The sequence below is a fragment of the Zingiber officinale genome, chromosome 2A (assembly GCF_018446385.1).
Source record: "Zingiber officinale cultivar Zhangliang chromosome 2A, Zo_v1.1, whole genome shotgun sequence".
In the NCBI taxonomy this organism is placed as follows: Eukaryota; Viridiplantae; Streptophyta; class Magnoliopsida; order Zingiberales; family Zingiberaceae; genus Zingiber; species Zingiber officinale.
This window is the reverse complement of record NC_055988.1, coordinates 163,723,465-163,795,553: the sequence shown is the minus strand read 5'-3', so window position 1 is coordinate 163,795,553 and position 72,089 is coordinate 163,723,465. Positions and strand designations below refer to the sequence as shown.

General features: G+C 38.1%; 3 protein-coding genes across 7 annotated transcripts; all 3 read left to right on the top strand.

Moving 5' to 3' along the window:
• Nucleotides 1-25,357: 25,357 nt before the first annotated feature.
• Nucleotides 25,358-28,757, top strand: LOC122042990 (transcription factor bHLH115-like). 4 transcript variants are annotated; one of them, XM_042603409.1, is made up of 6 exons: nucleotides 25,488-25,620; nucleotides 26,117-26,214; nucleotides 26,523-26,591; nucleotides 27,080-27,157; nucleotides 27,247-27,409; nucleotides 28,288-28,757. In XM_042603409.1, the coding sequence occupies exons 2-6, from the start codon at nucleotides 26,162-26,164 to the stop codon at nucleotides 28,546-28,548; spliced, it is 624 nt and encodes a 207-aa protein (XP_042459343.1). In that variant the 5' UTR covers nucleotides 25,488-25,620; nucleotides 26,117-26,161; the 3' UTR covers nucleotides 28,549-28,757. The 4 variants fall into 4 exon arrangements, with proteins under 4 accessions (XP_042459342.1, XP_042459341.1, XP_042459343.1 ...); XM_042603407.1 differs by lacking the exon at nucleotides 26,117-26,214 and having other exon boundaries at nucleotides 25,363-25,620; XM_042603410.1 differs by lacking the exon at nucleotides 25,488-25,620 and having other exon boundaries at nucleotides 26,118-26,194.
• A 1,745-nt stretch (nucleotides 28,758-30,502) lies between these two features.
• LOC122042989 (transcription initiation factor TFIID subunit 12b-like) lies at nucleotides 30,503-42,981 on the top strand. The gene is made up of 9 exons (XM_042603406.1): nucleotides 30,503-31,312; nucleotides 33,163-33,363; nucleotides 34,905-35,456; nucleotides 38,340-38,414; nucleotides 39,814-39,892; nucleotides 40,242-40,306; nucleotides 42,150-42,182; nucleotides 42,270-42,506; nucleotides 42,580-42,981. Exons 1-8 carry the CDS (start codon nucleotides 30,686-30,688, stop codon nucleotides 42,447-42,449), a joined length of 1,812 nt encoding a protein of 603 aa, XP_042459340.1. The 5' UTR covers nucleotides 30,503-30,685; the 3' UTR covers nucleotides 42,450-42,506; nucleotides 42,580-42,981.
• Nucleotides 42,982-48,709: 5,728 nt separating this feature from the next.
• Nucleotides 48,710-57,049, top strand: LOC122042988 (very-long-chain aldehyde decarbonylase GL1-11). 2 transcript variants are annotated; one of them, XM_042603404.1, is made up of 7 exons: nucleotides 48,710-48,901; nucleotides 55,097-55,234; nucleotides 55,557-55,702; nucleotides 55,919-56,038; nucleotides 56,104-56,316; nucleotides 56,403-56,483; nucleotides 56,662-57,049. In XM_042603404.1, the coding sequence occupies exons 1-7, from the start codon at nucleotides 48,872-48,874 to the stop codon at nucleotides 56,726-56,728; spliced, it is 795 nt and encodes a 264-aa protein (XP_042459338.1). In that variant the 5' UTR covers nucleotides 48,710-48,871; the 3' UTR covers nucleotides 56,729-57,049. The 2 variants fall into 2 exon arrangements, with proteins under 2 accessions (XP_042459338.1, XP_042459339.1); XM_042603405.1 differs by lacking the exon at nucleotides 48,710-48,901 and adding an exon at nucleotides 52,385-52,523.
• Nucleotides 57,050-72,089: the final 15,040 nt, after the last annotated feature.

The window sequence follows — 72,089 nt, the reverse complement described above, 5'->3', positions numbered from 1 at the left end:
TGAGTTGTATTTTGATGTTTGACACTCGTGGAAGAGTTGTATTCTTGATATGGGACAAGAATAGATGTTTGGGAGATTATTGGTGCAACCGTAGGTCTAGGTTGACCTGATTCGGGAAAGAATCCAAGTATGGAGACTTGGCAACGGAAAAAGTCCAAGCAGGGAACTTGGCACTGGAAAAGTCCAAGCAGAGAGCTTGGCACGCGAAAAGTCCAAGTGTGGAGACTTGGCACGGGAAAAGTCCAAGTATGGAGACTTGGCACTGGAAAAGTCCAAGTATGGAGACTTGGCACGGAGAAGTCCAAGCAGGGAGCTTGACACGAGGGAAAGTCCTAACTGGGATGTTAGGCAGGTGGAAAGTCCTGGTGAGTGAAGGACTGGGAAAGTCCTAACGGGATGTTAGGCAGGTGTGGAAAGTCCCGGTGAGTGAGGCAGTGGGAGAGTCCTAACTGGGATGTTAGGCGGTTGAAAAGTCCCGGTGAGTGAAGCCAGGCGGTGAGAAAGTCCTAACGGGATGTTAGGCAAGGGATCCTGGTGAGTGAAGCCGGTGAAAGTCCGAGTGAGTGAAGGGAAAATCCAGATGGATCGGGATGATCGGACATCCGGTGTTGAGGAAAGTCCAAGTAGGTCAAAGGGATTGACCGACACTTGGGAATTCTAGCAGTCAAGGGAGTGACCGATGCTAGAATGAAGTACCAACAGTCGAGGTTGACCGAATGTTGGTTTGGAAGGCTTGAGACTTGGTTTAGGCAAAAACCAAGTCACTAGTTATCTGATCGGTCCGGTGACCGATCAAGAATAAGCAACGATGCCACAGATCCGTAGGGGGATCGGTCTGTGGACCGATCCACGCAAAGGCTGATCGGTCCACGGACCGATCAGACTCTTCCCGGACCGATCAGGATGAGTCCTGATCGGTCCACGGACCGATCAGAGTACGCACAGAGGTGACTGATCAGTCTGGGGACCGATCAGCGCAGGGCCTGATCGGTCCACAGACCGATCAGGCTTCTAGCCGTTGCAACGCAACGGCTAGTTTCTTCGCTGTTTCTTCTTCGCAGGTATAAAGGAGACGAGGGCATCTTCTGTGCGAGAGGTTCTTTCTCTTCTCTTCTGCTACAGAGCTGTTGTTCTGGTGCTTGAGCTTTGATTGAGCTCTTCTTCGCAAGCTTCGCGTGAGCTTCTTCTTTCGGCTGGGACTCCGACTGAGCTGCTGCTGTGGTTGGCGTCTGAGAAGCTGTTGCTTCTTCAACAGTCGACAAGAAGGCAAGGGTTGTTTACATTTGCTGTGTGTTTACTTCTTGCTTCTCTTGTATTTGTACTCCTTATCTTGCTGTTGCAAGAAGTAGTTGTGGCGAGGTTTCTCCACCCATAAGGAGCTCATATTTAGCCGGTTCTCCGGGGACTCATCCACCGACGGATTGGTAGGCTTCGTCCACCTTACGGACACGCCGAGGAGTAGGAGTTCATCTCCGAACCTCGTTACATCGGTTTGTTTTTCTTCTCCTTAGTTTCTTCCTTGTATTTCCGCTGCGACTAACCCTAACTGTAGGAAGAACGCGAGAATTTGGGGCGGCTATTCACACCCCCCTCTCTAGCCGAGTACGAACGATCCAGAGCAAGGCCGCTCTTCACGGATCAACACCCGGGGAGCACGGCTAGAGATGGATCTCTATGGAGAAGATGTCACGATTCAACCCTTCTACGAGTCTCACGACAACTTCACATATTGGAAGGTAAGGATGATGTATTTTCTTAGGACTAATATGTTAAATTGGTTTTGTGTACAAGAAGGGTTTTCCCCTCCGATGGATGAGGAATGAAAACCTATCAAGAAGGAGTGGACGAAAGAGCAAATCCGACAATCCGAAATCAATGACGAGGTAACAAAAATTATTGAATTTGCTTTACCTAATAATGTTTTGTGCAAGATAGATAGGTACAACAACGCCAAGGAATTGTGGAACAATTTGGCAAAATTCCATGAAGAGGAGCCTAGTGAGCCAAGTAGCTCACATCATGGAGGAAGCGAATTGGGAGTTGAGGGCTACTCAACATCCAAGGAAGAAGAGGAGGAGAGCTCTTGTTCAAGATCGGAGCAAGAAGAGGCATCTACCTCCGGAAGGGATGAAGAAGAAAGCTCATCTACAACCACAACCCTAGGTAACTCAAACACTGTGATTTCAAGTAAATTGCATATAATGTGTTTTGAGTGTAGGGAATTTGGACATTACAAGAGTAAATGTCCAAAGAAGACTAAGAAGACTCCACCGGCGCCAAAGATCAAGGAAGTCGGAGTCCCAAAACGCAAGGGCAAGGAGCACGTGGTGTGCTTCCAATGCAAGCAACGAGGACACTATAGGAGTCAATGTCCAAGGGGGAGGCAATCTCACAAGGACAAAAGACCAAGCACGTGTAAAGGGGGAGCAAAGGCAAACCCTAAGGTATCCGCTAAGGTTCATTCTTGCACTTCTAATAAGATACATGCTAGTAGTCTTATTGCAATTGTCAAGAATGATAAGCATGATAATCATAGAAATCAATACATGTGTTTAGGTGCCAAGCATGTTAGCCTAGATAAGGATAACACTAGGAATGCCAACCCTAGGATTAACTCATCTAAGGTTAAGGAGAACTTAGGTAGGAACCCCAAAAGAACTAGACATATGCCTAGGAATATCTCAAGGAAAAATGACCAATTAAAACTTGAGGTATTAGAGAAGGAGAATCAAGTCTTGAGGTCAAGACTTGACATCTTAGAGAAGACCCTTAAAAATTTGGAGAGGTCAAATTTAGGGTTTAAGGGTCGAAAACCTAAGTCCAAGGACAAGAAAGGTTTGGGTCACAAACCTAAGTCCCAAGTGGTCAAGCCCACTTACCATAATGTTCCATTCGATTATGGAACAAAACCTAGGGCTAGGAAGACCACTACCAAGGTCACAAGGGGAGTCACCCCTAGAGTTGATCTTGATGAGTCCCAAATGACCAAGGCTTTAAAGCCTAAGAGGGTCATTAGGAGGGTTGCTAGGGAAGTTATCCCTAGTGAATATTTAGTGAACCCAATGAGCTCTAATAGGTATTGGGTTCCTAGGAGCATCTTCTCTACCCCATAAATGGGTTAGAGAGTGTCAACTCCGATTAGAAGGGTAGTTAACCCAACTTTGAGGAAATTGACACTCAAGGAGCATTTACAAGGTTTTGAGAACTTTTGAAAATGAAATGGAATTATCATTTACTCCTTTGAAGAGTTAAATGTGCCTAAAGATTGGAAATTTCATTTTTAATCTCAATTGGCACAATTTGGGAAAATCTAGAGAACTCTCGAGGAAAAACGAAACATGCCAAGTTTTGAGGATAAATTTGATCTTTAAGTGGCATAAATTAATCTAGAGTTCAAGAAGTGTCAAAATTAGGATTTTGGCATTTTGGGGCAATCTAGGATTAAATTTGAAGTTAGCCAAGTGGTTAAGGATACTTAGATAGGTAATCTAGGTATATTTATTTATGCTAAATCTTGCCATGATTGTTTGCCCTCACATGTCATGACATCATGTTTAGTTTTATTATCATTTGAAATGTCATGATAATGCTTAGGCTAGTTTTTATGTCATGTTTATTTAAGTTTCAAACTTTATGCCATGACATCATGACATTGACACATGTTTTCATTTATGATACCATTTTATGCCATGTCATCATCTCTTGCATTAATAATCAATTGAATTGATTTAAGGATGAAAAACATATTTTGATATTGAGATCAAATTTGTGTTTAGAAAATGCATGAGACCTTAGTCTAAGATACCTAAACCCATATCTCACATCAAAATTGCCATGGATGTGTTTGATACACTTTAGATGTGTGTGAGATATTAGGATCATGAATTAGGATCAAGGTGCATAGTTCTTGTACCTAGATGAGCCTAATTCGATATTGGGGATCATAGGGAAAGCTTGTGTACAAGTCATGTACATTTAGCCCTAAGATTATGGTCCTAAATTAAAAGGTTTAAAATCATTTTGAAATTGATTTGGAAAACCTTGATAAAGCCATCTTAGTGATTGCATTCATCATTGAACATTGTGATACAAAGATGAGTTAACTTTGAACTATTTCAAAGACTTTTGAACTTTGTATCAAGATTTGAAAATGGAAGTTATTTTCATAGAAAACTATTTTTCCATGATAGTATATGTTATGAGGAATGTATCCTCAAAATTTCACAATTTTTCGAATTTTCTGGAATTTTCTAGGAGTTTCTGAATTTCGGGAAGGAAATTTCAGAAATCTCCTGTCAGATTCTGGATCGGTCTGGGGACCGATCCAGGGAAGTCCTGATCGGTCTACAGACCGATCCAGTAAGATCCAGAGAGCTTGGTGCGATCTGGTGAAGGCCTGATCGGTCTGGTGACCGATCAGTGACGATCCAGTGCGCTCAATGAAGCATGGATCGGTCTGGGGACCGATCCAGGGGGTTTTTGATCGGTCTTAGGACCGATCAGTGCGTGCCAGTTTCTGATTTTCAGCAGGTGTCTGAAATTTCAGTTTTTGGGAGTTGAGTTTCGGGTTTCTAAAGGTTTGAAACTCTCCAAGATATTGTTGGTGCAATGGTCAAGGGGGAGTTGATCTTTAGGGGGAGCTTTTACCTAATTGTCAAGGGGAGTTGACTCTTAGGGGGAGTTTTTACTCCTTAAGACTTTTGAGGATTAGTGACATAGGATTGTCACTAAGTTTATTGTTGAGTTTAGTATCAAAGGGGAAATTAAGGGTTTCAATGAAAGGTATGGGACTTTCATTAGGAAGAAACTCTTGACCTTGATTCCCTCTTTTTGATGTGTGTCAAAAAGGGGGAGAGATGTCCCAAGGGGGAGAGTGTAGGTTTTGGAAGAATGTTCAAGGAAGAACATTGGAAAACCTAAGTTAGGTTATCGGGTTAACCTAACTTGATTTTGGATTTTGTCAAACATCAAAAAGGGGGAGATTGTTGGTGCAACCTTAGGTCAAGGTTGACCTGGTTGACCTGACTCGAGTTGACCTGACTCAAGTTGTATTTTGATGTTTGACTTAGGAAGATTGTTGGTGCAACCTTAGGTCAAGGTTGACCTAGTTGAGTTGTATTTTGATGTTTGACACTCGTGGAAGAGTTGTATTCTTGATATGGGACAAGAATAGATGTTTGGGAGATTATTGGTGCAACCGTAGGTCTAGGTTGACCTGATTCGGGAAAGAGTCCAAGTATGGAGACTTGGCAACGGAAAAAGTCCAAGCAGGGAACTTGGCACTGGAAAAGTCCAAGCAGAGAGCTTGGCACACGAAAAGTCCAAGTGTGGAGACTTGGCACGGGAAAAGTCCAAGTATGGAGACTTGGCACTGGAAAAGTCCAAGTATGGAGACTTGGCACGGAGAAGTCCAAGCAGGAAGCTTGACACGAGGGAAAGTCCTAACTGGGATGTTAGGCAGGTGGAAAGTCCTGGTGAGTGAAGCCAGGCAGTGGGAAAGTCCTAACTGGGATGTTAGGCAGTGTGGAAAGTCCTGGTGAGTGAAGCCGCAATGGAGAGTCCTAACGGGATGTTAGGCGGTTGAAAAGTCCCGTGAGTGAAGCCGGGGAAAGTCCTAACGGGATGTTAGGCGGTGTGAAATCCCGGTGAGTGAAGCCGGTGAAAGTCCGGTGAGTGAAGCTGGGCAGGAAAATCCAGATGGATCGGGGATGATCGGACATCCGGTGTTGAGGAAAGTCCAAGTAGGTCAAAGGGATTGACCGGACACTTGGGAATTCTAGCAGTCAAGGGAGTGACCATATGCTAGGAATGAAGTACCAACAGGTCGAGGTTGACCAATGTTGGTTTGGAAGGCTTGGGACTTGGTTTGGGCAAAACCAAGTCATTAGTTATCTGATCGGTCCGGTGACGATCGGTGTTATCGATCGGTGTCGATCGGTGCACCGATCGAAGGTGATCGATGAGAAAGATGCCCGATCGGCCGTGGACCGATCAGAGCTTCCGATCGGTCGTGGACCGATCCGGTATCGGTCCACGCATCGACGTAGCACGCACAGAGGTTCGGTGATCGACCGATCGGTTCGGGGACCGATCAGCCTAGGGCCTCCAGGTTCTAGCCGTTGCAACGCAACGGCTAGTTTCTTCGCTGTTTCTTCTTCGCAGGTATAAAGGAGACGAGGGCATCTTCTGTGCGAGAGGTTCTTTCTCTTCTCTTCTGCTACAGAGCTGCTGTTCTGGTGCTTGAGCTTTGATTGAGCTCTTCTTCGCAAGCTTCGCGTGAGCTTCTTCTTTCGGCTGGGACTCCGACTGAGCTGAAGCTGTTGCTTCTTCAACAGTCGACAAGAAGGCAAGGGTTGTTTACATTTGCTGTGTGTTTACTTCTTGCTTCTCTTGTATTTGTACTCCTTATATTGCTGTTGCAAGAAGTAGTTGTGGCGAGGTTTCTCCACCCATAAGGAGCTCATATTTAGCCGGTTTTCCGGGGACTCATCCACCGACGGATTGGTAGGCTTCGTCCACCTTACGGACACGCCGAGGAGTAGGAGTTCATCTCCGAACCTCGTTACATCGGTTTGTTTTTCTTCTCCTTAGTTTCTTCCTTGTATTTCCGCTGCGACTAACCCTAACTGTAGGAAGAATGCGAGAATTTGGGGCGGCTATTCACACCCCCCTCTCTAGCCGAGTACGAACGATCCCAACAGGCTTAAGTCTAAGACGAGTAATATCATTGTCTAGATATGTGAATTCTTTTAGACACAACACCCGGGGACAATTAAGAATAAAATTTTAATTATGCCTTGATCTTATGTGACATCTACATTCCAATGTCAAATAGTGACTTATTTTTTAGATGCATCTTTATGGTTGATGGATCACATCAACTCTCTCTTGCACCCTCTACAATGACTGAGTGACCTTTTTAGATAGGGAGTGCTGGATAATCTGAATTTGTATTTATTTGTTGGAAATCAAATCATACCTATAGTGAGAGGCTCTTCCAAGTACTAATTCATGTACGATCGAAAAGAATTTAGATATCTCCACAATGGTATGATATTGTTCACTTTGGGTCTAAGCCCTTGTGGTTTTGCTCTTGGGCTCTCCCCAAAATTTCTCATGCCAATGGAGATATTTTTTCTCTTATAAACCCATGATCTTTCCCATGTGTTTTCAATATGGGACTATGTTTATAACCTTGCAACCCCAACAATCCCCCCTCAAACAAAGGACCACAAACTTCCTATGTCCGATCCTCGACCCACCAAGTCTTCTTGCCCCTCGGTCCACCCAACCTAATATCCTTGCAATCCCAACAATCCCCCCTCAAACAAAGGGTCACAGGCTTCCCATGTCCGATCCTCGACCCACTAGGTCTTCCTGCCCCTCAGTCCACCCAACCTACTAGGATCCGAACATAGGAGCCCCCACTTTCCTTGTTCGAGGTCAATATTGTACCCACATGGCTCAATCAGATCATAGTTCTTGTGCACAGTCGGCGATTAAACCTTCTAGCGGTCCGGACTTTGATACCAATTATAGGATCGAAAAGAATTTAGATATCTCCACAATGGCATGATATTGTCTACTTTGGGCCTAAACCCTTATGGTTTTGCTCTTGGGCTCTCCCCAAAAGGCCTCATGCCAATGGAGATATCTTTTCTCTTATAAACCCATGATCTTTCCCATGTGTTTTCAATATGGGACTATATTTGCAACCTTGCAACCCCAACAATTCGGCTATCCATGCAGGGGCAAGCTCACCCCTCTCCCTTTCATGTGGAATGGTGATTCAGGAAGAATTATGAACCTTATTCAAGATACAATAGAGCAACAATTGATAATGAAGTTCCTAAGGAATAAAATAGTCCTTTTAGCTTAAGATCAAAACGATATGAAAATGTTGATATGCGAGGGAAGAGTACTCAAGATATATACCATATCTCTAATTGCAAGAGTAGTAGCATACATTGCGATGAACCCCTATCAAATTGGTAGAATGTTAAGAACTAGAGTACATGCTTAAAGCCAATTGTGCTAGTCAAAGTGGAGAATACAACTTACCCCTATAATGACCCATTCACAAGGTCAATGTCATTACTGTCAACACTTTCATCTTCCGAACAAGTAGTGTTTATCGTCCGTCGAGCCACAAGTAGTGTTTATTGCCCGTCGAGCCTCTTGAACAACCATATTAAAACCAATCTTGTGCGAAAGCGGAGAAGATAGATGGCTGAGAATGGTAACTCTAATATTGACTAAACAAAAACTCCTCGGTATCTCAAGATGCCTTTGAAGCACTCATGCATATAAAAAAAAAAAGCATTAGTTCCGAGTCAGGGAAGGGGTCTCCGGCATTATCCCTCCAACGCTCAAGTCAGTAATCGGATTGAGTTAAGTAGAGTGAATGAACAGTTGTATGTAGTATGTAGAATGGCATAACATCGTATACCTCTACCTGTAGATGAAGTCTCTTTTTTATAGTGTCACTGTTGATGCACCAATCTCAAAGCATTTCTAAAAAATGACATATCATAAAGATGATCTAACACCTTTTCCAAAAATGGACTCGTAATCTCTACATTTGTCAAAGAGAAAACTTCGAATGTATAGCTTGCATGTAAAATATGCTCTGTCATCTGTGGCACAAAATGCCAAAAAGGTGATATGAGGTTGTTGGATTGAGGGGCCACTATGTGTTTAGCTGATTATCTGATCGAGCCTCCCAAGTGTCCTGATCGACCATCGCTCGTAGATACCACTCGGTCGGATAAGAGAACTATAGATGGAGACTCAGCCTTCGCTCAACCTCTTCATTGGGCCAGAGAGCTTGAACAGATCGAGTATCCAATGGGTCCGATCGGACGCCTGGTTCGATCGGCTGGATCACTATGTCGAGCTAGCTAACTGTGTTATTTCTGAACCAAGGATAAGATTGGCTTTGCGGAATACTGACTTAGATTAAAACTTCATCAATGTCATGTGGATCAACGTCCGACCATCCCCTCAGTTCGGTCGGCTTGATGGTTTGGTCCGCCATCTCTCAGCCGAAGGAATCCCCTGCACAACCTTCATAGGTTTACCTCTCTTTTACTCTTACCACCATGTCACTGACCTTCTTGGCTTTGATCATGTTAGGACCGTCGGGCCGGCTAGAATGGGGTTGAATAGCCCTACACAAATAAAAACAAAACCTTTCTCGGACTTTAAAAGAACACTTGCGTAAATTAAATAAAGAAAGAAACTAAAAAGATGAGGCTCACAGATTTGACTTGGTTACAACCGGGGAGGTTGTTAATCCAAGGAATGAATTGCACTAAATATCTTCTTCAGGCAGAGAAGCCTCTTACAGCAGTGAAAGCATAAAAATAAGAAGCTAAACTAAAAGAAGAGCGCACAAGTGTTTTAATGCTAATTGCTTGTTCTATTTAGCTTCTTGGACCAAGGCTATATTTATAGTCTTGGTCGGAGCGCCTGGAAGGATTCCAGGCGCCTGGAGTGGGATAAAATCTTATTCCCGACGCAACGATCAACATCCATGTCGATGTGGATGAAAACTCAGTTCCGGGCGTCCGGACCCTTAAAGTCAACAAAGTTGACTTTTTAGGTCCCGACCCTCTGCTCTGGTTCAGCTCGCCTTGGTCTAGGTCTTCCGCTCCAGTTCCGCTCGCTTGGGTGATCTCGGCTATCCGGAATAGGGCTCACCCGAACCCAACTTCTGACTTTCTCAAGTAGGCTTCCGCTCCGACTTCTCGTCTCTCGGAATCGTCGTGTGCTTTCTTCTCGTCCACCAGCGTACTCATCTGTAGCTCTTTGTCCCTCGGACACACCGAGCCCGTCGGCCCTCTCCTGTGCCGATCTTCTCACTGGCTGCGTCTCTTGCTCCTCGAGCAATCTTCCCTTCAGCTTTTCGTCCCTCGGAAACACCGCACTCTCCCTTCTCGTCCGCCAGTGTACTCTTCCGCAGCACCTCGTCCCTCAGACGCACCGAGCTCGTCGGCTCTCTCCCGTGCTATCCTTCTTACTAGCTACTTGTTACGAACCACAAGTGCATGGATTCATCGTCAGTAATATATAAGATTGTCGAACCACAAGGAATATTGATTAAGTACTAGAGATGTCATAAAGTAAGTTGTCTAGACGGTCGAAAGTCTTCTTTGGTGCTTGCAAACTAACGAGAGTGATCGAAAAGAAGAAGAGAAGGATGAGAGAATCGATTTTGGAGGGAATTGAGCTTTGGGAGATGGATTCTAGAATTTCAGTTTCGTTGTGGTGGAACCTGATGTATCGTGTTCTATCTTTTCCTAATTATCAATCAACATACATTCGTCGGAAGTTAAAGTTACTATCCTTAAGTACTAACAAAGAAGATCCCTGTGAAATCATGTTATGGGTAACCCCTGTCACTAGCGTGCCTCGATAGATCACAAGAATACAAATCTAATCGGTATTATTAGGGATAGAGATAGGGGTTTGGTTTGGTCTCTTACTTCTTTGTGGAGAAGTTGCCTCTCCTTTCAAGGGAATATCCTAGATGTCCGTGAACGTGTTACCCCTGTCACTAGGGCCCCTCAGGTATACGATCTAAGATATTCTCTTTACGAAATTGGCAATTCCTACACAATCAATTAATATAATGAGGCAACAAGCATATCAAATAAAAATAAAGCAAGAGAAATCATCCAACGAGTAAAGGTACAAACATGAGTCTTACATCAAACTCTATCCACAACTACTCCCTGATCCTAAAAAAGGAGATCTACTCCATTGTGAGAGAGGAACAATCCCAAAACATAAAGTAAAACATACTTACAACCCTTGATATGAGAAGAAGGGGAAGAAGAGATGCTGCCGAGGTTTCCGATGTCTTGGTGATGCCTCCTTGCTCTAGAGATGGACGGAACATCAAGAGATGGCGGTGGATGAAGCTCTAGGGTTTCCCCCGAAGGGGAGAACCCTTTCCCAATGAGAGGGGCGAAGTCCCGAACTAAAGATCCTCCAATGAATAGGGTTCTTGACCCTTTTATAGGGTAAGGTACAGGTGTCGCACGACCCATGTCACGACCGTGTGAGATCCACACGGTCATGCCTATCTTCTGCATGGGTTAAGTGGCACGGTCGTGTGAGTTGACACGATCATGCCTATATTCTGCATTGGTTAAGTGGCACGACCATGCGAGTTGACACGGACATGCCTATCTTCTACACTGGTTAAGTGGCACGATCGTGCAAGTTGACACGACCATGCCTATCTTTTGCACTGGTTAAGTGGCACGACCGTGCAGAATTGACACGGCCGTGTATCAAGGTCATGCCTCTACTTGTAAGCCATTTTAGTGCCTCTTAACATGGTAATATTGAGTTGGAATCTTCATAAAAGTTGTAGATCATGAAGTTAGCTACAATTCAGTATAAAGAATAGCCCAAAACTCCAACGTATCACAAAGTTATGCATGTTTTACTCTTGGTGTGCAGTGTAGGATTTGACACGGCTGTGTCTCATAGAAACAAACTTTAGACCTTCAAGACTTGGTTTTCTCTCGTTGAAGTCTTCATAAGAGTTGTAGATCTTGAAGTTTTCTACATTTTGATATCTGGAATGACTCATATCTCCAACTGAGCAGAAATTTATGGTCATTTAACTTTTGGTCTGTAGTGTTGGAAATCTCACACGGCCCAGACACCTTGGAATCTCTAGACTCTACTTAAGCTTCATTTTTGCTGCAAATCACGTCCTGTCAACAAGAAAACATACAAAGAGCATATTTTCGAACAAAAGAGTATTTATGCTGAATATATGCTAAGAGAGGTGAACATGCATAGAATATACGTGAATAAAGTAAGTGAATGTACGTCAAAACATGTATAAATGATCGTAAGATCTACGCACATCACTACGTCTTCCGCTCGACTTCCTATGCTCCTAAGTTCCTGCACACTTAGACACAGGGTTAAAATACCATAGTACCTAACGTAACTTGTTTGATCATATCAAAACAACCTTGGGGTTCCAATAGATCCGACTCAGGGGCTCCACTTTAATCGTCGTATCCCAAGTCTCTGCATCAAATCTAGCCGAAGGAAACTACAAGTCCGACTGACTGGACTCTAGCGTCATTCATGCTTCTTATCTTCGGATCAGGGATTCATTTGCCTTAAATGAATATTATACTTAACTGTCAATGTTTATGAGATTCTCTATTTCCCGACCGGACGATCACCATTTGGCTTAAGCTGATGGAGAACTTAGTTGCTGTTACTTCCTGCGTCTTTTGTCTCCCGACCAAACACTCATTTTTTGTATTATCGCTTAGCTTAAGCTATCATCACCCTGATATCTTAGAAACCGAGTAAATTACTTATCATTAATGCGAAACATAATGAGCATGACTTTTGATCATAAGCCTGTTTATGGCCTCACATCTCTCATAAATGTGTACCTGTGATTTGTTGCCACGCGCCATATGCATATACAGCAAAATATCCAATGTGACAGACGATTGTTGGAATTCAATGTGACTACTAGCGATTTAAATTCAATGCTCTAGATTAAATCTCTACTTTTTATGCCCATGATTAGATGGCTCTCATAGATCCTCGTTAGGGTTTTTAAGGTTTGACACTTTATTATTTTCACATCTTCGTTCTAGCATCTTCTTTTTCTCTGTGATTTGCTCACTTTTGCTAATGATACCTCAAGCTCTTTTTCCCCTCTTAAGTTCATTTTCCTCCACTCTTCTATTCACTTTCATCCTCTCCTATGGCTTCTAGTCCACCCGTCGTCACCCATGGGCTCTAGTACACCTCCACCACCTCTTATTTCAATGACAAGGAGGTGGAAGAGATGTGACTCAATTACCATCTTTCTATTGGAATCCCAAGATTATTTTGATGTGATCAAACAAGTTAAGTTAGGTCCTGTTTGGTTTAACCCTTATGTGTAAATGTACATGAGCTTAGGAGCACAGGAAGTCGAGTGAAAGACGCGACTAGCGAGAAGGATGACATGGGAGAGAGCCGACGGGCTCGGTGCGTCCAAGGGATGAGGTGCCGCAGAAGAGTACACCGGTGGACGAGAATAACGTATGCAACATTCGAAGGACGAGAAATCGGAGAGGAAGGCTGCTCGAGGAGAAGGTCGGAAGTTGGGTTCGGATGAGCCCTATTCCGGATGGACGAGATCACCCAAGCTAGTGTAACTGGAGCGGAAGACCCGAACCGAGACGAACAGAATCAGAGTAGAGGAATTGGACCGTAAAAAGTCAACCTTGTTGACTTTTGTGGTCCGAGCACCCAGAGTCATTTTGGGCGCTCGGAGCCTTTGAGTCCGGGTGCCCGGAATCCTTCCGGGCGCTTGAAACCCAAAGTTTATCACAAGTGACGTGAACGTTGATCGACACGTCGGAGATAGAATTCTATCCCACTCCAGGCGCCCGGAATCCTTCCAGGCGCCCAGAATAGTGCTATAAATATAGCGCTGATTTCAATAGTTAGAACAACAACTTGTAATTCCATTATTTCTATTCCACTTTTGTTTGTGAGCTATTAACGTTGTAAAAGGCTACTCCGTCCGAAGGAGATCTTCAGAAAAGTGTGCTTCATTCTCCTTGGATTAGCAATCTTCTGATTGCAAACCAAGTAATTCCTCTTGTGTTTATTTCCTTTTAATTAGTCTCTTTATTTTTAATTTCAAGTGTTCCTATTCAAGCTATAAGTTGAGAAAGGGTTGGTTTGTTTTTGCAGAGCAATTCACCCCTCCCCTCTTGCCGGCCACCAAGGGACCAACACTTCCTTCCACCTATCGTATTATAATCCTCTCTAACTATAACCGCTCCAATCTTCCTCCGACTGGTTTTACTACTTTCTTTAAGGACTAGTTCCTAGATGGTCTACATTTTCCTTTGCATTCTTTCCTTTCCAATGCCTGCTCTTATTTCCACATCTCTTTACAGTAGTTAGCACCTAACTCCATTAGGCTGATGCATGGAGTCGTTCTATTCTGACTGTACTGAGCCCCTTTGCACCCCCTGAATCTTCTAATATTTTTGTTATCCTAAGAAGTTCGAGCCATGAGTCTTTATCTTTTAAGCTCAAGTGGGTGCCGTATTTTTTGACAAAATATTCTCCTCCAACAAATAATGGAAGTCCCATTATTTTCTCCTCCGACTGGACCAACCCTTTACTTTCCCGACCGGGTGGCAAATGGAGTTATCCAACCCTCCTGAGTTAGATAAGTACAAATGGAAGCCGGTTTACCTTGAAGCCTCCATTCAGTTAGTTGGCCTAAAATGCCATACTCTCAAGTTGTTAACTAAAGGGGTGTTGTACATGTTCGGCTTAAGTCTCATCCGAGCCCGACTACCCGACAACTTCAGTGAGATTTTTCTTCTTTTAATTCCGTTGGTTCTAATTGATTTTTCTCTTGTAATTACAAGTCACGCCTCCACTCGGCCAACATAAGAAAGCTTAAGGGCATAAATGATCTGGATCTCAAAAACAAGGAGGCCCGAGCTTTGACCAAGAAGCTAGAAGAAACAGAGACCAATCTTCTTACCGAACGCCAGCCAAACGGTAGAGCAAGCCATCAGCGCGATTCAACTCGAAGAAAAACAACAATTGCTCGATGCTAAAGACGCTAAGCTAGAAGCTTAGAAAGCTGAGTTTGCAAAATATAAGAAAGAGGAGCCCGGTTGGCTAGAGTCCTTTAGAGTAGAGTAGTTATGCTTGAGAGACTTTAATCAAATGATGACCAATTAGACTACCAAGATGTTCAGCTACGGTGTAAAGGGAGTTATAAAGCAGATAAGGGAGGGGGCTATTTGACTACCGATATTCCTAGAAATTTCATCAAGCTCCAAAAGATCTTCGAGGATGTTCAAACAGACACCTTCCCTGATTTTGCTTGATGTATATAAACATTTTCTTTTAACAGTTTAGTTACCTAGGCTTTGCGAAGCCTCTAAAAAAACTTTTTTTATATCCTCGTATATATTTTTCTTTCTGAATTAAAGAACTTTCCTACCTTGGACCTTCTCTGTCTCTCATCCTTTCCTTTATTTAATTTAACATTATTTGTTGGAACTTCTATAAATAGTATTCGAACACCCGTCCACTAGGATAAGAATTACTTAGTTATTTTGAGAGACTTTGAACGAATAGCTTCTCGATCTAAGAGTCCGTGAAAAAATCAATGATCATTTGTTATTATGTGCGTCCATAATTTATGCACGAGAGCAAATTCACTTATAACTTAATAGATCAGTTCAAGAGTCGGGGTCTTGGTTGTGAGAGCAATCTCACTCATAATTCGGTCGATCAACTGAGGAGTCGAGGATTTAGTTGTGAGAGCGAACTCACTTATAACTTGGTTGAACGACTCGAGAGTGCGAGACTTCGTCGTGAGGACAAGCTCATTTATAACTTCGTCGAACGGTCCAAGAGTTTAGGACTTAGTCATGAGAGCAAGCTCACTTATAACTCGGCTGAATGACGCGAGAGTCTGGAACTTAGTCGTGAGAGTAAGCTCACTTATAACTCAGTTGAACGACACAAGAGTTTGAGACTTAGTCGTGAGAGCAAGCTCACTTATGACTCGACTGATCGGTTCGAGAGTCTGGGACTTAGTTGCGAGATCAATCTCACTTATAACTCGGTCGATTAACTCAAGAGTTTGGGACTTATTCGTTTCAAGTTGAATTTGTTTGCATTCCTTGAGTGTACATTTTTACAAACTACACTAACTTAGCACTAACATACTCTCAGACCCGATAGGGCTACAGATGATTCACGCTCCAAGGCTAGTCCAAGTTTTTCTTGTTCGCGTCTTGCAATTAATAAGAACCTGAGTTTTTGCACCACCTTGTATGGCCTACTCCACCGTGACTCCAATTTGTTACCCTTGGCAACCGATTTTACCCGCTTCCACATTAAGTTGTCGGCTTGAAAAAATCTTGGGATAACCATTTGATTATAGTAATATTTCATTCGCTGTCGATAAGTCATTAATAGGTAGATGTTTTATCTCTGATTTCTTCTATGAGATCGAGTTCCATAAGACGCCGATCAAAATTACCTTTGTCATATAATTGTCTCTGATCAGACTCTATGCCCACCTCTATGGGTACGATTATCTCTCCTCCATAAACTAAATGAAAAGGTGTTATACCTGTGGCTTTTCGAGAAATCGTATAATATGGCCACAACACGCTGGGCAATTCATCGACCCAACTTCCTCTCATATGATTGAGCTTAGTTTTGGGCCCACAAATAATTACCCTATTAGTGACCTCTGCCTGACCGTTGCTCTAGGGGTAAGCTTCGGAAGTGAAAGTCTGTAGAATGATATAACTTGGGCACCAATCTTGAATTTTCTGTCATTGTAATCCTCTTCCATTATCTAAGACAAGCTTATAACGAATATTGAACCAACACACAATGTTTTGCCATAGGAATTTGATGATCACCTGCTCGGTTATCTTAGCTAGCGACTCTGCTTCCACCCACTTGGAGAAATAATTCACGACTGCTAATAGGAACTTTCTCTAAACGGACACTATTGGAAAATGTCCAACGATATCCATTCTCTATTGGTCAAATGGGCAGGAGACAATCGAGGTATTCAATAAATCCATGGGTCGATGCGGGATGTTTTGATGTTTTTGGCATAATAAACAAGTTGCCACAAGTTGAGCCGAGTTAGCTTGCAGAGTGGGCTAAAAATACCCGACTAATATAATCTTTCGAAAGAGTGATCGACCGTCTGGATGACTCTCACATAAACCTTGGTTCATTTCTTATAGAATGTACTGCATGTCGTCTACATAAACCTTGGTTCATTTCTTATAGAATGTACTGCATGTCGTCTAATCCGACGTATTTGAGCAGCAGACGAGAAAATACTCACTTGTATAAATGATCTCTTACTAATATGAAATGACACACTCTCTTTTTCATTATACGTGCTTGTTCCTAGTTGGCTGACAGAATTCCCTATTGGAGAAACGAAATCAACGACGCTCGCCAATCAATCTATATTTCTTCTTCGGCTTTCCGCTCAATGTGAGCTATCAATAGTGCATGCTTGACTATCTGATGCAGTGTCTGGGGACTCAATGAATTGGCCAATTTGGCCAGCTCATCTATGTACTGATTCTCCCAACGGGGAATTTTCTGCAACACCACGTCTTGAAATCCTCCTTTAACTTATCAAACACCTCCGCATGTAACTTCAACCGATTATTATTTATTTAAAATTGTCCGCTAATTACTGAGCTACAAGTTGAGAATCTGAGTAAATCAGGACTCAAGAAGCTCCCACATGTTTGGCGCCCTGCAATCCAACTATTAGTTTTTCATATTCCGCTTCATTATTGGTGACCCGATACTCTAGCCAAATGGACAGTTGCATTTAGTCTTCACGCGATGATATCATAAGTATCCTAACCCCATTGTCTTGTTGACTGGATGATTCATCCACATATACCCTCCAAGTTTCATCCAGCCCAGGGGCTTTTGTATCTCCGTAACAAAATTAGCTAAGGCTTGAGCTTTAATGGTAGATTGGGGTGGTACTGTATACCATACTCACTTAGTTTGATGGTCTATTTGATCAATCTGCCTAAGACCTCCAGATTGATAAACGCTCAGCCCAGCGTACTGTTAGTCAAAATAATTATGGATTAAGAAAGAAAGTAATGGCGTAACCTCCAAGTGGTTAAAACCAATCTGTACGTCAACTTCTTGAGAGCAGTGTAGCGACATTCAACGTCTTTTAATAAATAACTTAAAAAATACATAGGTTATTGTTCATTATAGTTCTGTCGTACTAATGTTGACCCAACTGCCTTCTCCCTGGAAGACAGGTTATATCCACAAAGGTTCACGAATGATGGGTTTTGCAAGTACAAGTAAAAAAGATATTTAACTTTTGAGATCCTCCAGTGCTTTATCACATTCGGCATCCCATTGAAATTTTATAGCTCGATGAAGTACTTTGAAGAAAGGTACACTCCGATCAGACGACCTCAAGATGAACTAGGAGAGAGCCGTGATCCATCTAGTCAGGTGTTGTACTTCCTTCAAATTTTTTGGTGGGGGCATATCTTGGAGGACTTTCACCTTACTCGGGTTGGCTTTAATCCGCTGCTTAGTCACAATGTAGTCGAGGAAGCGTCCACTTCTTCGAATAAACATTTATTGGGATCGAACTTGACTCTATACTTCCTCAGGGTCTAACACGTTTCTTTTATATCTGCACATAAATCAATAGTTCAAAGAGATTTGATTAGTATATCATATACAGATACCTCCATATTTCTGCCTATCTGCTCTCGAAATACCTTGTTCATAAGTAGTCGGTATGTTACTCTTGTTAAAGTGTATACTAAAAGCCTAGCTTTTGTAAACATTTATTTTTGAAATAAAAGAATCACATTGGTCAAATGTCTATATTTATTTGTTAAATATAGTTGTTCAATTAATTTATAAAGTAGATAACATGGTGTGTGGTGTCACACACAGAAGATCATGTCATCAGCTCTTTATAAATTATAAACAGTTGCTCACGACTAAGATGGAAAGGAACAAACCATTAGTATAGTCGTAGTGTAATTAGGTATTAGTTTATCTTGACTAATAAATTACACTAGTACACTCTAAGTGTATTGAGTATGCCTATTTTAGGTAAGTTCTTTTTATACTAACTTAATAAAAGAACTAGACCTTAGTTATTATGGAAGTGTGTACTCTTAATCCTAATATAATAACAAGCATATATATTTAGTATCTATTTCTTTAACTTATCAAAGGGTGAGATTTAGCTTGATAAATTAATCGGCCCGATAAGTTGGGAAATGATATGACTTATAGTGCGTGTTGTTGATTATAGAAGGAAACTGTGTCCTAGTAATCTAGGTTGAGAATGTCCCCAAGAGGAGCTCATAAGGATTGTCATGTTAAACCCTGCAGGTGGACTTAGTCCGACAGGACAATGAAGTTGAGTAGTACTACTCTTGGAGCTAGATATTAATTAAGTGAGTTGTCAGTAACTTACTTAATTAGTGGACATTCGTTATCTTAAACACAGAGAGACTAACACACTCATGATAAGAAGGAGCCCATAAATGTAATTTGGGATTGGTGTGGTAGTGTAACAATAATTCTCTAGTGGAATGAGTTATTGTTGATGAACTTGAGTTGTGTGTTTGGGGTGAACACGGGATATTCAAGCTCATTGGAAGGCCAAAACCAATTTCTCCTCTAGGTCCATGTCGTAGCCTCATTAATGCCTTATAAACCACTTATTAAACTTCCTTCTTGGTGTCCAAGAAAGGAGGCCGACCCATTGCTTGGTGACCAAGCAATGGTCGGCCACCATCTCCTTAAGAGGGTCGTCCCTCTTGCTTGGTGACCAAGCAAGTAGGGGCCGACCAAAATAAATTCAAATAGAAGGGGTGTTTTGAATTTTTAAAATCTTCTCTTTGTAGAAATCTATAAGTTTTAAAAGAGAGATTTTAAATTTAAAAAAACTTTCCTTATTTGAATTAGGCCACATGGTTTAATAGAGAATTTTAAAAGTTTTAAAACTTTCCTTTTTTAACCATCCTCGTGGTTTTAGAAAAAAAGGAAGAGAAGTTTTAAAAATTAAAATTTTCTATTCATGTTAAAAAGGGAAATTTTTGAATAGAAATTTTAAATTTTAAAACATGATTTTAATTTTTAAAATTTATCTTTTTAACATCCACTTTAGGAAAGAGAGCTTGTAAAATTTTATAAGAGTATTTCTTCTTGTAAAATTTTATAAAAAAATATATTTCTTTCCTCTTGAAGGGGGCCGACCACCTTTGCTTGGTGCCCAAGCAAGGGGGCCGGCCAAATAAAAATAAAAATAAAATCATCATCCAAAGATTTGGTGATTGATTCAATCAAGAGGAAAGAAAAGGAAAAATAAAAAAGGAAAAGGAAAAACAAAAGGAAGATTTTAATTTTTGTAAAAATTCTTCCCTTATTTACCTTGGGCAAGTAATATAAAAGAAGGGGTGAGAAAGCCTCATGAGACACAACTTTTATTCTCTTGCTTGGTGGTTCTCTTGGTGTGGTCGACCCTCTCTTTTTTTCCTTTCCCTTTGCTCTCTTTTCTTTTGTGGTGGTGGTGGTCGAAAATTAGAAGAAGAAGAAGAAGGCTTTGGGTGGTGTTCATCTTGGAGGATCGTTGTCCACACGACATCCAAGGCGAGGCGAGAAATACGACAGAAGATTTCGAGGTCATTAGCTTGCAAAGAAAAGGTATAATTAGCAATTATTTTCTGCATCATGCTAGTTATTTTTCTTTGTATGAATTCCAAACACAAGAGGCATTAGATCTAATTTTTCGAATTAGTAATTCATGTTTGTGTTTTTCTTTGTTTTTCGAATTTATGATTCGATTGTTCTTTTTGGTTAAACCTAGAGTTATATAAGGAAATTAAATATTAGCTTTCCTTAAAAGACTTTGTCTAGGCGGTGGTGGATGTTCCCATACCCAAGAAGGTCATGCGCCTCGCCATACAATCATGGAAGCTAATTTTAGAAATTAATATTTAATTGAATTTATAACGTAGGTGGATTTGGATCAATAGTATTAAGTTCTTCTTGTGATCCAAGTCTAAACCATTAAGAACAGATAAATTAAATTTAGAATCAATGATGTTAAGTTTCGTCTGAGATTCCTAATTTAACTTCTAAAGAACACAATAGGCTATTTAAAGAAAGTTCAACACTTGTACAAAATTTTTGTACAGTGGAATCGGTACGATTTTCCTAGGACTAACCAACAACTTTTGCATTCTTCAATCCTAATGACATGATATTATAATAGTATGTTCCCTCTATAGTGATAAAGTTAATTTTTTCTTGATCTTCCTTTGCTGAGGGACTTGATGGTAACCTTGATATGCATCCAGCATACATGTTAACTCACAACCAGTAGTCAAGTTTACCACATGATCAATGTGTGGCAGAGGGTAGTAGTCCTTTGGACACGCCTTGTTCAAATATCTGAAATCAACACATACTCACCACTTCTTCCTGGGCTTAGACACTAGTACCACATTCACTAGCCAACTCGGAAACTACACTTCACGAATATGTCCAGCCTTGAATAATTTGTCCACCTCCGCTTGGATGATTTGATTCTATTATGTTCTGATTTTTTTTCTTTGTTTAACTGACCAATCATCCAGTCGGACTGCAGGGCATGCTCCATTATTGTAGGCAAGATGTCTATGAGCTTGTGAGGAGTCACGTGAAGACGTCATTAGTGTGATTCAAGCAAGCGATTAACTTTGCTTTGTTCACGGGGCTTAGATCAGTTGCAATATAAGTGGTGGCCTCTAGCCAGCACAGATGGATCTTCACTTCATCTTTTTCTTCATATACCAAGGTTAGAGGAGTTTCCTGAATAACATTAACTTCCACTCGTTATATTTTTAGAGCGGCATGAGCTTCGGTCTTTATGATATCCACGTAGCATTACACACAACTAATTGATCTCCTTTCACCTCGCTAACAGAGTCATCCATTGGGAATTTGATCTTTTGGCAGAACATGGAGACGACGGATTGGAACTCGCTTAGCGTCGGTCGATCAAGAATCACATTATAAGCTGATGGAGCGCCCACAACTAGGAAGTTCGATCGTCGGAGCCTTATGAGTGGCTATTCCCCAAGAGAGATAGCTAAGCGGACTTGTCCGATCGACTACACCTCATTGCGAGTGAACCCCGTATAGAGGTGTAGTCATTGATTAGAGCTCACTTTTATTTATTTATAGTTGCTCGAACGCTTCTTGAAAATGATGTTAACCGAGCTGCTCGTGTCAACAAAAATACAATGAAGATTATAATTGGTGATTACAACTTTAATAATTAATATATCATCATGGGATATCTCCACCCCCTCCAAGTCTTTGGAACCAAAACTGATCTCTGGTTCTTGCGCTTTCTCTTGGCTACACCTGATCGTGTGGATCTCTAGTCGACTTGCATATGATTTTCTGGCCCGATTAGAATCACCATTGGTTGGACCACCCGCTATCATTCCAATATCGCCCCAAGTGGCATTGTTATAATTTTCTTCCTCCCGGGTGGTTGGCGCGGAACCTATTATGCAAAATCCTAAGTCGATGCTCGATTATTTCTTGGTTGGGATCATTGATGATTCCGCTCGGCCCTTGTGGGACTCCGGCTTGAAGGTTCGTCCAGTCAATGATGACATTGATGGTTGGGCAAAGAGGATCACTGGCAAAACCTATGATTAGACGGTCAATGTATCTCTTGATTATAGTGGTAACAATCTTCTATATTGCGTGTTCTCGAGCGGTGATAAGTGCAAAATATAGGAGTCCATTTTTGGGACTCGGGGAAACATGTCCTCTCAGCTTTTACATGTTGGATTTCATGCGGCCTTCACTCACAGTGTTGTGACGGGGGCTCAATCAAGGCCCTTTAGGTGGCAAAAGGGGAGCAGGCACTCGATGCTCGTGAGCAGAAGAAGTTGCGAAAGGAGCAACTTCTTCTTTTTTTTCAAGTGGATTGAGCTTTTTCTACGTTTATGTACTTGGTGGCTCATCCAAGTAGATGATCGAAGTCTCTCAAAGGCTTCTTAATGAGGGATCAAAAGAATTCACCATCTGCAAGCTATTTGGAGAAAACACTTACTAAAATCTCCGGAGTGGCCGAGGGGACGTCCATGACTACTTGATTGAATTTCTTAATGTAAGATCTCAGAGTCTTTGGGCCCTTGCTTAAGAGAGAACATGCTCATTGTCGTCTCGTGATAACGACTAATGGCAAAGTGATGCGGAAAGGCTTTGTGAAAGTCATTGAAGCAGTATATGGACTCGGTCAGGAGTCGGTTTAACTATCTATGCACCGAGCCGGAGAGAGTGGTGAGAAACACACGACACTTGACCCCGTCCATGTACTGGTGGAGGATAATCGCGTTTTCTAATTTGAGTAAGTAGTCCTCGGGATTGGTCGCCCCTCCATATTCCCTAATCAACAATGGTGGGAAATGGGCCAACAATTTATCTTTCAAGATCTCTTGGGAGAACGATATGCTCGCTCGCTTGGGAGAGCTATTGTTCATTGGCGCCTTGCCTTTATGATGGTCTCGGATGCGTGCGTTTTCAGAAGATAATCCGTGAGGTCTATCTGCTCAGCCCATGTCATCAAGGGGCATTTGGAACAATGTCCGGTGATATGCAATAGGCGATGGAGGCATGAGCAACATGCTGGTCGGTGGCACGGGTGCTTGTGGGAAGGCGGTTGGGAGAGGGTTAACTGATTGGCACACGGTCGGGCCTTTCGCTCAACCTCCATGTTTGACCGGCTGGCCAATCGCTGATATAGCAAGGTTCGGTAAAGGGCACTCAGTCGCTTGTTGGTGTTGCACCATTCGAGCCGCTTGGGCGACTATCAATAACTCTAATCCTCTTGTGATAAGGTTGTGGTGGTGAGTCGTCCAACCTCATTTATCTTCGTATTTTGAATGTAGGTGAAGTTCTCACAGACGATGCTAAATATGATTATGTCTGAAAGCAGAGAAGATGACTGGCTAGGAATGGTGGCTTTAATATTGACCAAATGAAGACTCCTCGCTATCGCAAGATGCCTCTAAAGAGCTCTTGCATCTCAAAAAGATTGTTAGTTGTTGGGCCAGAGAAGAAGTCTTTGGCGTTGTCCCTCCGATGTTCAAGTCAGTGATTGGGTCGAGTTAAGTTGAGTGAATGAATATGTAGAATGGTGTAACATCGCGTACCTCCGCCTGTAGATAGAAACTCATTTTTTTATAGTCTCACTGTTTATGCAACAATCTCAAAGTATTTTAAAAAAAGTATAAATCATAAAGATGTTCTAACATCTTTTCCAAAAATGGACCTGCAGTCTTTGCATTTGTTAGAGAGGAAACTTCGAATGTTCAGGTTGCAGTCAGAATATACTCTATCCTCTGTGACACAAAATGCCAAAAAGGTGATATGAGGTCGTTGGCTTGAGGGGTCCACTATGTGTTTAGCTGATGATTTGATCAAGCCTCCAAGTGTCCTGATCGACCATCACTCGTAAATACCACCTGGTCGGATTAGAGAACTATAGCTAGAGACTCGACCTTCGCTTGACCTCTTCATTGGGCCAAAGAGCTCGGACAGATCGAGCATCCAGTGGGTCCGATCGAATGCCTAGTTCGATCGACTAGATCACATTGCCAACTAGCTAATTGTGCTATTTTTGAACCAAGAATAAGACTGGCTCTACGGAGTACTGACTTGGCTCAAAGCTTCATCAATGTCACGTGAATCAACGTTCGATTGACTCCTCAGTCCGGTCGCCTTGCCGGTTCAGTCCACTATCTCTCGATCGAAGTAATCAGCTGTGCTAGCTTCACAGGTTGACCTTTCTTTGACTCTGACTACCCTATTATCCGACCTTCTTAATTTTCATCCGACTTAGGGGCTCGACTTTAATCTCTGTATTAAAAACCAAATGACTTATCAATTATCTGATCATCTTTCAAACCACAATTTCGAAGCAATCTTTGAACTTTCTGAAAAGAATGTAGGATTTGAGCTCTATAGTCTCAAAAATAATAAATAGACCCCTACTAAGTGTTGTGCAGTGATAAAGTATTTAAGAGAATCAGAAGTTATATTTTAGATTTCTCCTATAGGTAAATCAGAAGAAAATATCTATCTCAAAAAAAATTAATAGCCTAGACACATGAATTATAAAAATATATAAATAGCAAACTCTAATTCATAATTTATAACTAAAAACTTATGGATCAGTACATCTAATAAAATCAAATTCATAGTTTAGAAAATAAAAATATCCTTTTATAAATTTTAAAGTAGGATGAGGGGTTTAACTATTAAAAAAAAATCTGAATGAATCATTAAAATCATCACTAAAGATTCTTCAAATTAAATAAATGATCTTATTTAATGGCCACGAAATGACTATATTTTAATTCATTAAAAAAAAGTCTCCTTATTCTCTTCTCCTCTGTCCTATTCGCCATTAATTGATCCAATTCAGGTTAATTATCATTAATAACACACCAGTCCGTCATTTAATTAATCGCCCTAATCTTTCTTAATCTAATCCTTTTAACGAGATAATCATAATAATTAGGAAGTGTCTTGGTACGTTGCTTAATTGCATTAACTAATTAAGTGCTAATCTAATCCACCGGTTCAAATTCGCCGCAGGAGTAGAATTAAACCACCCTTCTTACGCCGCAATGGCGCGTATCTTAACTAAAATCCTTGTGTTTTTCTGCTGGATCAGGATTAGTATACTTGACCGAAAGTGCATGTGAAGCTGTCAGCCTAGTCTTCTCTTCGCCGGACTGCGGGCTGAGATAAATCGCAGACGGCGAAGGCGGAGAGATCGAGAGCGAGGAGACCTCTGCTGATTGTTGGCTAATTTTGGGAGTTTTGGGGGGATTTTTGAAGGAGTGGGATGGTTGGGCCGAAGGTGCGCAGCAGTGGAGGCGGATGGCTTATAGACTACGGAGGTATTGTCGAGGACGTCCGTGAGCCTGGTTTCCTCTGGGGCGCTCGGATCATCGATGATCCCTCTGCTTCGAGGTGATTTTTTTTTTCTCTTTGTGTTCTTTAGTTAAACTTTTTTAGCCCGATCAAGTCCTCCAGATTGTAGCTTGAGTATGCTGGATTGTGCTTATGTTTGTTGGATTGTTCCCTCTACGTTGACCCATTTGTTACCTGAGTTTACCCTTGCCCTGCCCTGTTCGCTCTGCCTGATCATCATATTGATTATTTAAAAGTAAGAACATTTGCATTACTATTTTTAAGATAATCAGAATCTAAAGCAAATATAGACAGATTCAATACATTCATTTACAAGAATAATAGATTAATGTCATTCAAAACCACACACAAACTCCTCAAGACCAACCAAATCACTTTTTTATATATCTTCAAATAATCACTTTTAATTCGTTCCTTAAAAGCATTTTAAAACATGTATTGAGACAATTAGGATTGTGTCCATATTTTTCATGTTCCACAGATTTCCAAAAGATACTCATGCATTATGATCATTCTTGAAAGTGCATCTCTGCAGGTCTCTTGGCTAAAATTAAAAGAAAGAAGCTAAGACTTATTGTTTATGAAGTTTTGCCCTACCCCGTTGATAAGTTGGGTGAGTCGTTGCAGGTTCAGGTAGGAGCAGATTTTTTTGCTATCCCTAGGAACAATTGCATCAGATTTAGATCAATTATTGTGTATCAAACATAGTGAATATCAGGTTCTTACAGAGAGATGGAGACTACAGTATTTAATGACCTTGTCACCTTGACCTCGCTTGGCTTCTAGGATTTTAATTTATTAATTGAATTATCTTCAGAAGAAGCAGGAAATGAATTGATATGAAAGGCCACTTCTCTTTCCCTGTGATTAATTTGCACTTAATTCTTGCACATGTATATCTCAAATTGGTGAACATTTCTAATTTAGCTTGTAATGTTCAGTTCAATGATTGATTTTGATGCGATGCTCGAGGAGGACAAAAGCTCAAACATTGGTTCCCTTAAGAAACGGTACAAGTTGATTTCTGTGTCTATGTTCTTATGCACAAGAGCCCATTAGTGTTTCACCGGAATTCAAACTTCAGACAAAATTCTTTGGAATGATGTTAAATGTTTTTGTGCTGTCTCCTATAAAGTTGCTTAAAAAAATTCAAAATATCAATTTATACTCGTTATTGCCCAACTTCTCTTGCTCTTTCTATGAACTAATCTTCAGTGTGGTCAACGTACATGGAAAGAATATGAAAACCCATGCATGCATCTTCAGTTATTTCCTTTTTTCCATTTAGTTATTCCGTGCCTATAATATTTAATACATGCAATAGTGTAATAAATAAAACATGTGATTGATATGAACTGTAACAATTGAAAAGAAAACCTAATTTCTATTGATGTGGTAATCTTTTGTTTCTAGGTAACAATAACACAAATTACCATGCTTCTTCACTTCTACTACAATACACTCTGATCAAAAGGCTCCTCCTATTGTCATTCTACAGAAACCATAAGGAGTCATGTGCTGCACCAGGATCAAAAGCCCGCCGTGAGAAAATACGAAGAGATAAACTTAATGATAGGCATGTATAAGAAGCACCTAAAAACATCTATGATTGTGATTATTCTTATGTTGGAAACCCCAACTCTGACCAATGATGCATCTGCTCAGGTTCACAGAGTTGTGCTCTATCATGAATCCAGGAAAGCCTCCTATAACAGATAAATTTGTCATTTTGAGTGATGCTGCTCATTTTATAAAACAATTACGTCGTGAAGCAAAGAGGCTTAAGGAGTCAAATGAAGCACTCCAGAATTCTATAAAAAGTGTTAAGGTGAGAAATGAATTGATACACTAATCTCCTGTTACAGTAATTTTGTTCTAACTCAAATGAGTAAAAACCAGCAAAAGTTATTATTGTGTTTCTCTTAATTGTAATATGACTATAATCATCACCTTTGTTGGGATGGTGATCCAAAATCACCATGAATTAAGTTTTTCATCATTTAGGAGTCCTTGAAGAAATAACAGATGGCCTTATGGTGTCAAAAGTTGATCTATCACATGGGTTATATGATAGAACCCATTTCTCACATGTTAAGTGAGAGTACATGCAGAAATATGTATCTCGTGTGTAGGGGTGAGAAAACAACCCTCCCTAAGATGTCTAGAAGACTTTCTTAGTGATTCTTTTGACTTAGCATTCTCATTTGCAAGAGTTCTTAAAGAGAGAATGAAGAGTGGAGGCTACTCTTGACGTCTCCTTGTGGTTCTGGAAGGAGTTGTGGTATTTGCTTGTTCCCATCCTTTTGGTTTCCAGTATTGTTGGGTTGGATGCTTTTATATTCAGGTCTCTTTCAAGCATTGTTATTGGGGAAGTTTTGCCTCTAACCTGTACTATTCTGAATTGTTGAGTAGTTGATTCTTCTTCCTCCCACGGACGTAACCATACATCATTGTGAACCAGATGAATCTTATTATTTTCTCAATTTGTACAAGGCCTTGGATTTCTTTACATGACTTTTGGCTTGAGAAAGGGTTTTTCTCTCAACAACTGGTATCGAAGAATTCAAGATTTTCTACATTCTAGGTGCTTGTGAATATATTGTGTATAAGGTGTTTGTGGAATTTGTCTAGCTATCATCTGCCATGATCATGCTTTAATCAATTAAATGAAAATTCACTAGATCACTTGGTCTGCATGCTGTGCAGGGCGAGAAATTAGAACTTCGGAATGAGAAAATGAGGCTGAAGTCTGAGAAGGAGCGTATCGAACAGATGCTTAAAGGCAGTAGCACCACAACCCAGTTCTTCACTAAACCTGCTGCCACGACACTTCAACCAGCTTCGCCCCCAGCTTTAAGCAAAACAATCCCATACCCAAACCATATACCGACGGGAATGTGGCAATGGATACCCCCTGCAGCCATGGATACTTCTCTAGATCATGTGCTAAGGCCACCTGCTGCATAGTCATTTCCTCCAATAATGTTGCATTATCTAATTTTCTCATATCGCTTGTCATTCGATAACATCTACTTGTTTAAAGCTGTTAGAAATTACCTGTTCTGCGAGAATTTTGATTGTGACCTTGTTATGTTGTAGCAAAGAATGTTTATCAAGGTTGAAAATTCCAGCCTTGTTTTTTGAAATTTAAGATAACACGCCATCATTTTGTTCCACCATTGTAAGTCAATATATGTATGTGTGATTTTGTCTGTGCTATTAGTATGATCAGTTAATCAGCAAGATTCCAGTATATATTGTGAGTGATTTCTTTTGTCCATTTATTTTCTCATAGTTCTAGGAAGTTGGACATCTCCATTCCAAGACATTTGGTGTAGCTGGTTAGTATCCTACAGAATTTTGTTAATTTTTAAAAATATTGATAGGTTATCAGAAGAAATAACATCCTATCAATAATTTTTCTTTTTAATTAAAATAATTTTACCTTGAACTGATTGGATCAAATCAACTTTTATCTTGAAATTGTAAGCTGATATACATGAATTTATGAGTTAGAAAATTATAAATAAGATACTATTTTAATCCTTTAAAAAGGTGCTCTTTTTAATGATATAATGTTTTTAAAAAAATATTCTTTGTTCTTTTCCATTGAATTAAAATAATTTTACCTTGAACTGATTGGATCAAATCAACTTTTATCTTGAAATTGTAAGCTGATATACATGAATTTATGAGTTAGAAAATTATAAATAAGATACTATTTTAATCCTTTAAAAAGGTGCTCTTTTTAATGATATAATGTTTTTAAAAAAATATTCTTTGTTCTTTTCCATTGTCGCTCAGCTCAGTAGGTCGTCCCGTGCTCAGTCGGATAGATTGTCCAGTTGGACTAGCATTCACTTGGTCACAGTTATGAGCATATGATGCCCTCTCTATAGTCGTCTCGATCAGATGAGGGATCTGTTCAGATGAGTCTCCGGGTCGATTGGATCATTCATGCCCGCTCAGCATGTTACCACCCGTTCGACTTTAGTAAGCCGACGATTTCTTTCCTTTGATCGTTTTGACTTTGATCTCTATATCAACTATTATTCTCACCTTTGACTTATACTTATACTTGATGAGCTCCTTTCCACCTGTGTACCTGCATTTACCTCCCTCCATATCCGTGGGACCGGCTCTAGGGGGGCCGCTGATGTGGCGGTTCCACATTTTTTTATACTTGATGAGCTCCTTTTATATATACTTTTATATATATATATATATATATATATATATATATATATATATATATATATATATATATATATATATCCCATTATATTTTGTCTCATGACTATTTTTACTTTCAATGTGATTATAATAATTACGATTAATTATTACAATGTACAACAATTATCCTATAATTATTATAATTGAAAAAAATTAATAGTTCATTATAATCAAAATTATTATACATATATAATACTATTATATCAAAATATTTTTAACTATTTCATAAAATATTTAATTTGTATTAAAATTATTTTAACTTAATTAAAATTATTATTATTATTTTTTATAATAATTAATTGGTAGCTATTACAGCGTTTTATTAGCTGCTATATAATTTTAGCAGCTACTTAGATAATTACTGTAACATTGTTACAGTATGATATTAATTGTTATAGTATTGTAGTAATTAATTATTGACTGCTATAAAAAAATTTTAACTGATTTTAACAAAATTAAAATAACTTCGATGGAGTTTAATTTTTTTAAAAAAAAATATTTTGATAAACATTATATTATATTTTGATAAAATGTTCTATAAATTATACGTTTTTTGTTTAAATTGAGTATGAAATGATTTTAAGTACAGAAGCCGATCGAACATATTTAATATTATTTAATGATTACATTGAATAAAAAATATTTCAGTGCAATTTTATTTTTTTTATTACTACAATTTGTTTTGCAATATTTTGTTCTTGAACGAGCGTGATTGGTCTATTAAGAACACCTTATAAATTTCTTTAATCATTGTCTTTGATAGCGAACACTCGATCTCCTTCTTGTCGAGTCCTCGATCGCTCGATTCGGCGCCGCTGGGGAGGGAGAGAGAGAGAGAGAGAGAGAGAGAGAGAGAGAGCAGGCGATTGGCATGGCGGAGAATTCTGCGTCCGCTTCGCCTAGCAAGGTTCCGGCTAGCGGCGGCGATGCCGAAATCGCGCCGGCCAACTCCAACCCTAACATGCCGTCCCCGCATATTCCCCCTTCCCCATCCATGGGCGTCGGTGACCTATCCCAGATCAACTCCCCCCAATTGTCTCAGTCCCATGCTCTCAGCCCCGCCGCTGCCCTAGATTACGCCTCCAAGCAGCAGATCATCCAATCACAGCAACAGCAGCCGTCGTCGCCGTCGCAGCAACCCCAGTCTCAGGCGCAGATCCAGAGCCAGCAGCAGCAGCAGAAGCAGCAAGCTCAGCAGCCAAATATGAACTTCCAGATGCAGCAGAGCCTCCAGCGGTCCGGATCGATGCCGCGGCTGAGCCAGATCCAGCAGCAGTTCGGAGCCTCTGCGGCCGCTGGCGCGATGCGGCAGCATGCAGGGATGTACGGCGGGCAGATGAATCTTGGTGGCGCCCAGATCCAGCAGCAGCAGCTGGCTGCCGCCGCTGCTGCTGGAGGGATGGGTCGTTCAGGGATTATTACACAAGCGGCTCAGCTACCGATGCTACCTGGGCAGACTACTCAGCATTTCAATATGCAGTCTCAGATGCTCACTCAGGTTATGCAACAACTCTTTCTTTGTTTCAGATTCCTGTTTTCTTGGGAAACAATTGAAGTATTCATAAGTCCTAGATTATTTGCTCCTTATTCATTCTGTTACTTCTCCATAAAGATAAGGAAACCTTGCTGCATCATGCTCTGACTAATATCGTATCATTGATTTTTTTTTTATTTATTCAGCTAAAATCAACAGTTATTTTATTGAATTACCAGGGGCAACATAGGACACTATTGGCTGTTACATTAGAACTTGAACTCTCAGTTATGATCTGTTTAGAAGCACTTCTGTTCAGCTTAATGCTCTGTCCCACCAAAATTCCTTGTCATTGCAATTGTGTTACAGGGTACAAATTAACTTTAGCCAAGACACAATTGCTCTAGTATTTAGCTGTACTTTAATTCCTCCAAAGAGAAATTAGCCATCATGCCTTGCAATATCTGACCGGGCTTATCTCCTTGTTTACCTGCCAATCTAGCATTTTTGTATTCACAAGCTTATGATTCCCAAACACTATTGAAAATTGACAATGAAATATTTGTCTAAAGTCATGTGAGACTTATGTGGAAAATATTTGTTTTTGGTTAAAAATATAATTGTCTAAATTGGTCCTTTCGTAACAGCTCAAGCTTTAAGATAAGTGGTGAACTTATGGGTGTCATAAGTCTTTTGTTTAAATCTTGTAAGTGTCATTAATATCACGTGTTAGGCTTGAGTTAGTCGGATCCCCAATGAACCTAGAGCCCTTTGACATATGAAAGCCTCTCCAAACAAAATATACATTCATTTAAAACAAAATTACATCTACAATTGGGCCTTCAAATATGAAATTGCTTTAATATTGTAGAATTCAAAAGCAAAGCATGCCTTAGGTTACAGTGGATCAGGGAAGGTCTTATTTTCTTGTTGCTCATTCTAACATTTTACTTGCAAAACTTAATACATTATAAATATAAATTATATATGAAGCATAGTGTCTACAAGTGACTAAAACTAAAGCTTAATTCGTTGCAAGGATTAGATGATTGAATTAATCAACAAATATAAATAGAAAATAATCATATATTAGCAATCTAATTGATTATTTAGCAAATAATTAAGTTTAATAAAAATTTAATAATGTTATTATTAATAATTCAATTAAATAATTATTGAAATTTTGTACCCGCACAACACAGTATGGTACTAAAATTATATTGTTTCAGTTGGAGATCAACCTCCGACACAACTCAAGATTTGAAACCTTGCATAAGATATAAATCAATGATAATTAGCAATGTATAACATATGATATATATAATCAATATGCATATGATTAATATTGAAAGTGTTTACACTTGCAAAGCAAATGTTTCAAATTAACACATAGTTTATTTGGATTTTTAGTGAATTTGGTCCAGTCTAACAGTTCAAATGAACCAATTAAGTATTTTTTATAACTGATTATTCATGCTTACAACTGAAGGAAACCACATTTCCAATATGCTATGCTGTTTCCTTCCAAATTCGCGTAGGCTGTAGTAATGCAGCTGCTTGAGCGTGATTTTATTTAAAATCTTGAATAAAATTTTCCTACTGAAAAAGGTAAAATTATTTTATCTCATAGTCCATGTTTTAAGATAATTGAATTAAATATGCGGAACTGTATTTTAAATGAGAATTTGTCTTTCTTGTTTCATAAAGATAAGAGCCTGAACTATAGAAGTTTTATTATGTGGCAAATAAGAATCTTTCGGTGTTCAATCGAGTATTTGAACTAAACTTGAACTTCCTAGTTCTTGCTTTTAGTTTTGTTCACTTCCTGGTTATTCCTTTTAACTCATATATCCCTTTTTATTTTCTATTAATAGCCAAGGCAGAAAAGCTTACTTCAAACTGGTCAGTTCAATCCAGGAAATTCTTCTGCCCAAGCCTTGCAAGGAATGCAGAATATGGGTATGATCAGTAACCTTAGCATGAACCCACAACTAAGAGCATATGGCCAACGCATTGCGCATGGGCAGATGAGACAGCAACAACTACAGCAACAAATAGCCCTTACATCACCTCAGGTTTGCATCTATATATTCTGTGCTCTCACACTTTTCCTGTAGCATCTATTTTTGTAAAGGAATCATGTAGGATGTGTATTCTGCCTTATTTTAAGGGCTCCTTTGCTGATTACAAAAATGCCTCCAAACCTAGATGCTTAATATCAAATCCGGAAGGATAGAGGCTGGATTTGAAATGCTACAATGACATGAATAAACACAGTATTTTGATGTAATCATTGAGCATTTTATGAATTGCTCATTATTGGCTATTGATATGCATGATAAGAATTCATCCTATTGTTGAGAAGCATTCTAGTCAAATATCAAGAAGGAATTAATTATAAGGTTTATGTGCCACAAAAAGAAGGAATTAATTATAAGATAATATTGATCTTTGACACATTAATTATGGGACAGCATATTAGGTTTATGTGTAATGACGATGTCATGGTAAATTTCTTCCTTTGAATTATCTTTTCTCTACCTTTTTGTCTCATGCTGTGCTGGATTACATTTATCACAAAAAGGAGGTAGCTAGTACAAATATGATGATTGAAATGTATCAAAAAGATTATATAATACCATCTTATTATGAATTTCTTGTTGCCATTACTTCTATTCCTTTTCATGAAGCCTAGCAGAACAATTAAAATTGTCCAAATTCAGCCAATTCCCATCGACTTCAATCTCTCTATCAATTTCAGTTAAATTTGACTATTAGGCTAATTGGTGAAACCAGTGCTTTTCCTGGATGATATGGTTAACAAGCAATCATTTGATGCAGTGAATATGATTTGCTACTGTACTACAACTAGCTGGATATTGTATTCTTCTTTCTCGTTGTTTGTTTTTGATGATTTGGTCAAGACAATTATATAGGATTTTTTTAAGACAATTTTGTTTCTTTCATCCTTCTGTGATGCGTACGTTGCAACTTTCTTGTCCCAATAATTTGCTATTACCAATAATCATTTCTATTTTTAGATGCTACTTTTTTTTTTTGTATAATTCAGCAGCAACAACAACAACAACAACAACAACAACAACCTGCAGCATCTTTGATTAAGGTCTACTGTCTTTTGTTACTTTTATCCATATACCATTTTAGGAGCAATGGTAAAGTTGTTGCTTTGTGATCAAAAGGTCAAGGGTTCAAATCCTGGAAACAGCCTCTTGCAAAAAGCAGGGTAAGGTTGTGTACAATAGATCTTTCCCCAGGACCCCGCATGGCCGGAGCTTCGTGCACCGGGCTGCCTTTTTTTTAAGAAGGGGAGCCTTGGCGTAACGGTAAAGTTGTTGCCATGTGACCAAAAGGTCACGGGTTCGAATCCTGAAAACAGCCTCTTGCAAAAAGTAGGGTAAGGCTACGTACATTGGATCCTTCCCCAAGACCCCGCATGGCGGGAGCTTCGTGCACCGGGTTGCTTTTCTTTTTACCATTTTAGTAGCACCATGATTATTCTGTTAGTTTATTTTTCACAAGGTACTGGCAATTGTTTTGTGTTCTCATGCTACTTAGTATAGTTGAGAAACTGTGTAACACTTGAGTTATCTAGCAGAAGCTACCTGGTCAAAGCTTACCTAGGACACCTTCAGCTGCTGCACTCAACTCCCAGGTGTCTGGTTTGATGCAAAATGGACAATCAACAATGGTTCAAACAACTCTTTCTCAGCAGCAGCAGCAGTGGTTGAAACATCTACAACCATCATTGCCTTCTCCAGTTTCTCCTTCGTATCATCTTCAGCAACAAAGGCAGCAACAATCATTCTTGCCACAACAACTAGCTTCATCACAGCACCACCAGAAGCCCATGGCCCTGACACAACAGCAGATCTCTCAACTGATGCAACAGCAGCCACAACCGCAGCTAGGAGGTCAGCAACAGCATTTGCTACACCAGCAGCAGCTTCAACAAATTCAACAGTTACAGCAACAACAGCAATTGCAATCTCCAAGACTTGCTGGTCATGCAGTCCAAAATCCTTTATCTTTGAGCGGATCACAAGAAGAGGCACCTGCTTCTGGAGTGACAGGTGGAAATTCTAGTCAAGGAACAGAAGCAACTAATCAACTTCTTGGAAAGCGAAAGATACATGATCTAGTTATGCAGGTACACAGTTTCCCAATCTCTATCTCGCTAGGCATATTATTTTGGTTTTATCTTTTGCTTTGGAAATCTGTATTTAAAGCCTTATGTTTATGGGTTTAAGATCTACAAATATGGTCACCAAGGTTTAAAGTAATGTTTGAGGCTGGTGTCCTGTCCCTAACCAAAATGCACAATTTCAATGCATGCAGTGCTGACACTTGGCACACTTCAGTATGCAACTGATCACGCTAAGATGAGTTCAGATGAGATTTATTCATTTAATTCTCTTCTACTTATTTTATTTGCTTTTAAAAATGAGTTTCGAATAATTAGATAATTAATTAAAGTAAAATTTTAATGCACCATATTGTGCTAGCATTTCACTCATTTGACACACTTCAATATATCAAATGAGTGTACATTTGTTGTCATATTTTAATCTGCCATATTGTGTTTGTTGAATTTTATGTTGAGGATTAATTATGTGGATCAAAGTGCTAGGGGGAGGGTGAATTTTGAAATTCCTTTTCTCTTTCTATTGTACTTGTGCAAGTCCAAATAATTAGTGAGTGGTTCTTTTCCTACTTGTGTATTTGTTCAAGTTAGAGAAAGCAGAGTGGAATAATATTAACAGTAACAAATTCAAAGTGACACAACACTAACAAAGACATTTACATAGTTTGAACCTAGGTCTTACTCCACGACTTAACGATTTGTTAAGTGGATCAAACCCATGATTCCACTAATAGGAAACTCTTTTATCATAGCGGAGAAATCTCATAAAAAAAGTATCTTCTTTACAATAATACAATAGTGAATATAGAAAGAAGAGATCATTTGAAGCCTTAGAATAAGCACTTAGGATTTTATATGTATTATGTAGGTGTTGTGTATTTGAGGTCCTCTTCCCTTAATTTATAGTAGCAAGGGAGCATTTAATAAAGGATAAGACAACTCATTTGGATAACTTCTAGCCAATTTGTGTTGACTCAACTAGAATCTCAATAAGAAAATCTTTTTGGCTAACGGCTAATACTAATTTTCAGTTAACTCAAACTACATCCAATCCTTGTAAATCTTTTTGAGTTGACTCAACTACCTCTGGTCTCAACTCAATAAAAATGCAAGTTTATACATTAATGCCACCCATAGTCGACTCAACAACGTTTCAATCCACCCAAATCTAAATTAGTCAACTTAAATTATTCTAATCTTATTGATGGGTTGCTTCAGCAAACTTATCCCTCCAACGAACTTTTGAGTTGATTGAATTTAGATTTTAGCTGACTCAATTGCAATAAGAATTGACTTTAGTTGACCCAAATTGCTCAAGGATCCCAATAGCTTGCCTTACGCCTTGTAAGCCATCCAAAGCTCTGGATCAAGCTTGGATATAGACTAGGACCACCAAGACAACTGAACCAAAAAAATGAATTCCTAGATTACAATTCAAACAATCTCTCACAACGTACTTTGTTTAGGTCTTCACTTTGTCACATCTTTATGTTGCCCAAAAGCACACCTCTTGTCAGGATCTTAATCCTTCGGATGCACCAGCCCTCAGTTTGTTTCACATGCCACCTTTGCTAAGTCATCTAAGTTGTTCACTTCTTGCTGTAGCCATCAAAATTGTTGAACGACTCCATGCCCTTTTATTACAATCTCTTGGGCATCCCATACCATCCTTCATTGAAGTCTAGTGGAGCTTTGAGCTTTTGTGCCAAACCAACTTAGTCGCATCAAGCCAACAAATCGTCAAGTTACAAACTTTGCGAGATTAGTATGTATCTTGTCAAATCCCTGCAAACCCATGCACACATTAGTAATGAAGGAAAACCTAAGTTAAACCATTTGCTGAAAATATCAAAATATAAAATTCAAGCACAACCACTTGGGGTAGGATTGCACTAACATTTTATTCTTCCACCTAACTTTTTTACTTCTTAAAATACGACTAGAAAAATTATATAGTCAATTGGATTAAAATTTTGTTATACCATACCATGCCATAATCCAAATAACTTTTACTCTTAAAATCTCTTTCCACTTTAGTTATTTACTTTTTATAATAAGATTATAACAATTGGATAGTCAAATTAAAGTTTTTGAGATACAAGCTACACAATTATGACAAGCATCATGACTCACAATCATCTTTAGTCGAATTCATTTGAATTCAACTCAGCATGCTTCAAAGCGTGCCTACGGTTTAGCATGTTAAGGTTCTATTTGGCAGGATGGCATGTGAGAGATTACCTGTGTTGTTTAGTAGTGGGTATCAATAATTTATTAGAATGGCCATGATAATGTAAATTACTACAAAAATATTGAAATGATTCTATATATGTATCCTTCGCTTGAAAAAAGGAACAACAGTTAGATGGATGAGGGTTCCATCATAGAATTAATTAAAATATGAAGTGTGGAGTCTGGTTGCGAACTTCTCAAGGAAAAATTATAAGCACTCTGTTTATTCCAGTAATTTGATTTTTTTCCATTGTGCAATTTACTAGACTAGTAGCAAGCAATTAAATAGACAGAGGCATAATGCTGTTATGTTTGTAATTTGAGTAGATTTTGAATTTTTGATGTACTTTCTGATGAAATTTTAAGTGTGCCACAATATGCTTTTATTTGTGAACATATTTACACTACTGGTAGAAATTTAAATGATCATGCAGCTATAAACTTTGTTGAGGTGTCTGAATGGTATATGTTATAATTATTACATTAACTGGTGTCCTTCTCTTTTGCATTTAACCTTCTTTAAATTGCATCCTTATTGCTAAGGGTTGTACCTTAAAATTGCATTTGTAAAATTGCATCTAGTGTTATGATCAAATTCTTTATTTCACACCTTGTTTCTCCTTTAGTTTCTATGTTCTAAATTTGTTGATAGTGCAGGTAGATCCTCATGGTAAACTGGATCCTGAAGTTGAGGACCTCCTCTTGCAAATAGCTGATGACTTCATTGACTCGGTAGGTAACATGCAAGGTTCTTGTTTCGTTAAAGTTTCCCAACACTAGATGGTAGCATATGATGTGATGAATTCTGTATAGGGTGTAACTTCGTTCTTATACTTTAACTTGTCTAGGCTAAAAGGTGAGATTGGTTTAGATGTTTTTATTTGATGAGTTAATGGATGCTTGCATATATATATATATATATATATATATTTTGTGATTTTTTGTAAACTAAAACATGTGTGGTTTGGGACTCCAATTAACACCACTGCATTTTATCTATCATGCATATTTAATAGTGGAATCACTTTGACTATTCACAAGTTGTCTTCTTTGGGCAACATTTATCCCTTAACTCAGTTTTAAGGTATTTTTTTATATTTACGATGTCATATCTGGCTGGTTTTACTAAAGAAGCTTCTGTTATACACAATGTTTACCTCGTCAAACCCAAGGTTTTTCTGTATTTAGTAAGAAATGCATTAAAATATGTTATTAAAAAAATCAACCTCTTCAAATGTTTTTGTATTTTAAACAAAGGGTTGATTGTTCTATTTTGGCCAATATCATATGAACCAAGAATTTAAGTCGTTCCAGTGAAAGTTTCTTTGCACATGTGGTGTACGGGAATATAATGCAAAATGTAATAAATTTTGAGTATTAGTTGTGTAAGTTTTGAAGAATTTGAGACAAGCCCTAGTTTATGTGAGGATGTTAAATCAGGTGACGACAAGAGGGCCCAATTTCTACAAATATTTTTGTTCAAAGGAATTTACTGTCACCTTCTAGGCATTCTAAACACCCCTATAAGGTTTATATGTTATTTGTATCCTGAAAAACTTGGTATGTGAATAGCGAATACTATAAAGAATATTGTATACATCATGTGATGTGTACTAGTAATCACTAATCAATGACCTATCATCAAATAGTTGTGGTTAGATGTAGGTGACAGACATGTTATACCAAGTATCTAAAGCTAAAATGTTTTGGTGGCTGCAATATGGAGGTATGGTTCTAATGACAGATGAAAGTAGCCATCAAGATATCCTCTTGTATGTATATTGAAGTTTGTCTTGCTATGTCATAGAAGGCATTTCTGGTTTTATTCTGTTTTTCATCACTAGGAGAAGCTTATGCTGTACAAATATTGAAGCTTTTATGTAGCTGAATCAGTTGCACATTCATAAATTACTCAAAAAACTACTCCTTAGTCATTAGCATACACCATTGTTTCCCTTTATTGATTATTCTGCATGCTTGTTGAATTTTGATACTGACTGTCAGCTCTGTGGTTCAGTATCTAGAAGGTTATACCTTTTTTTTCCCTGTAAATATGTATTAAATGTTTTGTCAGTCATCAAGTGATGTTCTTGTCTTCAATCACATTGATGCAACGACTACTGAAATGCAGGTTACTACATTTGCTTGCAGTCTGGCGAAACATCGCAAATCTTCCACCTTGGACACTAAGGATGTACTGCTTCACCTAGGTTTGCAACTTAGCAAGGCCTCCAAAGATAAAATTATTTTCATATTACACAATGAATTTTAAAGAAATCCCAACTTGCAATTTCTATATCCCACCGACTGCTCCTTTTGACGCTTATTCGTAAAATATACCTATGTCATTAAAATGCTCTTTTTCATTTTCTGTGCTTAGCAAGTATGACCTGTGAAATAATCAATGAAAAGAATATCAATCTTGGATATTTATAAAATCTAATATTCAATCAAAGGGAAGGTGAAGATGCATCTTCTGTTCTCATTCATAATTTGAATTACATTTCAATAATGCTGGCTTTTATTTGTTTGACATGACTTATGGTAGCTCTTTTGCAGAAAAAAATTGGAACTTGAGTGTTCCAGGTTATTCAAGGGAGGAAAGGAAATACCCAAGAACATCAGTAAGTGTTGCTCTTACTCATCAATTTTCTGGTATTTGATCTGTGATAAGTCAATCGATAAATAGTGAATATACTTTGTAAGTTTCTGTCTTTACTTTATTTAATACAATCCAATGAGTAAAATGAAATTCCAAGATCAGAAAACTAATATTTTTATCAAACAGACTTCGAAGTTGTCAAAAGGCTATTCCATGTACCTATTGGAGGAATGTTTGAATTGATATTCACTTTTAAACTTTCATACAGTACTGTTTATGTTCATATACTGTAAATCAGTTCTCTCAGGATGTATCTTTTTACCCCCTTGACTTTAAGGTGTATGAAGTTCCATATTTGATTGTTCCGGTAATGGACCGAAATCAGATGTAAGTCAATGTAATGCTTCTTTGGAACACTTTGGTATGCTACTAGATTATAATGTGAACAATGAATCAGAGTGCTTAGAGCTATCTTATTATTTTCCTCTTAAAGATAAAATATGGTAGAACCAAGGCTCAAAATCTCATTTCATATCGGGTTTCAGTTCCCAGCCAGAATGAGATGTGTTGGCGGTGCTGATGGTGCACTGAGATGTTGTCGAATGGTTCTGACTGGTAGGAGGAATTGTGGGAAGAAAAGGAGATCCTCACAGAAGAACTCGCTGATAACCTTCAGTTCTTGAAAGTCTTGACAAAGCCTCCAATGGAAACCATAGCTTGCAGGAATGCCTTATTGATGACCTCCAGCTCGTGGAAGCTTAGAGGCCTTGCGGAACCTTGCTAGGTTCTTGCAGAACCATTGTGGGGTCCTCATGTAAATCTCATGGGATCCTCCAGTGAAATCCTAGATTGTGGAATCCTAAAAAAATCAAAATAATAAAAAAAATAGTGTTGCTCAGGAAAGCCTCATTAGCAACGACCTTTGGTATCCATTGTGTCATGAGGTTCCTGCGGCAGTAGATGGAATGGTAAATTACGGCCATGCTCTAAATTGTAAACCATGGGTGGAATAATTGATCCTTACATCAGTTGATGAAAAGCCCATTGTGACAAAATGCCCTTTGGATCTTTGAAACAATTCAAATCATTTCAATAATACATCAATTTGATTTGTTTTACCGAGATCTCCTAATATATTTTTAGTTAGTTTAGTACAGCTGTCCTTTCCTCATTAGTAGTGGTTTATAGATTGGCCACTTGGTTGGCCATCTAGCCATATGCTCAAGTCATAGTTTCTGCAAGTTATGTAGCTGGTAGGTTATATATATATATATGGGCATTAACTCATGCATATGAGTTTTCTTGATGTTGATAGGCAAATTGCTGACCAAATGTTCGACGTAGTGCTTTGATTTTAACTTATTACTTTGACAGCGTTGGTTGATGTGAATGCTCAATGGTCCTAAATCACAAGATCTTGAGTGGTTTCATAATGCTTGAAAGCCTACTGTTACTGTTAGTGGCTAGAGCTTAACCTTTTTAGTGAACGAAGTTAAACCATGTTTTATCGGTTGGTGTGTGATTTCGGATTTAGAGAGAATGGCCATGGTTGTGAGTCGTTGATATTGTTTTCTAATTATGATGAAAAATTAAGTTCAGTTGGATATAGAGAATCATCATAAAATCTACTTCTAAGACTGATACAAATTCCTTTCACTTATGCTTGATGCCTTTTTTTTATTTTTATTTACCCTACTTGCAGTTCCAGTTGTAAGTTTCTTATATCCATTCATTTCTGTAAAACCTACAACGTCTTGCAGGAACATAGTTTCATAGTGATATATTTGCTGATATCTGATTGTTTAATCTTCTTCAGCCCATTTTGATGATTTCAGGTGTCTGATATTATTTCTTTTGAATTGTAGTTATCTTTGGATATCCACAAGAGGCGACGGGTGGTAATTATTGTTGTGTAGTTTTTCATTTATTTCTAGCGGTGACATGAAAATGCACCAGGCACTAAAAAACTCTCAAAATTTCATCAGATACGAGAGTCAGCAGAAACACATCTATCGGAAGGAGATGTAGGTGGTTCTAAAGTCACAAATAAGCAACTGGTAAACAATTCTGGGAGTGATCATCCAATAAATCCTTCGTCCGTCGCAGAGCAGTTATCTCTTCCTGTGGTTGGCTCACAAATTGCACACAAACCGCAGAGATTTTAGTTGCACATCAGAATCAGTAAACTTACAGTCTTCCCTCCCCCCACAATTAACTTGATTGTGAGTATTTATACTTCCGTTTACCTCAATATTTAACCGACATTTCTACTCATGGATTTTTTCATGTTTATAGTTTGGATTGTACATTTATTCCAATTGAAAAGGTGATGCCAAGATTTTCTACCGAGTAATATCCAGTGATTCATGGAATCGAAGCCAGCCACAATTCTAAGAAATATGCAACTAGTGCAAGACCTTAAATAGTAGAGGCATCTGATAATTAGCTTCTAGGATTTGTTTTCTTTTCATTTGTAGGCTTAATTAGGGAGCAATTGAATCATTATTTGGAACAGGGAGAAATTCTTGGGCTGAGCTTGCTAAGTGGAATCACATTTGTTCATAAATAAATTGAGGGATTGTAGTGGATCTTCATTCTTCAGGAAGGAAAGCACATGTACCTGTTGATGTTTTGATCTTTTGTATCGAAATTTATGGTGTCAATTCAGTGACTTTTTTTTTTCTTCTGATTTGAAAACAGATCTACAAAGTCTTTGAGTAATTCCTTTTACTCAAAATATCAAAATAAAAACAGTTGATGAACACTGTAAATTTTGATATAAAAGATCAACGGGAACATTAATAATTTATCTCATTATGTCAAATATTTCTAAAATTAAATTCTATATATTCTATTTTTATTCTATTAAACTTAAAAATTTTCCTTTCTACTATTTTTTATCGATTCTAGTTTAGAATTTATTCCTTCTTGTATTTCATTTACTAAAATAATATTATCTATAAATAACATGCATTATAGTACTATATCTTGAATGTGTGTAGTGTGTTTATCTATAATTAGTATAAAAAGATAGAGACTTAAAGTTGATCTTTGATGTAATCATATTTTTATTGGAAATATTTTAATTACTCTCGCTTGAAGTCTTTTACTTTGGTTGTTATATTTTGGTACGTATCCTTAATTAGTTCAATATACGTTAAATCTTATTTTTGCTCTTGATATTTTTTAATTAGTTGTCTAAAAAAATGTATAACTTCTATTATCGACCTTTCAGGCATGGATCCAAATTGATTTTCAATCGCCTTGGTCTCTTTTTTTAAATTTTTTTTATTACTTTTTTCCAAAATTTCATGATATAATTCATTAGTTTAATATCTTTATAGTTTGTATAATTTTGTACTTGTCTTCTTTATTCGTATATAAAGGAACTAGGGTACTTATCCTACATTGATCAAATATTTTTTTCACTTTCAATATCATGTTAAATAATTTTGTAAGTTATTCAATATCTTATTTCCCTAGGCACTTTCATACCTCTATCGGAATATCATCTGGTCTAATGATTTTTCCTTTGTGCATTCCATTTAAAGCTTGTTCTATTTTTAAAGTTTGAATTCTATGATAAAAATTTAAATTTCTACATTCATTTGGCTTACTCAAATTACCTAAGTTAAGGTGGTCATCTAAATCTTCATTAAAAAGTTGATAGAAATACTTCTTCCATCGCTATTTTATTTTTTCATCGTTTATTAGTACCATATTACATTCATTTTTAATACATTTTATTTGGATAAAAACTCTTGTCTTTCTTTCTCTAACTTTAACTATTTTATAAATATCTCTTTTCCCTTATTTTATATCCAATTTTTGATATAATCGTTCCAAAATTTCATTCTTTGCTTCATTCACTACCTTTTTAGTTTTTTCTTAGCTATTATATATTTTAAAAAAATTTCTCATTCTTACAAATATATACTTTCTTATAAGCTATTCGTTTTTCTTTTACTTTCTCTTATACTTTTTCATTTAACCACAAAGATTCCTTATTTAGTGGTGCATATCCCTTTGACTCATCGAGTATACTTTTAGCTACTATTTTCAATTTAGATATCATTTTATCTCATGACATATTAGCGTTATCATATATTTCACTTAATACTTGTACTCCAACATTCTCCTTAAATATATTTTGCTTCCTATCCTTTAACTTTCACTATTTAATTCTAGAAGTCGTATATATTTTCTTTCTATTGATATTATACTTGAAACGTATATTCAATTACTAACTTAAGTGGGTAGTTAAACTTGTTCTAGGGATGATCTTGCAATCTTTATAAATCTTTCTATCTTTTTTTAATCATAAGAAAATTAATTTACGATTTATTATTCCCACTTTTGAATGTGACCAAGTGTTTTCTCTTTTTTTAAAAAATTTATTAGCTAATATAAGGTCATATGCTATCACAAAGTCTAATATAGTTTTCTCTTTTTCATTTCTTGTTCTAAACCAATAACCCTTATATATCTTCTCATATTCCTCATGTTTCACTCCGACATGCTCATTTAGATCATCTCCTATTAAAATTATTTCATTCAGCGGAATATTATGTAGTACTTTATCTAAGTCGTTCAAAAACTTTGATTTGGTAGATTCATCTAATCCTATTTGCGATGCATATATGCTAATTATGTTCATAGTTTCTTTCACCACTATTATTTTAAGGGCTATAATTCGATCCCCCTTTCTAACTACTCATATAACTTTATATTTTAACGAACTATCTACAATAATACTTTCTTCATTTCTTGCTTTACTTTTTTCTGTGTACGATAACTTAAAATCTAAGTTCTCTATTATCTTTATCTTCTCGCATACTCATTTTATCTCTTATACACAAAAAAAAATATTAATTCTCCTTTTAATAATAGTATTTATTATCTCTATTGATTTATTATTGAGAATTCCTATGTTCTATGTTTCAAATCATAGACTATTAGTTTTCCTATTATATTTGTTCTTATCCAATGTATGGTGTGAGAACTCTTGCCCATTTAACATTACACCCAAGTTCTTAGGGAGATGTAGTGGTTCTGTCGATACATTACAGTCAGATTTTGCAACGTGAACTCTTGCATATTTAGTACTATACCTGAATTCTGAAGATGTAGCGATCCTTATCGAGACGTTAGATTCAGATCTTGCAACGTGTTTCTTATAGGGAGCAACCTAACATTAATACAATAATTTATTCAATTCATTACTTGAACATTTATTATAGTTTTAACACTTATTGATAACCTAATATAATTCTCTATCTTTATCTGGATTTAGAATCCATCATGATTGATTCATCATGGACATAATGTTTTTAGAAAGGATTTACTCCTAAAAATAGGAGTTACGTTTTTTTTACCTAATGGACAAACAAAGTATAAATCTATTTGCGGTTTTTTTTATTTATGTTTAAATCAGACGAGTAATTTTTTCATTCAATGTTTCAATATGCACAAGTATTCATCGCAGTCGCGACTGGTGTAATCGTGATCGATGACCTCGTGTGATGTGCTCTTCCTATTGGCAGCCTTGTGAGGATTAGGGATGATAATTTTATCCGAATCTGATGGAGGATCCGACATCCAACCCAAATATAGGAGGGTATGAAGAGACTATCAATACCCGATACCCAACCCGAATACCCGATTAAATAATATATATATATATATTAAAAAAAATTTCTTTTTCTAAAATCAACTTACTATTTTTTTTGTTGATATTAGTAGGAGACTATATAGATGTTTAATCTATTTTTTAAATATATATATATATATTTTAATAGGATGTTAATTTTAATATGTTTTGTTGAATGATAATAGTTCAATAGAAAGAAGAAAAATTGCACATAATATATCAAGTCCTTTAATGGGTATGGGTATACCCATCGGATATCTTATACCCGATGGGTATGGGTACAGAGGATATAGAATCCGACCCGAATCCGACCCATTGCCATCCCTAGTGAGGGCGCTACACGCAGCAAGAAGGAGGCGGTCCAACAAGCACGAGTGACTTTAGAGGTTGCTCGTGGTGGAAGGTCGCTTATGCTAGTGAACTCGGCCTCACGAGGGCGAGCATGAGTGACCTTCGAGGTCGCTTTGCTGGGCTGGTGGTAGCCCCGCGAGGGCGATTGCAAGGGACATTCAGTCAACCGCGTGAGTGCAAGTGACATTTGTCCGACAACAAGATCGATGAAGTTAATTGAGATTATCATTTTTTTTTATCTCATAATGAATTTATTTTTCCACCGTCAATTCCTTTCTTTCTCATTTTCATCTTTCAAAATAAACATAAGTATAAAAAATCAATAATATTATATATTTTAATATTTTTTACAAAATGATATAATTATATTTTGTTAATTAAATTTTAATTAAAAATTAATTGAATATTCAAATAAAAATTGTTAATAGGAGGGTGGAGAGGTAATAAAAAATGTTTATATAAATTCGTTAAATTTCTACAACCCTCCTTCAAAAAAAAAAAAAAAAACATTTAAAAGTAAATAATGATATTATTTTCAAGACCTTATTTGATAGATAATAAAATTATAATTAGTAAACATTTCAATTAAATCCAAATAACTTATTGAACCAATTACGGTTCGGTTAATTCAAAAAATTTAGCTTATTTTTTTAAAAATCTTGATTATTTTTTGTTTATTCGATTCAATTTAAATTTTAAAATTTTAAATTCAATTAAATCTATTAAATTAAATCGATATCACTACTGCTATATCATCATGAATAGTTAACCACTGTAGTTAAGTCAACTAATATATTGATTATACTTATAACGTCCCTCAAAATTCATTCTCAATTTATACGAAAAGAAGTAAATTATAGAATCAATTTATATCACAGGCTAGAAAATGAATAAAAATTTTCTATATATATTTGTTTGTTAAGCTTTGATCTCTCTTCTAGAAAGTTGTTATCCTTTACTGCTCATGACACGTCAACTACATGAATAAGACAACTATTACTTCTTGCAACTTTTGATTATTAAATTGGATAGTGAAATATATGTTTAATATCAATAGATTATTTTAAAAAATAATTAATTCAATAATTAATCGAATTAATTAATTTTATGTTGATTCAATTTGGATAAAAAATTTAATTAGTTTGGTTTTGATTTCTTCCTTTTAAAAATATTTTACACATTTTAAAAATATTTTCGATCACCTAATTACTATTTTATTTTTAGCGCATTAAATAAAAAATAAAAATAGTATAATAATAATTATTTAGGACAATTTGTCAAAATCCGTCCCCTTAATTTTCAACTTCAACCTAACGCCTAAAATTCAAAATTCATGCGTAATCATTAATAATATAAATTTTAAAAAAATAATAAACTTTGATTTTACTGTTAATGGAATTGACAATACACTTACTAGACCATTCGAAGAGTATTCTAATGTTAATGGAGAAGTTTAAGAAGCACGTCCGCTACAAACCTAGCAACACACGATCACAATTTTATGTATTTAGTAGGGGTGAGCAGTCAATCCGCTAAACCGACTAACCCACTTATACCGATCCGAACCGAACCGAAAAAAAATAATCCGCCGGATATAGGGCCGGATGTAGGGTCCTAATATTACATTATCTGATCTAGTAGGGCCGGATAATTTTTTATCCCAATAACCGAACCAACCCGATCCGATCACCCCTACTTGTAGCAACTAATGTTGATAAACTGTTACACGTTGTAGCAACTACTGCCGATAAGCTGCTACACGTTGTAATTGTTATTTCCGATTAGCTGCTATAACGTATAATGAGTAATGTCTATTATCATTTTAAAAAATTTTATTTTATTTTGTTATATTTATATTTATATTTTATATTTCATTGGATATAGGATCGGATATCCAAATAACTGACAACCCGTCGGATATATGAAACATAAGAACCGCCGGATATAGGGCCGGATGTAAGTCCCGATTTTACATTATCTGATCTAATAAGGCCGAATAGTTTTTTATCCTAATAACCGAATCAATCCGATCCATGATCATCCCTAGTATTTAGTGACCTGGCTGGCTTCATTTAGTAGTCACGGTCAAGTATCATCGTCACAAAATAGACACCCACCCATGTTTCTACCACTCGGCTCTTTTGTGTTGCCCAAATAGCGACCCTTTTCCTCGACGGCCTATCAACAATCGCGTCTCTCAAGTCTCAACCGCACAGTGTAATAGAATCCTACACGTTTCGCACCTACGCGATGTGACTCGCGTTCCGCGTCTCCACACCCGCGTCGCCGTCATGGATCTAGGTAACGTAGGTTCTTTGGGCCCCCGACGTATGACGTATGAGCAAGTAATATGAAGGGTAGGCAAAGGAGTGAGATTATCTTGTGTGAATTATATGAGGAATCTTACGAGAGGAAAAGGGCCAAACAGGAGGCGGGAGTGACAGGCTGGGGTTTGTTTTTAGTCTGTTGCCTCGACTCTCTTTTTGAGTTTCGCCTTCGCACGTTCCGCCGATCGGATTCGGAGCGGAATCCCCGGTCCGTCGATCTCTCGCGTCGGTCATCTGCTCCGCTCCGCTCCGATCCTTCATGGCGTCTCTCCTCGAATCGTGCTGGCTGGTATGGATTTCGCTATCGATGTGCATTGAATCTATCGGTTATTTAACAATGGAGATCGGTGCTGGCGAGGGTTTCCTTGGAAATGCCCTAAAGGGTCGTTTGTTTAATTTTCTCGCATTAGCGTTGGTTTATGGCTTCGGTTCTTCTTTGGTTTCTACGCTCGATGTTATGGATGGCTCCCTTTGAGTCGATATTGTTTGTTCTCCAGCGTCATAGGTTGAGTCGGTGAAGACTTGTATACTCTAGCTGTAGGGGTACTTGTTTTATACCTGATTACGTTTTTGTTGTTTGTTTGGGGTTTCTTCGATCTGTGGTCCAAAATGTTCGGATCTCGCAATTTGTTTTCCTTTCAAAATTTTATTTTTTAAAATGGACTATTAGATATCTTCTTATTATTTTTTTCTCTTTTAAATATTATAATTTAAAATAGGTCATTAGATTTATTATAATCTACCATTTCAAAATATTAGAATAGATAATTAGATTTATTAATAATTTTTATATTGACAAGACATTATTGTATACTTATATATAAGGATATTATGTAGTCTTTTGAGACAAACGATAAACTGATTCAATCAATTAATCAAATTACTTTGATGACTAGAGGTTCATTCCCTCGGAGTGATCATCTCATCCCCTTTCTTCCATCATTTTCTATATTTTTCCTAAGATACGACATGGGTTCCCATCTCGTAGGGCAACAAAGAAAAGCATGAGTGTAAGAGGATGAGATGATCGCTTTGAGAGGATAAACCTCTAATAATCAAACTGATTTGATTAATTAATCACATTACTTTATTGTTTATCAAAAGATTACATAATGTCTCTCTATATAAGTTATACAATAATGCCTTGTCAATATAAAATTACTAATAAATCTAATGCCCTATGTTAATATTTTGAAAGGGTAAATAATAATAAATTTATCGACCCATTCTAAATTATAATATTATAAAAGTAGAAATTAATAACAAATCTAATAGCCTATTCTAAAGGATAATATTTTAAAGGAGTTATTTGAATATGTCTATTGGGGATAGTATCAAGTGAATCCTAACTAACGCGTCATGCAAGAGGATCAGGCTTGTCTAGGGCTATAAACCAGTCAAACCGAGTCAAACTTTGGAGTGTTCAAACTTGTTTGATGAGGTAACCAAACCAAACCAAGTCAAGCTTAAAAGGAACCAAGCCATTGAAATTATTGTTCAATCTTGGTTTAGTTTATTTTTTTATGAGCTTGAGCTTGATTTGTTTAGTTGTTATCGAGATCTCAATTCAAGTTTGTTTGATTGTTTGAAACTTTTGATTGGTTATTGAGCTTGATAATTCAAACTTATTTGTTTATTTTAAATGTTTCTTTGTTTATTTTGCATGTTGATAAGAGTTTTATTAATAAACATAGTTCGTGAACAACATTATTCACAGACGTTGTTGATGAACATCGTTCATGAACATTAACGAGCTGAACACATATGTGTTCAAGCTTGTTTGTTTAGTTTAACAAGTTCAAGCTTGTTTATTTAATTGATCTTGTGTGTATTGAACGAACATAAACAAACTCTTATCAAATCAAATACCAAGCTTGTTCATGAATATTTGGTTCATTTACAGCCCGCTCGTCAATAAACTCACCAAGTTTATGGGGTTGTGACCTTGTTGGGATGCCCTAAACCCTATAAACAATGCCCTTGAACCCCTAACAAGTGGCCCAATAATGCAAAAGAAAGAAAAACAATTAAAGAAAATAAATTAAATATTTATTCGAGGTTTGGTGCATCCATGAGAAAGGGAAAGAAACTAAAAACAAAACATTTGAGTTTGGTGTGTTTGCATCAATTTGTTTTTTTATCATTTGACAATATATTGTCAATTAATATTGTATATTTTAGTAATAAATATGCAACAATTATAATCCATATTAAGATTAACACATATTTTTTTCTTAAAAAATATATTTTTGTATTTGTTATCAAGTCCAATTTATAGGAGTCTAAGTCCACTAATTAATATTTTGAATTGATATAATTTTTAATTTGACTTTAATGTATGATAATATTTTCTTTGAGTGATGTTGTTATCTTCTTCACTTTATCACTTTCATTCTAAGTTCCTAGGTGGGTCAATGATTTGATTTTGGTGCTATGTCAATTGATATTAGAGCCTAAGCCTAAGCCTAGTGATTGCTATTTAACTTTCTAACTTATTGAAATATAAGTTCAATTTTTAAATTGGAGGATAATCTAATTTTTGGAGAAATTCGAGCATCCGTATATGTATATTAATTTTGTCATAGGTTTTGTGAATCATCCTCATCATTACTGCCTTGATGTGACATGATTTCACCGAAGGCATGTATATCATTCTTGTCGTATGCCAAACTCATTTGTTTCTTTATTTGTTGGAAAGGACAACCAAAAAGAAATTTCATAAAGTTAAAATGCAAAAAGACAAAAAAGTATATCGGTTTCTTTCTCATTAGAAGTGTTGTCTGACTAACACAAGCAATGAAGAAGGATACTAAACAGAGTTAGTGAAGTAATTATTCTCTATGCTTAGAAATGAGATCCATAAAAAAGAAGCAACAACTTGTTTAATATTGAGCTCTCCTCAGTGGGGTAGAATAATGCACACAAGGAAATAAATAATTCAAAAAAGAAAATTTTGAAAGTAAATTAAAGATAGATTCTAGATTGACACATTTGTGATAAAAAGAAATTGAAAAATATTTAACATTGGCGCGTTTATAATAAATTGGAGATGTGATTTTTGTCATTTGGTAATTAGCATTTCTATTTTGTAATAAATAGGGAATGTTATAATACTTATTAATTTAAAATATTTATTTTCACATTTACTATCGAGTTGAGTGTATAAACGAAGCCCATAGTCTTATACTTTAATCATGTTCGAATTAGTACAATTTCTAATTTAACTTCTCTGTGTGAATTTTTTCTCTTGGGAGGTTGTTATTGTCTTCACTTAATCAACTTTGTTTCAAGTTCCTATGTGGTTTGACGGTTTGATGTTGATGTTATGCCTATAATAATATAGATAACATTTTAAAACCTATTTAATATATTATTGCCAAGTTGAAATTTTACTTAGTTGATATATTTTATAATTTGTTATATTTTAAAAAAAATAGTAGAAGAATTTTTAAAGGATGTTAGTTTTTTTTTTAAAGTCAATTAGAGCCTTGATTGGGATAAATTGAGTCATTATTTTATAAAAGATGTCTTATTGTCAATCTATAAAAGAGGGGTTACTCAAGTTTTGAAGAAGTTTTTGGAAATAATACAATTTCTCTTTTAGTTCTCTTGGCGAGAATTCTTTTTATGGGAGATTTTCCTCTAGGTCACGTTTATTTTCTCTTCAAAATATATATCTTCCTTTCGCTTCATCAATTTCCTCCCTAGTAGGTGGAATGTTTGATGATTTGATTTTGATGTTGCATCAAAAGCCTTATTTGAATGGGGTTTGTGGCCGTACAAAATTGATCTTGCTGCATGATTTGGTCATTGGACAACCCAGTCTCCTGTAGAAGGCAAATCAGTTTCAAATAGAAAGTGCAATTTTCTCAGTATGGCCATGGATGGAACAGTTCGGTCGAACAACATAAGTCTGTCAATGTCTCATATTTGTTTGTCTTTTTTCAGTTTTTTTCCCCCTAGTTTTCATTTGTCTTTTCTTCTTCATGTCATTTATGTTTCTTCCTTTGGCCCTGTGCAAATAAGGGGTTGTATTCTTAGCAATCAGTGATAGTGAAGTATCTGATCCTAGAAATTGTTATGCAAATGGTACCAGAATTCGTGCAATTCCTCAAGAAAATGAGTAATTTGTACATTATTTTGGATTGTCACTTTTGAAACACTAGATCTGCCATTTAGATTTTTAGTTCGTATTCTCAATGCAAATTAGTATGAAGGGATCAAAATTCAGACCATCGAGAGATAATGCTAATTTTCCAGGAACTAGTGTTGATTAAATATGTAAGATGTAGGAGCAATATTGATCACTGGATTGTTTTAGGATGACCATTTTAATTTTCTATTTTGACTTCCCTCTTCATTGTATAAGGATAATGAGATGTTACTGTATTCATAAACATGTGCATAGGGGTATTAATGAGCTGACCAAACTTATCTGTGTAAGCTTAGTTATTTTTTTATTGAGCTTGTTCAAGATTATTTATTAAAAATCTTATTGAGCTCGAGCTGAACACAAGCTTTTTATTAAGCTCAACTAATAGTATTGTTGACCTCAAGGTAATGTAAAATGTTTATCTAATACATGAAACTTATATTATTTTCTTTTGTTTAACATCTTATCGATAATCTAAGATTCTATACTATATTTTATGAATTTGAATGAAAAAATTAAGAAATAAATTTATAATTAAAATTACACAAGTTAATGAATAAGTTTATTCATAAATTGTTCATGAACCTTGTTCATGAATGTTAACAAACCAAGCTCACCAGTATTCAAACCAAGCATATTATAGCCCTACTGGTGCATAATGACATTATGGTATTGTAGATTAATTTTACACTCTATGTTGAAACAAATTTCCTAGTTTTTTCTCAAGGGAATACTGGATCAACAGCAATATAATCAATTTTGTTGCAATATAGTGAGATTTGTGTATTTATTATATGTTTTACAGTGTAGTGTTCGACTATTGATTAAGTGATTTATTGGTATTGTGTGCTGTCCCATGTATTTTAGCTGGAGGTGCTTTATTTGCATTCCAGTTGAAATTTTTATAATTTCTGTTCATTACTTTTTCATTAAGTTTAATTGATTTTGTTACTATAGAACTTTAGTATCAGCATTATTTGATCATAGGAGTGGTTATACTGAATGATTTTCAAGCTTATAATCTAAATCTAGTTAAAATAAGGTCTTATCATTATCACTGCCTCAACCACAAACCATCCTCTAATACAACACAGAAAAAAATGAATAACCAAAAAAGGAAATAAAGTTGGAGAAATGAACTGGAGAACTATCTGATATCTGCAAATAAATTTTAAATTTGATTTTATCATTTGGTAATCTAGGGATTGTTGTATTTTATGAATTTAATTTTAGAGTCTAGCGTGTTTTTCTAATTTGGGTTATTTATTTCTCCATTTAGTTTAGAGTTGAGTATATTGAAAAATTTCAGAGTCCTTGTAATTGTCATCTTCTAGTCAATATTGATTTTCCATTTGCATTCTGTGAGAGTTTGTTGTTCATTTGCCGTGCTACATCAAGTGGTATCAGTGTTAACACCTTAACATAGTTTGGTTCTATACCTCCTCCGATTGATGTTTTGTCCCTTTCTCATCCTCAACATCCTGCTTCCTACCACCTCCTCCTAGTATACTTGTTCGCCATAGCTAGATTCCCTCTCTCTCCCAATATCGTTCTTGCTTCTTGTGTGCATCATGTTCACCACAACCATCTCCTTCTGCTACATCCACTGTTCAATCACCTTCTTTGGCCAGCCAGATTCACTGCCGGTGTCTCCTCTTGCCAGCCTATATACTCACTCCTTGCCATCAATATGCGTCCAAGCTTTTGCCCTCTAGCACGGATCATTCACTTTGAAAAACTGTGAGATTTGTATGTGTCATTTGACCGATGTGCTACATCATATAGGTGCATACTCTCGGGGAAAAAACCCCTCCCACCTCCTAGCTAACTTGGTGGTTAGCTATAAACTGACCTTGTGATTTACCTTCCTTCACAGGGGCACCTGGGGTGAACGTAATCACTTTTTGCTACAATAATGATCTCTACAACAGGTTTTCAGTAGTTGCTATAATGCTTATATAGGATTGCATACCTTCTAAATTCAACAGATAATATTAATTATTAAATGATTCATATCAACTTTTAAGAATATGACTTGGAATTTGCATTGTCGGTCTTCATGTGGTTTAGGTTTGGTTCATGTTCAATGTCGTCACTTGACATTTCTAGGTGGATACATTTCCTGATTTAACCTGTTAGTTACATACCTTTCTTAATAGGGTGCTCTCTTTTTATTATGACCAAGAAGGTTTTACCTTTATAATGTAAATCCCATTTCCTTTATTTGCTGATAAAAATAAAAGAGCTTCTATTAGATTCATTCTGTATTGAAAACTATTATTCTCCAATTGTACAATTTTTACCTTATAAGATTTGCTTGGTGGTATGCAGTATCTTATTACACATTTCAGTGAGTTCCAGTTGGCAACTATTGGATCCTTCTTAATTCATGAAAGCGTCTTCTTCTTGTCTGGTCTTCCATCTATATATTTTGAAAGGTCAGGGATTTTCAGCAAATACAAAATTCAGGTTTGTCATCTTGAACTGCTACAATGTGCATCATAGAGTTCATTTAATGTTAATGGATAGTTAGATACCTTTAAGCATGAGCCTCATTTAATTCTTTTGTTTATTCTGACATTATTTTATGACATAAAATTTGTATCATATAAATGGCATTGAGGTATATGCAACTGCCAAACGTTTTGTTCATAAAGATACTCTTTGCCTGGACACTAATATATTTAGGTTATTAGATGAGTTTGAAAAAACTAGTCTTTGTTTTTTATTATTTATTACTGATATTCCTGCTTGATTTTACATATTAATTGGCTCTACTATTACTTCTCAGAAAAAGGTCAACACTCCAGAAGCACAAAGGAGATGCATTTTGCGCCTAATTTTATACCATTTATGCGTCAACTTACCTGTTATGCTCCTTTCCTATCCTACTTTCAGACTCATGGGTCTAAGAAGTAGTCTTCCATTGCCACACTGGTAAATTGCATCTTCCCATTACAAATTTACAAGGCTACATAAATACAATTGAGTCTTAATATCACTGTGAATGAAAACTCAGCATATTCTTGAAATTTTGTTAGGTATTATGCTTATAAATCTTTTGAACTGGGCCCTTAATTGACTCCATATATGTCGGTTCACTTCTGTGCTTTCATTCTGAAAAGCTTTTCGTCATACTTAATTTCCTTGTAGGAGTGTTATTGTCTCTCAAATTATTTTCTACTTCATCTTGGAGGATTTTGTGTTCTACTGGGGGCACAGAATACTGCACACCAAATGGCTATATAAGCACGTCCACAGTGTGCATCACGAGTAAGTCAAATGGCGTCAGCTAAGATTTGCTTGAGCGGCCTGTCTAACACGTATCGTCTTTGCAGGCATGCTACACCTTTTGGGCTGACATCCGAGTATGCTCATCCCGCTGAAATCTTATTCCTTGGCTTTGCCACAATCCTGGGACCAGCCCTAACTGGTCCTCACCTCTTCACACTGTGGTTATGGATGATCGTGAGAGTTATCGAAACTGTTGAGGCACACAGTGGATACGATTTTCCATGGAGCCCTTCAAATTTCTTGCCCTTGTATGGAGGGTGAGCAGCATGATGTCAGCATGCTTGTGAGAAATTCTTGGATGCTATGCATTGCTAATCCGTATCTATTGATTGTTCTTTTGCAGTGCTGAATTCCATGACTATCATCACCGTGTTCTTTATACAAAGTCAGGCAATTATGCGTCGACTTTCGTTTACATGGACTGGTGGGTACAGCTTCCTCTCGTACCATCTTTTCTTTTTTCCTCACAATTGGATAGGACCATGAACATATCGTTTAGAAACTTGAGTGAAAATAACATCTTTTTATCTGTTGCAATAATTTGTGCACTTGCATCACTAGTAAAATATTCATTTTGTTGTAATTTTTTTTTTCCTTTGTAGGTTGTTTGGTACCGATAGAGACTATCGGAAGATGAAGGCTCTCGAGGAAGAAGGAAGGAAATACTGAGTACGGTAGTATATTCGAACAACCCAAATCTGTCTGGTAGGCATCACCTGAAATCTGGAAGGTACAGAGACATCTTCACATTGTAATAAGCACTAGAGTATTTGACGAAAACAAATCTTTAAGATTGAATGCCTTGCCTCCAGTGATTCTTCTTTTTGTCGCTTGAATTTGCTGAGCTGATTAGAATTGGTTGTGACACCTTTACGCTTTACACTGGATTGGTGCTTGTTGAACTTTGGAATGTTGTCGATGCATTTTTTTTACCTGTAAATCGCCAAGTTACATTTTAGAATATTAGCATTGGACAAATTCTATTTGATATGCACATGCTTAAATTGTTTGTTTGGGAGCCAACAGATTCTTAACAAGGACAGGCAAGATGAACTTGCAACTGGGATAAACCTTAAGGACAACTATCTTGTTCATTTGATTTGTATTGAATAAAATAGCTTTCATTTATTTCAAATATTAGAACATATAACTACACCCGGAACAACAAATCTTGTCCCATTAACTAAGTGGGTTTGGTTATATGAATTTTTTTATGATTTTATTTTTTATGATTTTATTATTTATATTTAAATAAATTTTATTTTTTATTATTATTAATTTAGTATTTGTTTATTATCTAAGTATATATTTGTACCATTTTAAATGTATCTCTCAATTTTTTTTATAATTTTAATTTTTTCTTTAATGTTTTTAGTTTTTTATCTGGCCATCCTTTATGTATATACATTTATCTTAATATTTTTATTTCTACAACTCTTATATTTTATTTATGTATTTAAGTCATAACTTAATATTCAATTTTATATAATACACTAGGTTTAACTGTTTGTTATAATTTTTCTTTATATTTTAAAATTATTTTACGATGATGTAGAACCCAGTCATGTTCTCTATTTTCTTCCAAATACGAGAACATATTGAATCATTTATTTAGTATTAAAAATAACATAACAGTTAATTTTCATTACATTTCGTGGATTGAACGAATGTTGACCGAAAGTCTTAGGATGCAAAATTTAATATATTAAATACCTATTCAAAAGAAATAATTATATTGATGGTAGAAGTTTGTCTGATCGCTCACCATTATTTTAGACAATTTGTTGAATGTTTTGCTACGTGAAATTGAGCATCTTCACGTTTTTATTCTTAATCCAAGTTTAATTAGACATAGTCAATGTTGAATATTAGAGTCTTAATGGACCAATATTGGTTTTATGTAAAAATCGGAATGCCATCAATAGATAGAAGTCATAATTGACTTCAAAATTGAAATCTACGTTTCGCGTAGATAGATTTAGACTATTAATTTGCTCAAAACCGATTAAAGGCGAATGAGAAATTAATTATTTAAAGTTGGCCCAAATAAACATTAATTACTCATTAATGATATATAAGGAAATGCATGGGAGAATAGTCCCACATCGAAAATTTTCAATGTGTATTCTTTACTTATTAATGATGCTGTGTTAATGAAGTTAACTTAGAAAAAGACCAGGTGCTCTCTTCTCCGGCATAAGTAGGTGCTCGCATCTGTGAGCCCGCCACGTGCGCAATGGACGCTTTGTAGGTGCACTTTGCACGTACGCATTGGGAAGCTTAAATTTATGCTCCAGATGACATTGCAGTGCCTACGTGGCACTCGGGTGACGTATCAGACTCGTATCTGACATGACAATGCCTATGTGGCATCCACGTGGGCAAGAAGAGATGACTGGACTGTTGATTGGGGCAAACGGATGGTTACCGTTGATCAAAGAGGTGTGATGGATCGCCGGTGATGCGATCTGGAGCGTTGGATCGTGAAGAGTCACGATCTGACCACTTGGGATGAGACTTGATCTGAAGCGTTAGATCGAATGGATCAGTAGATTCAGATCCGATGGCTGATGACAATAGGCGAGATCTGAGGGTCACAACTCTTCAGATCTGATGGATGAGATTAAAGTGGGACATGTGAAGGGTTATAACTCTTCAGAATGGACGATCCAGATCGATCCAGCCCAAAGAACACATCCACTCACCCAAAATGCATTCAACCTCTTCATTTGGTAATAAATAGAACCCTCCAGAGTCCAAAAAGCCTACGAGAAGGTTCGCTGGTCTCAGAATTCGGAGTGCTACGATTCCGAGACGTTCGTCGTTGTATCTTGGGAATGAATTGCTGCTATCCGTTAGCACCGTAGCGGAGCAATATCGTTTACGGAGATAGTGTCGAACACTAACCTCGACGATCCATATCAGTTTGCGCACTCCAGGAGATACCGAGACCAACAGTCGTAAACGATATTCTACAAACTGATATGGCTACTTCCAACGACGTTCCGACCGCCATTCCGCCAACATCAATTCCGCACGGAGAAAAGCCGGAGAAATTCACCGGAGCCGACTTCAAAAGATTGTAGCAGAAGATGCTGTTTTATCTAACGATGGTAAACCTTGTACGGTTTTTGCAGGAAAACCCGCCAGCCGCTTCGGAAGGTAGTAAGATTGCCTGCGATGCATGGTCACACGGAGATTTCTTGTGCTGCAACTATATTCTCAACGCCTTGGACAACACGCTGTATAACGTGTATTGTTCATTGGAGACGGCGAAATCTTTGTGGGAATCACTTGAGAAGAAATACAAGACCGAAAATGCCGGATTGAAGAAATTCATCGTCGGCCGGTTTCTGGATTTCAAGATGATGGACTCTAAAAGCGTCTCAGCTCAAGTCCAAGATATGCAATTAATACTGCATGATCTGGACGCCGAAGGCATAAAGCTGAACGAGTCATTCGCAGTAACTGCAGTAATTGAGAAGCTCCCTCCGTCATGGAAGGACTTCAAGAATTACCTCAAACACAAGCAAAAGGAGATGAGATTGGAAGACCTGATCCTGAGGCTACGAATAGAGGAGGATAATCGAAAATTATCCGACTCTAGAGGAACCAAGCGGACTATTGACGAAATGTCCAACCTGGTGGAGCCAAACGTCAAAAAGCCAAAGCAGTTCAAGAAGAAGGCTCAAGTAAAGAAGTTCAAGGGCTCTTGCTACAACTGTGAAAAGTCAGGACACATGTCCAAGGACTACAGACGCCCGAAGAAGCCAACCAAGGGGCCAAAAGATGCTGTAAACCACGTCGCAACCTCTCTTGACGACTTGGATCTCACTGCAGTCGTGTTTGAATCCAATACAGTGGAGGATAACTCGAAGCAGTGGTGGATCGATACTGGAACAACTCGTCATATCTGTTCAGATAAGGCGATGTTCTCCAAGTATATTCCGATAAATGGAAGGAAGCTCTATATGGGCAATTCCACGACATCTCCGATAGTCGGACTCGGAAAAGTTGTTCTGAAAATGACGTCTGGAAAGGAGCTAACTTTGATTGATGTGCTCCATGTTCCCGACATCAGAAAGAACCTAGTTTCTGGATTGACACTTGTTAAGGCCGGGTTTAGACTAGTGTTCCAGTCCAACAACTTTGTCCTTACGAAGAATGATGTCTTCGTAGGAAAGGGGTACTTAGAACAAAGTCTATTCAAAATGGTTGTAATGACTGTACTCCGAAAATTTGATGGTAATAAAATAATTGCTTCCAGCTATGTGGTTGAGTGTTTTAATTTGTGGCATGATCGACTCGGATATGTGCATAATAATACTCTGAAATGTCTCGTCAAACTAAATTTATTACCGAACGTCAATCTTGACGAAACACACAAATGTAAAGTGTGTGTGGAAGCTAAAATGACGAAACTACCTTTCCATTCGGTGGAAAGGTCAACGACTCTTCTAGAATTAATACATAGTGATCTATGTGATTTGAAATTTGTGCAAACTAGAGGAGGTAAAAAGTATTTCATTACTTTTATCGATGACTTCACGAGGTTCTGTTATATCTTTCTTTTAAGAAGTAAAGACGAAGCCTTAGAGGCGTTTAGAACCTATAAAACAGAAGTTGAAAATCAACTTGACAAACGAATTAAAATAATTCGTAGCGATAGAGGTGGAGAATATGATGCACCGTTTGATGAATTTTGTTCAGATTCTGGCATTATCCATCAAACAACGGCGCCTTACTCACCTCAATCGAATGATGTTGCTGAACGTAAAAATCGGACACTAAAAGAGATGATGAATGCCTTGTTGATAAATTCAGGCTTATCTCAAAACTTGTGGGGGGAAGCAATATTATCGGCAAATCACATTCTCAACAAAATCCCTCTTAAGAAAAGTGATAAAACTCCATACGAACTATGGAAAGGCCGCGAGCCATCATACAAATACCTGAAAGTGTGGGGGTGCTTGGCAAAGGTCGAAGTACCTAAACCAAAGCAAGTAAAGATCGGACCTAAAACGTTCGATGTGGTATTTGTCGGATATGCCCATAATAGTAGTGCATATCGTTTCCTAGTTCACAAATCAGACATTCCTGATATTCATGTGGGAACAACCATAGAATCTTGGAATGCGATATTCTTTGAAAACGAATTCCCAAATAAGAAGGGAAACGTTGAAAATGATAACAACGGAAGTTCAAACAAAAATGACGTTACCGAACTTAGCTGTTATAAAAGGACTATTGACGATCAAAGCGAAGGGCCACGTCGTAGCAAACGGGCTAGAGCTGAGAAATCGTTCGGACCAGATTTCATGACTTTCATGTCGGAAATGGACCCAAGAATATTAAGTGAAGCTCTCTCTAGTTCCGATGCTCCAATGTGGAAAGAAGCTGTCAATAGTGAAATCGAATCCATCATGAATAATCATACTTGGGAATTAGTAGACCTTCCTTCTGGTAATAAACCATTAGGTTGTAAGTGGATACTAAAACGCAAGTATAAAGCTGATAGATCAATTGACAAGTATAAGACCAGACTTGTAGCCAAGGGGTACAAGCAAGAGGAAGGCCTTGATTATTTCGATACCTACTCACCGGTGACAAGGATTACGTCCATACGAGTGCTAATAGCCATTGCAGCACTGTATGACCTTGAAATACATCAAATGGATGTTAAAACTGCGTTCTTAAATGGTGAGTTGGAAGAAGAAATTTATATGGAGCAACCCGAGGGGTTCGTGGCTCCAGGAAATAAGAAAAAGGTGTGTCGACTTGTTAAGTCGTTGTACGGACTTAAGCAAGCGCCTAAACAATGGCACGAAAAATTTGACAAAGTAATGCTGTCAAACGAATTCAGAATAAATGAATGTGACAAATGCATTTATGTCAAAAACACACCTAAAGGTTATGTAATCATCTGTCTATACGTAGACGACATGCTGATAATGGGCAGTAATTATGATATAATCATGACTACAAAGAAAATGTTGACAAAAAATTTTGATATAAAAGATATGGGTCAAGCAGATGTTATATTGGGAATTAAAATTCTCAGGACATCAGAAGGGATAGTTCTGACACAATCCCATTATGTAGAGTCAGTATTGAAAAGATTCAATGCGTATGATCTCTCTACAGTAAAAACACCTATGGATCTAAGTCAACACTTAGCGAAAAACCATGGTGAGACCTTATCGCAGTTGGAATATTCTCGGATAATAGGCAGTTTGATTTATCTCACAAACTACACACGTTCGGATATTGCCTGTGCGGTCAACAAGCTGAGTCGTTTTACGAGTAATCCAAACGACACCCATTGGAAAGCATTGATGCGAGTTCTTAGATATTTGAAATATACTATGAACTATGGATTACATTATGGAAAGTATCCCGTTGTGTTGGAGGGATATTGTGATGCTAATTGGATATTATATACAAAAGACTCCAAATCCACTAGTGGATATGTTTTCACGATCGGTGGGGGAGTAGTATCTTGGAAATCCACTAAGCAGACGTGCATTGCTCGGTTAACTATGGAATCCGAGTTTATAGCACTAGACAAAGCAGCTGAGGAAGCTGAATGACTGAGGAATTTCTTGGAAGATATTCCGAGCTGGACGAAACCTGTGCCTGCCGTACTGATCCACTGTGATAGTCAATCGGCGATTGGAATGACACAGAGTAATATGTACAATGGGAAGTCACGACATATACGTCGTAGACATAATACCATTAGGCAGTTGATCTCGAATGGAGTGATTGCAATCGACTATGTTAAGTCCAAAGATAATTTGGCAGATCCTCTTACAAAAGGTTAAGTCGAGATCAAGTATACTGCTCATCAAGAGGAATGAGATTAAAAATCTACAACTAAAAACGACTGTAGCGGTAACCCAACCTTGTTGACTGGAGATCCCAAGATCTTGGTTCAAAGGGACAACGAAGTTACAAAAGTTGTGTTACAACACATGAGATATTTTATCTCTATCCTAATCCTAGGATGAATTTGTGCTGTCCTACCTCATGTAGTGAGGTTAAGCTTATGCTTTTAGATAGGATACTCCTGATAGAAGTGTCACCTATATGAGTGTGAAGATAGGCCGCTTCAATGAAACACTCATGAATCCAAGATGGTGTCAATGGTCAAAACGGAACCAACCATGAGAACCTAAAGTAGGTGAGATAGGTCTCTGTGTGGGTGTTGTTGTCTTAGTATACACCAACAGCTGAGCAGTTCAAGACATCACGTTCACTGCGCAGCCTAGTATACTCGATAGCATTCCACTACAGAAGGTTCAAAGCCACAAGCTACCTCTCCCGATGCAGTGACTTATCGATTGGACTCTTGTAAAGTGTCAGCATGCATACACGCATTGCATTAATTTCCATTCATGTGGGGGATTGTTGGATATTGGAGCCTTAATGGACCAATATTGATTTTATGAAAAAATCGGAATGCCATCAATAGATAGAAGTCATAATTGACTTCAAAATTGAAATCTACGTTTCGCGTAGATAGATTTAGACTATTAATTTGCTCAAAACCGATTAAAGGTGAATGAGAAATTAATTGTTTAAAGTCGGCCCAAATAAACATTAATTACTCATTAATGATATATAAGGAAATGCATGAGAGAATAGTCCCACATCGGAAATTTTCGATATGTATTCTTTGCTTATTAATGATGTTGTGTTAATGGAGTTAACTCAGAAAAAGACCAGGTGCTCTCTTCTCAGGGGTGAGCAGGTGCTCACACATGTGAGCCCGCCACGTGCGCATGCGCAATGGGCGCTTTGTAGGCGCACTTCGCACGTACGCATCGTTGCGAGGAGCATTGAGGAGCTTAAATTTATACTCCAGATGACATTGCAGTGCCTACTGTTGGTGCAACCTTAGGTCAAGGTTGACCTGGTTGACCCGACTCGAGGTGACTTGACTCGAGTTGTATTTTGATGTTTGACTTGGGAAGATTGTCGGTGCAACCTTAGGTCAAGGTTGACCTAGTTGAGTTGCATGTTGATGTTTGACACTCGTGAGAGAGTTCTATTCTTGATATGGGACAAGAATAGATGTTTGGGAGATTATTGGTTCAACTGTAAGTCAAGGTTGACTTGGTTGACCTGATTCGGGAAAAGTCCAAGCAGGGAGCTTGGCACGCGAAAAGTCCAAGTATGGAGACTTGGCACTGGAAAAGTCCAAGTACGGAGACTTGGCACGGGGAAAAGTCCAAGCAGGAGCTTGGCACGCGGAAAGTCCAAGTATGGAGGCTTGGCACGGGGAAAGTCCAAACAGGGAGTTTGGCACGGGGAAAAGTCCTGATGAGTGAAGCCAGGCAGTCGGGAAATCCTGGTGAGTGAATCCAGGTGAAAATCCTAGTGAGTGAAGCTAGGTGAAGGTGAAAGTCCTGGTGAGTGAAGCCAGACATTCGGGAAAATCCTGATGAGTGAAGCCAGGTGAAAATCCTAGTGAGTGAAGCTAGGTGAATGAGAAAGTCCTAACTGGGATATTAAGCAGTTGGAAAGTCCTGGTGAGTGAAGCCAGGCAGTGAGAAAGTCCTAACTGGGATGTTAGGCAGTGTGGAAATCCTGGTGAGTGAAGTCAGGTGAAAGTCCTGGTAAGTGAAGCCGGGCAAGGGAAAATCCAGATGGATCGAGGGTGATCGGACATCTGGTGATGGGAAGTCCAAGTAGGTCATAGGAGTGACCCGATACTTGGTACGGAGAGAAAAGTCTAAGTGGGTCAAAGGGATTGACCGGACACTTAGCGGGGAGTCCTAGCAGGTCAAGGGAGTGACCGGATGCTAGGCGCAATGTACCAACAGGTCAAGATTGACCGGATGGTGGTTTGGACTTGGTTTGGGCGAAGACCATGAGCTGGATCGATCCGCGATCGATCCGGTGATCTGAGAATATTCTGATCGGTCGGTGACCGATCGAATACATCGTAGCATATCGTGTGTTAACTGATCGATCCGGTGACCGATCAGGCGTGCCAAATGCTGATGGTCGAGGGCTGATCGGTCCGGGACCGATCAAGAGCCTCTGATCGGTCCCCGGACCGATCAGGAGGTTCCCTGATCGGTCCATGGACCGATCAGGGATGGAACAGAAGCGAAGGCTTCTTTCCTGATCGGTCTGCAGACCGATCAGGATGTTGCCTGATCGGTCCACAGACCGATCAGGGTTCTAGCCGTTGCGACGCAACGGCTAGTTTCTTCGCTGTTTCGCTGTTTCTTCTTCGCAGGTATAAAGGGGTCGAGGGCTGCTGCTGTATAGTACTACTTCTTCCTCTTCTCTTCTGCTACAGAGCTGCTGTTCTGGTGCTTGAGCTTTGTTGAGCTCTTCTTCGCAAGCTTCGCGTGAGCTTCTCGACTGGGATATCCTGCTGTTGTAGGTGTTCTGAGGAGCTGCTGCTTCAACGAAATCCAGTCGGCGAGGAGGCAAGAAAACCTGTGTTTTTACATTCATTGTTCTTGTCTTCTTGTATTTCTTGTTGTATTCCTTTCTTGCTGTTGCAAGAATATTGTGGCGAGGTTTCTCCACCCACAAGGAGTATTTATTAGCCGGTTTTCCGGGGACTCATCCACCGACGGATTGATAGGCTTCGTCCACCTTACGGACACGCCGAGGAGTAGGAGTTTCATCTCCGAACCTCGTTACATCCTTGTGTTCGAGTTTGAGGTTTGGTCTTTCCTTTTTGCGTTTCTATTTAGTTATTTCCGCTGCGCTAACACTAATTGTAGGAAGAAACGATTTGGGGCGGCTATTCACACCCCCCCTCTCTAGCCGAGTACGAAGGATCCTAACAAGTGGTATCAGAGCAAGGTCGCTCTTCATCGGATTCACACCCGTGGGAGCACAAGCGCTAGAGAATGGATCGGTTCGGAGAAGATGTCACAATTCCGCCTTTCTACGACCGCGACGATTTCGCGTTTTGGAAGGTAAGAATGAAGTATTTTCTTATGACTAACTTAGTGCATTGGAGTTGTGTACAATTAGGGTTCAATCCTCCGATGGATAAAGAAGGAGGACCTTTAGAAAAGAAGAAGTGGACGGAGGAACAAATCCACCAATCCGAGATCAACGATGAGGTAACGAAAATTCTTGAGTTTTCATTACCTAATGACATCTTGTGTGAGATAGGTGGTTACAACAACGCCAAGGGGTTGTGGAACAACTTGGCCAAGTTCCATGAGGAGAGCTCCACTTCAAGCCATGAAGAGGAGTCAAGTGAGCTAAGTAGCTCACACCATGGAGGAGAGGAATTAGAAGTTGAGGGTTACTCAACATCTAAGGAAGAAGAGGATGAGAGCACTTCTTCAAGATTGGAGCAAGAAGAAGAAGCATCTACCTCCGGAAGGGATGAAGAAAAGAGCATTCATCCATCTTCAAACCTAGGTAACTCAAACATGTTAATTTCAAGTAAATTGCATATAATGTGTTTTGAGTGTAGGGAATTTGGGCACTACAAGAGTAAGTGTCCAAAGAGGGTAAGAAAGACTCCACCGGCACCAAAGGTCAAGAAAGCCGGAGTCCCGATACGCAAAGGCAAGGAGCACGTAGTGTGCTTCCAATGCAAGCGAAGGAGACACTATAGGAGCCATTGTCCAAGGGGGAGGCAACCTCACAAGGACAAGGGATGCACATCGATAGGGGGAGCTAAGGCAAACCCTAAGGTACCTTTTAAGGCATACTATTGCAATTCAAATAAGAAACATGCTAGTAGTTTTATTGCTATTGCAAATAATGATGAGCATGTTAACACTAGAAATCAACACATGTGCTTAGGTGCTAAACATGTCAACCTAGATAGGGATACTACTAGGAATGCCAACCCTAGAATTACCTCATCTAAGGTTAAGGAGAACCTAGGTAGGAATCCCAAATCAACTAGACACATGCCTAGGAATGCCTCAAAGAAAAATGACAAATCAAAAATTGAGGTATTAGAGAAGGAGAATCAAGTCTTGAGGTCAAGACTTGATACTTTGGAAAAAGCTCTTAAGAACTTGGAGAAGTCATCTCTAGGGTTTAAGGGTCAAATTTCAAAGCCCAAGGACAAGAAAGGTTTGGGTCACAAACCTAAGTCCCAATTGGTCAAGCCCACTTACCATAATGTTTCATTCGATTATGGAACAAAATCTAGGACTAGGAAGACCACCACCAAGGTCACAAGGGAAGTCACCCCTATAGTTGACCTTGATGAGACCCAAATGACCAAGGCTTTAAAGCCTAAGAGGGTCATTAGGAGGGTTGCTAGGAAGTCATCCCTAGTGAATATTTAGTGAACCCAATGAGCTCTAATAGGTATTGGGTTCCTAGGAGCATTTTCTCTACCCCATAGATGGGTTAGAGAGTGTCAACTCCAATAAGAAGGGTAGTTAACCCAACTTTGAGGAAATTGACACTCAAGGAGCATTTTCAAGGTTTTTGGGAACCTTTGAAAATGAAATGGAATAATCTTTGTCATTCACTCCTTGGAAGAGTAAGTTGTGCCAAAGTGAGAATATATTAATCTTACTTTAAATTGACACAATTTGGAAAAACCTAGAGAAATATCAAATTGGGATTTTGATATTCTCTTAGGTAATCAAGGCAATCCGGGCCTTAACTTAGAAGTGCTACTCTTGTAGAATTTTAAATGGTATAAATCAAACAAGAGATCAAGAAATGTCAATTTGGGTTTTGACATTTTCTTGGAGCACTTTGGGCAATCTAGGATTAGAATTTAAGTTAGCTAAGTGATTAAGGATACTTAGATAGGTAATCTAGGTATTTTATTTGTGTTAACTTACCATGGTTGTTTGCCATATGCCATGTCATGACATCATATTTAATTTATGATCATTTGAAATGCCATGATAATGCTTAGGTTATTATATGTCATGTGTTAGTTTAGTTTCAAACTTTATGCCATGACATCATGACATTGGCACATGTTTTTACTTATGATATCATTATATGCCATGTCATCATCTCTTGCATTATAATCAATGAAATTGATTTAAGGACAAACATATAATTTGATATTGAGATCAAATTGATGTTTAGAAAATGCATGAGAACTTAGCCTAAGTTGACCTTAACCCATATCTCACATCAAATTGACTTGAATGTGGGTTGATACACCTTAGATGTGTGTGAGATATTAGGATCATGAGTTAGGATCAAGGTGCATAGTTTTTGTACCTAGATGAGCCTAATTCAAGAAAAGGAGGATCATAGGGAAAGCTTGTGTACAAGTCATGTACATCTAGCCCTAAGATTATGGTCCTAAATTCAAATGATTTTAAAAGCATTTTAAAATTGATTTGAAAAACCTTGATGAAGCTTTCTAGTGATAGCATTCATCATTGAACATTGTGATACAAAGTTGAGTTAAACTTGAACTTTTTCAAAGTTTTTGAACTTTGTATCAAGATTGAAAATGGAAACTATTTTCATAGAAAATTATTTTTCCGTGATAGTATATGGTATGAGGAGTGTATCCTCAAAATTTTACGATTTTTGGAATTTTCTGGAATTTATTAGGAGTTTCGAATTTCCGGGAAGGAAATCGAAATCTCCTGTCAGAGTGGATGGTGACCGATCCGGTGAAGTTCTGATCGGTCTGGTGACCGATCAGTGACGATCCAGTGCGATCAGTGAAGGGTGGATCGGTCTGGGGATCGATCCAGGGGGATTCTGATCGGTCTGGGGACCGATCAGTGCGTGCCAGTTTCTGATTTTCAGCAGTTGGTCTGAAATTTCAGCTGGAAGTTGGGTTTTGTGGATTTCTAAAGGTTTGAAACTCGCCAAGACATTGTTGGTGCAATGGTCAAGGGGGAGTTGACCTTTAGGGGAAGTTTTACCTAATTGTCAAGGGGGAGTTGACTTTTAGGGGGAGTTTTTACTCCAAAAGACTTTTAAGGATTAGTGATATGGGATTATCACTAAGTTGATTGTTGAGTTTAGTATCAAGGGGGAAATTAAGAGTTTCAAATGAAAGGTATGAGACTTTCATTAGGAAGAAACTCTTGACCTTGATACCCTCCTTTTTCTTTTTGATGTGTGTCAAAAAGGGGAGAGTGTTCATTGGAGAATTATTGGAGAACCCAAGTTAGGTTATCGGGTTAACCTAAGCTAGGGAAAGAATGTCAAGGAATGTTCAAGGAAGAACATTGGTAATCTTTTTTGATGTGTGTCAAAAAGGGGGAGAATTATTGGAGAACCCAAGTTAGGTTATCGGGTTAACCTAAGGGGAGAATGTCCAGAGAATGTTCAAGGAAAGAACATTGGACATTGGAAGATGGTTGGAAAACCTAAGTTAGGTAATCGGGTTAACCTAACTTGATTATGGTTTTGTCAAACATCAAAAAGGGGGAGATTGTTGGTGCAACCTTAGGTCAAGGTTGACCTGGTTGACCCGACTCGAGGTGACTTGACTCGAGTTGTATTTTGATGTTTGACTTGGGAAGATTGTCGGTGCAACCTTAGGTCAAGGTTGACCTAGTTGAGTTGCATGTTGATGTTTGACACTCGTGAGAGAGTTCTATTCTTGATATGGGACAAGAATAGATGTTTGGGAGATTATTGGCTCAACTGTAAGTCAAGGTTGACTTGGTTGACCTGATTCGGGAAAAGTCCAAGTAGGGAGCTTGGCACGCGAAAAGTCCAAGTATGGAGACTTGGCACTGGAAAAGTCCAAGTACGGAGACTTGGCACGGGGAAAAGTCCAAGCAGGAGCTTGGCACGCGGAAAGTCCAAGTATGGAGGCTTGACACGGGGAAAGTCCAAACAGGGAGTTTGGCACGGGGAAAAGTCCTGGTGAGTGAAGCCAGGCAGTCGGGAAATCCTGGTGAGTGAATCCAGGTAAAAATCCTAGTGAGTGAAGCTAGGTGAAGGTGAAAGTCCTGGTGAGTGAAGCCAGGCATTCGGGAAAATCCTGGTGAGTGAAGCCAGGTGAAAATCCTAGTGAGTGAAGCTAGGTGAATGAGAAAGTCCTAACTGGGATATTAGGCAGTTGGAAAGTCCTGGTGAGTGAAGCCAGGCAGTGAGAAAGTCCTAACTGGGATGTTAGGCAGTGTGGAAATCCTGGTGAGTGAAGCCAGGTGAAAGTCCTGGTAAGTGAAGCCGGGCAAGGGAAAATCCAGATGGATCGAGGGTGATCGGACATCTGGTGATGGGAAGTCCAAGTAGGTCATAGGAGTGACCCGATACTTGGTACGGAGAGAAAAGTCTAAGTGGGTCAAAGGGATTGACCGGACACTTAGCGGGGAGTCCTAGCAGGTCAAGGGAGTGACCGGATGCTAGGCGCAATGTACCAACAGGTCAAGATTGACCGGATGTTGGTTTGGACTTGGTTTGGGCGAAAACCATGAGCTGGATCGATCCGCGATCGATCCAGGTGATCTGAATATTCGATCGGCGGTGATCGATCGAACATCGATAGCATATCAGGTGTTAACCGATCGGTCCGTGACCGATCGAGTCGATCGGCGAACAGATCGAGGCGAAGAGGGCCGATCGGTCCGGGACCGATCAAGGCCCGATCGGTCCCCGACCGATCAGAGGTTCGATCGGTCCATGGACCGATCAGGATGGAACAAGCGAGCTTCTTTCCGATCGGTCCGCACCGATCAGATGTTACTGATCGGTCCACGCATCGAGTTCTAGCTGCGACGCAACGGCCAGTTTCTTCGCTGTTTGTATAAAGGGGTCGAGGGCTGCTGCTGTATAGTACTACTTCTTCCTCTTCTCTTCGCTGCAGAGCTGCTGTTCTGGTGCTTGAGCTTTGTTGAGCTCTTCTTCGCAAGCTTCGCGTGAGCTTCTCGACTAGGTGTTCTGAGGAGCTGCTGCTTCAACGAAATCCAGTCGGCGAGGAGGCAAGAAAACCTGTGTTTTTACATTCATTGTTCTTGTCTTCTTGTATTTCTTGTTGTATTCCTTTCTTGCTGTTGCAAGAATATTGTGGCGAGGTTTCTCCACCCACAAGGAGTATATTGTATTAGCCGGTTTTCCAGGGACTCATCCACCGACGGATTGATAGGCTTCGTCCACCTTACGGACACGCCGAGGAGTAGGAGTTTCATCTCCGAACCTCGTTACATCCTTGTGTTAAGGTTTGGTATTCTTCCTTTCGTTTCTATTTGTATTTTCCGCTGCGCTAACAAATTGTAGGAAGAAACGAGCGATTTGGGGCGGCTATTCACACCCCCCCCTCTCTAGCCGAGTACGAAGGATCCTAACACCTACGTGGCACTCGGGTGACGTATCAGACTCGTACAATGCCTATGTGGCATCCACGTGGGCAAGAAGAGATGACTGGACTGTTGATTGGGGCAAATGGATAGCTAAAGGGTTATAACTTTTCAGAATGGACGATCTAGATCGATCCAGCCCAAAGAACACAAACTTTTCAGAATGGACGATCTAGATCGATCCAGCCCAAAGAACACATCCACTCACCCAAAAGGCATTCAACCTCTTCATTTGGTATAAATAGAACCCTCCAGATGTTGAAAAATTCATTCGAATCATCGAATTCATCTATTCTACTCTCTCTTGAGCATTCATCTCATCTTGTGCATAAAGAGTCCAAAAAGCCTACGAGAAGGTTCGCTGGTCTCGGAATTCGAAGTGCTACGATTCCGAGACGTTCGTCGTTGTATCTTGGGAACGAATTGCTGCTATCCGTTAGCACCGTAGCGGAGTAATATCGTTTACAGAGATAGTGTCGAACACTAGCCTCGACGATCCATATCAGTTTATGCACTCCAAGAGATACTGGGACCAACAGTCAATAGTACTCAGGATTACTATTAAAAAAAATATATATAAAAGATAGTTGGTGCATGTTCAAATCAAGTTTCTTATTATTAGGATTATGAATTCTTATAGATACATCCCCTAACATGATAACTTTTCATCATTCGACTCAGCCATAATAAAAGGATTAATATAAATAGATTTATATATATATATATATATACACCACATGTATCTACCATATTTTATTTTTTTTAATAGAGGTAGGCGTATTCAT

Bases quoted from the DNA above. Each gene is read 5' to 3' on its own strand.
- LOC122042990 (XM_042603407.1), top strand. From the start codon at position 25,493: ATGGTTGGGCCGAAGGTGCGCAGCAGTGGAGGCGGATGGCTTATAGAC. The intron at 25,621-26,522 runs GTGATTTTTTTT...TGTAATGTTCAG, and splicing joins GATGATCCCTCTGCTTCGAG to TTCAATGATTGATTTTGATG. The intron at 27,410-28,287 runs GTGAGAAATGAA...CATGCTGTGCAG, and splicing joins ATTCTATAAAAAGTGTTAAG to GGCGAGAAATTAGAACTTCG.
- LOC122042989 (XM_042603406.1), top strand. From the start codon at position 30,686: ATGGCGGAGAATTCTGCGTCCGCTTCGCCTAGCAAGGTTCCGGCTAGC. The intron at 31,313-33,162 runs GTTATGCAACAA...TTCTATTAATAG, and splicing joins AGTCTCAGATGCTCACTCAG to CCAAGGCAGAAAAGCTTACT. The intron at 39,893-40,241 runs GTTTGCAACTTA...GCTCTTTTGCAG, and splicing joins GGATGTACTGCTTCACCTAG to AAAAAAATTGGAACTTGAGT.
- LOC122042988 (XM_042603404.1), top strand. From the start codon at position 48,872: ATGGCGTCTCTCCTCGAATCGTGCTGGCTG. The intron at 55,703-55,918 runs GTAAATTGCATC...ATTTCCTTGTAG, and splicing joins AGTCTTCCATTGCCACACTG to GAGTGTTATTGTCTCTCAAA. The intron at 56,039-56,103 runs GTAAGTCAAATG...TCGTCTTTGCAG, and splicing joins GTCCACAGTGTGCATCACGA to GCATGCTACACCTTTTGGGC.